Source organism: Nelumbo lutea, chromosome 1 (assembly GCF_056320005.1).
Source record: "Nelumbo lutea isolate HS-2025 chromosome 1, American lotus-T2T, whole genome shotgun sequence".
NCBI lineage: Eukaryota > Viridiplantae > Streptophyta > Magnoliopsida > Proteales > Nelumbonaceae > Nelumbo > Nelumbo lutea.
Genome location: NC_142684.1, coordinates 27,770,289 through 27,842,377, shown reverse-complemented (window position 1 = coordinate 27,842,377; position 72,089 = coordinate 27,770,289). Strand labels below are relative to the sequence as shown.

General features: G+C 39.6%; 4 protein-coding genes across 5 annotated transcripts in view; 1 reads left to right on the top strand and 3 right to left on the bottom strand.

Moving 5' to 3' along the window:
• The window catches only part of LOC148874081 (uncharacterized), a 16,001-nt gene extending 6,871 nt beyond the window's left edge, over positions 1-9,130 (bottom strand). The window contains exon 1 of the mRNA XM_088966685.1: positions 8,491-9,130. Within this exon, the coding sequence (XP_088822811.1) occupies positions 8,491-9,000 (510 nt within the window). The 5' untranslated portion in view covers positions 9,001-9,130. The remainder of the gene's footprint in view (positions 1-8,490) is intronic.
• A 404-nt stretch (positions 9,131-9,534) lies between these two features.
• On the bottom strand, positions 9,535-12,560 carry LOC148874080 (G-type lectin S-receptor-like serine/threonine-protein kinase At5g35370). Of its 2 annotated transcripts, XM_088965590.1 has the most exons (2): positions 12,098-12,560; positions 9,535-12,004 (listed from the first exon to the last, which is right to left on the bottom strand). In XM_088965590.1, the coding sequence occupies exons 1-2, from the start codon at positions 12,501-12,503 to the stop codon at positions 9,864-9,866; spliced, it is 2,547 nt and encodes an 848-aa protein (XP_088821716.1). In that variant the 5' UTR covers positions 12,504-12,560; the 3' UTR covers positions 9,535-9,863. The 2 variants fall into 2 exon arrangements, with proteins under 2 accessions (XP_088821716.1, XP_088821715.1); XM_088965589.1 differs by having other exon boundaries at positions 9,535-12,560.
• A 28,602-nt stretch (positions 12,561-41,162) lies between these two features.
• Positions 41,163-42,071, bottom strand: LOC148874079 (uncharacterized). Its single transcript, XM_088955511.1, has one exon. The coding sequence runs from the start codon at positions 42,069-42,071 to the stop codon at positions 41,163-41,165; it is 909 nt and encodes a 302-aa protein (XP_088811637.1).
• Positions 42,072-44,362: 2,291 nt separating this feature from the next.
• LOC148874078 (DIS3-like exonuclease 2) lies at positions 44,363-69,486 on the top strand. The gene is made up of 7 exons (XM_088986765.1): positions 44,363-45,024; positions 57,536-57,957; positions 58,079-58,132; positions 58,240-58,308; positions 60,068-62,317; positions 68,348-68,419; positions 68,493-69,486. Exons 1-7 carry the CDS (start codon positions 44,919-44,921, stop codon positions 68,910-68,912), a joined length of 3,393 nt encoding a protein of 1,130 aa, XP_088842891.1. The 5' UTR covers positions 44,363-44,918; the 3' UTR covers positions 68,913-69,486.
• Positions 69,487-72,089: the final 2,603 nt, after the last annotated feature.

Genomic DNA, 72,089 nt, shown 5'->3' with positions numbered 1-72,089 from the left:
AAGTTTAAAATACCCTGAATAATTGAAAAAATAATGCCTGACAATTTAATCTTAGTGTCAAAAGTCCAAAACAGCCAGTATTATCAACATCCATAATATCCCATCTTTGTGAGGTCTGTGAATTATATTGCACCTGCAACTGGTATTATGCCACTCCTCGTGGGGAAGAGGTTATATATTGGGATCCTATATCAGTTACAGTGCTTTTGACTGGAGTTACTGTTAGGGGCAGATGACAGCTAACCCATGGGGCCAAGAGGATTCATGAAGTGTTTTGATTAGAACTGCTAGGTTACCTTGCCTTTCATTTATTAATAGCTAGAGGAAGTTAAGATGATACATTTCTATTAAAATGTGTTGCCTCCATGGTATAAAGCAAATTACAGATATGTTCTAAAGTAGGACATGTTAGGGAAACTTGGGAATTTGGCTGGTCTAGTCAGGAGTAGAATTAGGATTTCAATGTCTGAAACTAAGTTTACTTGGATTTAATTTCAGAAATAAGGTTATAAAAACCTGAAATTTCAGTACAGGAATAGGTAAAAATTTGGAAATAAGTGTATTAAAAGTGAAATTCAGAACCTGGTAGGAATGATTAAAAACTTTGATTGGAAGAGTGGAGATTTCTGATCAGCATTCTCCATTTCCAGCTCTCCAAGTCTTACCTCTGCTTTTTAATCCTAGCTTCTTCCCCTCTCCCTCACTCCCTCACTCCCTCCCTCCCTCTTCTTCCGGCCTTCCAGAGAATGGGTACATTGACCTATAATGTAACAGCCATCCAAGTAGGTTGGTCTAAGATTTTAAATGAGTTAAGAAAAGACTTTCTGCTAGCCCCAAGGTTAGGGTTAATGGATCATAATACAAGGGTTGAAGTTGAACATGTACTGCTGGATAATAAGAAAAACCAAAAAAAAAAAAAAGAGATTCTGTTACATAATCAATAATTAAAGAAATTATGCTTGTGTTAGTTTATGAAACTAACTTATTCTTTAACAAGACTTTGAATAAAACTAATCACAAATAAGTGTAGTGCATCACCCAAAGTGACCATGCTAGGCATCACATAAAGCAGTATAGTACAAAAACTTCAAAGATAGTCCAAATTTCAGAAATACATGACTTGTGTGGCATGATGATATGAAATATGTTGGTCCATTCTGCAAACTATTGGGATGAATGATCAACAAAGCCTTACAATTAATTGTTGTACACCAGATTAAAGCTAAAAGGTATTTTATTAATCAGAAACGAAGAATAGCATTTATGAAATTAAGAAACACAAATTACATAAATGTAATAGGATGGTCAGCCTGACTAATGCAGCCCAAGTCTTTCACCTGGTCAGTCTGAGATGCAAGACACACCAAGCATGCACCTAGTCACACTAGGCATGAACATTTTGAGAGGAGCTGAACCTGGATTCTGGCAAGGAACATGCCTTGGAATGTGCTTCGCCTGTGCAGTAGGGTGCATTTTAAAACACTGGTCCAAATTGTGTGATCTTGGACTCACTGGATGCAACAAAATAAAGGTTTATTACCCAATGTTGGTCTGGATATCCAGGATCTTGGGAGGGGTGGACTGGAAATGGACCCAAGCTCAAAGTGGCCACTCTTTGACTTGATCCAAGCATCCTAATGCTTTGGAAACAGAGATTGTACCATCTCGCAAAGCAATACACCCTTATCAATACCAAGCAATAGCTCAGTGTAAGATCAACTGTCTCTAGTATCAAAATGATGCAGGATAAACCTGGAAACAAACCTAGGAATCAACACCTCATAGCTTTCTAAGAGATCAGCAGAATCAAAAAAATTATAATCACTTGAACATTAGAAGCAGAAAACTCCAACTTATAACCAATGACAGGAAGGTATGACAGGATTTGTGTAGCCAACTCTAAATAGTCCGGACTAAGGCTGACTTGACAAATGAGTTGAGTTGAGTAGTCTTCAATTTCTTTTGTTTCGACTGCTGCTACAGTAGTCCGAACAGGAAGAGGAGAAGAAGAAGAAGAAGAAGAAGAAGAAGAAGAAAAAGAAGAAGAAGAGAAGAAGAAGAAGGGTCTGTCGAAAATCTGATGGTTAACCCATCCAGTCGACCCCCTTAATCTATATTAGATTCTAATAATGTTTACAAAGACAGAAATGCCCTTACTTAAGTGTGGGGCAGAGTAACTCTAATAACACTGCCACATAAGCAAATTACTTAATAAACAGAAGAATACTAAACTACCCCTATTTGGCACATCTTAACACTCCCCCTCAAACTGGAGAATATATGTCATATGATCTCAGCTTGTTACATAGATAGTTCACTTTCCCTGAGCTTAGAGCTTTTGTAAACAAATCTGCCCACTGGTCATTCGAGACATATGTTCTGTATTTATCTCTCTGGCAAGAACCTTCTCTCTCACAAAGTGGCAATCAACCTCTATGTGCTCTGTACAACTTCATAGGTTTATCCATGTGAAACTCAATTTCTTGTAGGAGATTCCTCAGCCACTCTAATTCACAGGTAGTGTGAGCCATGGCCCTATATTCGGCTTCAGCACTGCTTCTGGCTCCAACTGTCTGCTTTTTATTCTTCCATGTCACAAGATTTCCTCCCAGAAATGTGCAATAGCCTATAGTAGATCTTCTGTCACTCACTGAGCCTGCCAAGTCTGCATCTGTATGCCCAACTACTTCAAGTTTTCCTCCTGGTTTATACAATAGCCCACGGCCTGGAGCTCCTTTCAGATACCTCACAATTCTAAGGACTGCATCCCAGTGAGGTATACGAGGGTTCTGCATGAATTGGCTCACCACACTGACTGCAAAGGAGATGTCGGGTCTCGTGATAGTCAGATAGTTCAGCTTTCCCACTAGTCGTCTATACCTTCCAGGATCTTCAAATACTTCTCCTGTATCACTGCTCAACTTAACATTTGGTTCCATACGGGTCTCATTCGGTTTTGCACCTAACAGTCATGTTTCTTCCAATAGATCAAGGACATATTTCCTTTGGCACAAATTCACACCTTGTTTTGACCTGGCAACCTCTATTCCCAAGAAATACTTTAATGTTCCAAGGTCCTTTGTTTGAAAATGATTTTGTAGAAATACATTTAGTTTGCCAATCTCCAATTTATCACTACCAGTGATGACAATATCATCCACATAGACCACTAATAAAATCTTCCCAGCTTCTGAGTCATAGCTGAACACTGAGTGATCAACCTGGCATTGCGTTCACCACTTCGCTAAACTTCCCAAACCAAGCACGTGGAGATTGCTTCAACCCATAAATTGCTTTCTTCAGCCTGCACACCTTACCACCCTCCCCCTGAGCAACAAACCCAGGTGGTTGCTCCATATATACCTCCTCCACTAGATCACCATGGAGGAAGGCATTCTTTATGTCAAGTTGAAGGAGAGGCCAATCATACATAACTGCCAAGGAAATTAGGACACGAACGGAACCAATTTCAGCCACCGGAGAGAATGTCTCCATGTAGTCCACACCATACACCTGTGAGTAACCTTTAGCAACTAGTCTGGCCTTCAGACGCTCCACACTACCATCTGGCAAGTATTTCACAGTATACACCCATTTACAGCCCACAGCATGCTTCCTAGGTGGGAGAGTAGTAAATTCCCACGTAAGAGTATGTTGAAGAGCAAAAAGTTCCTCCTTCATTGCCCGCCGCCATCCAGGTGAACTAAGAGCTTCTTGAACATTGTTAAGTAGGGAAATAGAAGACAAAAGTGAAACAAACTGGCGATTTGAGGCAGAAAGACGAGATAATGAAACAAAATTGGAAATGGGATGGAGTGTAGAACTACGTTTACCTTTCCGTAAGGCAATGGGTAGGTCAAGATCTGAAGGTTCAGCAATAGGAGCCATGAGAGGATCCGCAGATGAGGTAGAAGCAGGAGGAGGGGCCGGTGTCGTTCGACGTGTATACACTTGTCGGATCGGTGGTCGTTCAGTGGTGACCTGCACTGGATGAGGAGATGAGTCTACTCCAACAACAGCCTCTGGAACTGAATCACTGACAGGAAGAGGAAGAGGAGGTAAGGGCGAGGACAAGGGTGCTTCATGACTAGAGAAGAAGGGGACAGACTCAAAAAAGGTGACATCAAGGCAGACATAACACTTTCGAGCAATGGGATTATAACACTTGTACCCTTTTTGAGTCTGAGAGTAGCCAAGGAAGACACATTTAATTGAGCGTGCATCTAGCTTGTCTATTCCAGGACTCAGATTATGAATAAAGCACACACAACCAAAGACACGAGGAAACATGCAGTGAGTACAGCATCACTCCAAAACCGTTTAGGAACATGCATGTGATGAAGCATAGACCGAGTAATTTCAAGAAGATGACGATTCTTCCGTTCAGCCACCCCATTTTGTTGAGGGGTGAAAGCACACGAGGTCTGATGAATAATGCCATGCTGTTCTAAATACTGTTGAAATGCAGTAAGAAAGTATTCACAACCATTATCTGAATGGAGAACTTTGATTGGAACACCAAATTGTGTGCGTATTTCAGCATGGAATTTTTGAAAAATGGAAAATAATTCACTTCTTTCTTTCATCAAGTAAATCCATGTCATTCTTGAACAATCATCAATAAAGGAAACAAAATACTTGTACCCATTATAAGACTCTATTTTGATTGAACCCCAAACATCTGAATGAACCAAAGAAAAATGACTCAACATACAACTCTCAACTCTTGGACTGAAGGACACACGACGGTGTTTACCAAACTGACATGACTCACATTGTAAAACTAACAACTAACTCAATGATGGAACCAACATCTTGAGAAACTTGAGAGATGGATGTCCCAGTCGGCAATGCCATTGTAGAGGAGTAAGGGAAGTCTGAAGTGCAATTGAAGATCCACCGCCGTCAAGGTAATACAATCCACCAGTTTCATGCCCCCCACCAATCTTCTTCCCCGTCTTGAGATCCTGAAAAACACAAATGGAAGGAAAGAAGGTAACAGAATAGTTAAGAGCTTTGGTTATTTTACTAACAGACATAAGATTGAATGGAAACTTAGGTACGTATAAAACAGATGATAAGGGGACAGAAGCCAAGTCAACATTACCAACACCACAGATGGGAGATGAGGACCCATTGGCAAGTGTAACAGTTTGTGATGTGGATGTTTCAAAAAGAGAAGAGAACACACCTGGAGTCCCGGTCATATGATCTTAGGCTCCAGAGTCAATAATCCAGGAAGGAGTTTTAGATGACATGCAAGCAATACCTAATTGGGCATATGTGGCAGTGGTATGCTGTGAAGTAGTTTGAAGGAACCGTTCATACTCATCACGCGGAACACTCACCATCTCCCTCCCAGAAGTAGATGTAGATGTGGGAGGTATTAGGTCTGCCAGTTTACTGTCACTAATAGCAACCTCGCCTGCTACAGCATGATTAGCCCATTTAGAGGGAGGCCATGTAGGTCATAACAGAAATTCACTGTGTGTCCATCTCCCTACCACAATGAGTAAACTTCCATGTAGAGTTATTTTTTCCTCTGCCACGGCCTCCCCCTGAGTCACGGCCACCCCGACCAATCATGGAATTGCCACGGCCCCCTCTAGAATGACCTCCCCCTCTTGTACTATGTCCGCCACCTCTAGCTATCACAAGTGCTGATCTATCATACTGTGTGGGGTTCTCTGTCTGGCCCAAAGAGATTCTACAAAGTCTTGAGAATACTTCCTCAAGTGTAGGAAGAGTAGAGCCCCCCAATATTTGAGCTCTAACTGGTTCATATTCCGACTTCAGCCCCACTAAAAATCTTGTAACATCTAGTTGCTCCCTTTGCTGTTGCTGAACTTGAATATCTGGAGTAAGGGGATGATAGACATTGAGTTCATTCCTTATATTCTTCATGCAGGCATAGTACTCTTCTAGTGTTTTGGTTCCTTGTTGTAAATCAAAGTACTCCTGATACAGCTAATATACTCTTGTTGTGTTATCTTGTCCAGAATATAGCTTCTTAGCATGCTCCCATATATCCTTAGCCGTATCAAGGAACATGAAGTTGGCACTGATTTTGGGTTCCATACTGTTCCACAGCCAAGTCATGATTTGAGCATCTTCTTGTTCCCAATCATCAAACCCTGGAGAGTCATCCGGTGGCTTCTCATCTCTAACATGCTTTACTTTCTTCTTTGCCTTGAGAAAAACTTCCACTCATTTAGCCCATGGAACATAGCTCTCCCCATTTAGTTTAATTGAGGTCATTTATACTCCTAGATAGTCGGAGGAAATTACTACACTAGGTTTCTGATCATTGTAGCCATCTCCTATTGCTGCCATTGTACTCTTTCACAGTTGTCTCTAACTTTACTTCTCAGCTACAAGTTGATTGATTTGTTCACAGTTTGATATTTCAGCACCTATTGCAGCCTCTAAACACCACTGTTGACTTCACACACTTGTTCTTATTCACACTACTGCTGGCTTCACACACTTACGTCCCACATAAGCATCAGTTTACCATTCACTAATCACAAGTAGAGGCCCTCTTACAACCACTCAAGCACCACAACACAGCCAAATCTGTTGCACCCAGTTCAGACTTGTTTAACACACTTAAGAGGGCATTACACAACCACAAGGAGTTCGGCAAGGTCACTGCATTCTACTTTACACCACTCGGCCATTTACAGCAGCCCTAACACCATTCAACAACTTACAGCAGCCCTACACCATTCGGCTACTGCACACACAGCCCTTCCTAGGGCAACAATGAACCTAGCTCTCTAAGTTCTACTCAGTACAACAACTTCTTGTAGGGTTTCTACCCAGAAATATAAGTAACACTAGAAGAAGAGAGAACCGACCTTCCTTTGAGAATATCAATCAACCATTCACTGCTGAAGTCACTTTCCTTGTTGAAGAAGGTTATGCGCAGCAGAGAGACAAGCTGTAATGTTTCTGACCTAGGGCGAACCAGTTCTCTCCATCGACTGACCAGAAACGAAGGTGAAGAGTCACGAACAATGCTGAGGTGCTTTACCAACTGACTTAGGTCAGGAACCTGGCCCTGATACCATCTTTCGACTGCTGCTACAATAGTCCGAACAGGAAGAGAAGAAGAAGAAGAAGAAGAAGAAGAAGAAGAAGAGAAGAAGAAGAAGGGTCTATCGAAAATCTGATGGTTAACCCATCCAGTCGACCCCCTTAATCTATATTAGATTCTAATAATGTTTACAGAGACAGAAATGCCCTTACTTAAGTGTGGGGCAGAGTAACTCTAATAACACTGCCACATAAGCAAGTTACTTAATAAACAGAAGAAGACTAAACTACCCCTATTCGGCACATCTTAACATCTTTGAATTCTCATTTTAATTTTTTCTTTATCTATATCTATTCAGCTCTAGTAACCAGTATATATACCACAACTACTCTAAATTGAGGCACTAGTTATTTTGGTTCTTCAACTTGTTTGTTGACTTCATTTTCTCTTAGATCTTCTCCTTAGGAACATTACAGGATGGATTATGTCACACATCCTTCGACCTTTTTCGTATTTTGTCCACCACATCTTTCAGTATGAAACTATGAATTACACAATTGCAATTGAATGACAAATGATATATATTCTTCTAACAAGTTTGAGTATTTTTCTAATGATGGCATCTCCTATCTTGAAGAAGATGCCAATTCATCATGCCTTCTCAGAGAAATTAAGATGGAATTCATTACCAGTTCTCCTATGCACATAACCCTCATTAACCTTGTCATCTTCTTCAAGCCTCCTCAAAAATCAAAGTACATCGAAGTTCCAATCAAATTAAAAAAGAAAAAAAAAAAAAGAAAACCAATACTCAGTTCTCATCAGCTGGAAGGCATTACCAGACAGTAACAAAAGGCCCAAAACTTAAATCTTCCAGCTTGAAATTTGGCTTTTAATTCAAACAACAAAATTAAGTAAAAGGAAAAGTATCCAACAGGACGTCTTGCTCTTTTAAACTCAGGGATGTTAAAATTTCAGTTAAGTGCAAACATAATTAAAAAAAAAAAAGAAAAAAGGAGAAAAAGCACCAACAAGAATCACATCATCTTGTTTATCCTGATACGGAAAAGGCAAAACCACGCAAGATTATCCACATTGCAGTTTTTACGCTCGCTCAAAAAAGAAACCCATCTTCTGTAAGTTCTTATTCATCAACAGAAAACCAAAGTCCATTTATGAAGAACATTTGTTTATCTGGAAGTTATCACCTGGAACCAAAAACTGTAATTGCAATAGGAAAGGCAAGTCCACCATGCAAGCTCATTGTGGGTTAACTTCAAACACAATGTAATTTCTGTCGAAATACAAAGCAACAAATATAGCTAAGATTTATCGATTTCTCGAAACATTCATGTAATTAGTTGCCTCTCTAGCAAACATTTAAAATGCCCTTCTGCATCCTCCAATTTGCATCTTAAAAATAGAAATAGAACTGGGGAAGAGGAATTCACCTGTTGAGTGATGGTGCTTCCACCTCCGCTAGCAGACAATGACAACACAGCACGAGCAATCCCAACAGGATCAATTCCACAATGCCGGAAAAATCGACGATCCTCATAAGCCACAACGGCTTGCCACAAATGTGAAGGATAATTGCTGGCCCTGGCATCCATCTCCGAAAAAACAATGAGGCGATGCCACCGCTGGGGGAAATCAGGCGGGAGGATAGATAAGAGGATGTGAATGCAGAGAAGGATCATAAAGAATGCAAAAAGAATGACAGCTTCCAAAACTAAACGTCTCTTCGGTTGTCTCAGGGGAGAGCTCCATGGGTGGAACGAGTGAACCCGTGTTTCAACCCAGTTCCGGCTCGCAAGAGGCTTTGATTGGAGAAAAGAATTTGAGAAGTTGGGTGAGGGAATCGAGTGTCTGTCGGAATGTTTTGGGGAGGAGGTGTTTCTGAAGTGAAACCTTGACTTACTGTTGCTGAGCATCGGACGATGCACCATACGCAAGGCCATGATGACTCAATTGACTGATGGCTCAACAGTAGTCTGGGCTGGAGTGCTGGACGGCTTGGCCGCTTACATGTATTAGAGACAAGGCTATTAATGCTTGCTCACAGGGGTAGAATAGATGGGCATTGAAAAAAGAAAAAAAAAAAAAACTTCTAAACATAAAAAGGATGTCAGAGATCCAAAGCACATCAAGCTGAGATTAGTGAAAAGATGATTTAAGAAAATTAGGACATTACTGTTGTATGAGCAGCTTCACAGTTTGAACATTAAGCAATGCATTAGCCTATACAACCCGGCTTAGGGGCTGTCTTGAGCAGGGGGCCCCAGATGCTTGTTTATTTCACTGTTAAGGCTGTGCCCACACCGTTCGAACGGGCTTTGCCCTGACTAAAGCCGAACTCGGCAGAGAGCCCCAGATTCTTGTTTATTTTGTGATAGACAGAACACAAATTCAACTTAATTTCGAGTGTTGAGGTTGGGGCAGAGAACCCCAGATAAGATCATTTTGAGTTGAAGATTATCGGGTACTTTCTGATTGAATGAATATAACTTTTATCCATTAAATAAACCAAGAAGAGTACATGAGACTGAAGTCACTGAGCTAATTCTTAGTATATTGAAACAAGAATTATTTACAATCAAAAACCCACATGCTCTGTGAAGTGATTGGAATACAGATGCTGGAAATATGTCTATGACAAAAGGGAACAAGATGATGTCCCAAAAGAAGCTTGATTTTTAGCTTGTCTCCTCTCCTACAGCCAAGAAACCTCCTATACAGAATCCTCTGAAACAATTAAACGGAAATCTATGGAAAGACCCATTAGACTTTGAGATATAATCACCACACTCACTGTTCACCAGAGCTATCTTGGACCAGAGACTTGCTGTGATGACAGGTTAGAAAAAGAGGCGTGTGAGCCACTGGTTGTACTTGTTTGTGGATAAAGCATGAAGTCGAACACTGCATTAAATCCCTGCATCCTTGAGCCCTCGGCAACCCGTCGGCCATAGAATCGCAAGAAATTCAGTGACTCGAGCCTTGGTTCACCCAATGGGATCCCACCTTCCAGCATGCTCACCACGTTCACCATGCTCGGCCTCAGAGCTGGCTCCTCATGCAAACAACACAAGGCCACACGCACAAGCTTCTCCACCTCTTCACCTGTCACTCGCCCCTGAAGCCTCGGGTCTGCAAGCTCCAAATACCTTCCTTCTTCATGCATCCCCAGTGCAAATAATGGAAAATAAACCGACCCAATTGCAGATGATGATGAAGATGACAGACCACTGACATTGCCATTCTCAATGCTAGAAGAACTCCTTGTTCTCAATAAACAATTCCTCCTTCCCCTCACAATTTCAAGCAGAACCATGCCATAACTATACACATCAGTCTTGTCAGAGATTGCAGTGCCAGTAAGCCACTCAGGAGCAAGATATCCGCGTGTCCCTCTCATTGTAGTGAAGAGACTGGACTGATCCGAGGTCAGAAGCTTGGAAAGTCCAAAATCAGATATCTTTACCTGGAACTGATCGTGCAAGAGAATGTTCCCTGGCTTTACATCACAGTGGATGATCTTGTGATCACATCCACTGTGCAAGTATGCAAGGCCCCGTGCCGTTCCGAGTGCTATATCAGCCCTCTCATGCCATTCCAGCACAGGTCCATTGCCAAAGAGAATCCTGTCCAGAGAGCCACGGTTCATGTACTCATAAACCAGAAGCCGCTGCCTTCCTTGGGCACAGAAGCCTCTTAGTCTCACCAAGTTGACGTGGTGAATGTTTCCAATTATAGCAATTTCTGTGCAGAATTCTTTCTTCCCTTGGACGCTTAAATTGTTTATCTTCTTCACGGCAACGAGGGTCCCATCAGGCAAGGTACCCTTATAAACAGCTCCAAATCCGCCAGCTCCAATATGTTCACTGAAATTATTAGTTGCTGCCTCAATCTCTTCGTAAGAGAATCTCACAGGTAAGCCTGGGATTGAAAATGCTTCAAGCTCTTCTTCGGAAGAGAGAGAATCCAAGCTGCCTATTTTCATTAAAGAAGTTTTGGTGAGCGAGTGTCTTCTCCACCAAAGAAAGCACAGAACCAGAAGCGTCACCAACAGAAAGAACCCAGTTGCAGGTAAGAGAACCAGTGCGACCAATGGAAGCTCTTGCCTCTGATTGTCAAAGAGGGTTTTCTCATCTGGGTTTGTCGACAAGGATCCGACCAGTGTCTTAATGTAACCCAATCGATCTGTGTCGCCCTCAGTATTCGACATAAGGGACCCCAAAAGGTCGTTGATCAAATAACAGGAATAAGAAGAATTGTCATAGAATAGGCCCAAGCAAGAACAGCTTTTGGTGCAGAGATCTTGACAAGCCGTTAAATTTAGTCCATAAGCTGCTGGCTTCACGAAATTATTGGCGAAGTAGTCTATACCTACGCCGAGCATCTTATACAAAACAGTCGACGAATTGGATTGAATGCTGTTTCCATTGTCAGTTGAGTTACAGGCAGAAGGGAGAGTAAGATAACTCTCTGCAGGCAAGCATGGTTGGTTATGTGAGTCGGAGCGAAAGCCAGGCGGACATGAACATCTACCTGTACTCAATTCAGAGTTTTCTGTACACAGGCCATTTCTATTGCAGGCGAATGGAATTTGACAGAACTCCGGCGCTACAAGTTCCTTCCTCCACCCAGTACTAGTACTGGAGTAACTCTGCACAATAAAATAGCCTCCATAATCCAACTTTGCAATCTGAAAATCTACCTGAGAAAGGCCAACCTGAACCACAACAACCTGTCCATCGCTGCTGAACAGGTAAAGACCGGTGTTGTTCATCATCATATAAGATGCCGCAGAATTGGAATTAGTATACGCGTTTGGATCCATGGACAGTTTCCAATACGTTAGGCCATTCCATTGCAGTAACCCATCAGTATCTGTTATTATAAACCGGTAATATGCCGTCGACAAGTCATCATCCGATGCTGGGCTGGACAGCGAAGCGCCGACTGGGAAGCGTTGTCCGGTGACTAACGTATCAGTGGGATAATCAAAACTCTGCCAAAGAAAGTTGTTAGATTGATCAAGTAAAACGAGGTTACCGGTCTCTAGAAGCTGCAACGCGGTGACTAGTGACTTCAGCGGCGGCGTTGACCATTTTTGAGTGCCGTCATCTCTAACGACGCTGAGTCCATTGACAGTTAGGTTCAGTACACCGGTATTGGAGATGGGGGAGTCGCGATTGGCTGACCAGATGATGGTGTTGGATGCTGTGTGAAGGACGCATAAGTAGAAGCGTGTCCGTTGTCCTTCTGGGTTGTAGATGGCAGCTGCAAAAGTTCCATTGCGAGAGACCAAGAAAGTGCCGCTGCTATCGACGAAATGAAGATTTGAAGCTGTGAAGTTTGGGTAGATGAAAACTGAGTTGACTGGGCCGGAGAATGAGAGATCGGGGAGAAATGCGGAGGTTAAGAGGAGGATGGCAATGGATAGAAAGATGGATCCCATGCAGAGAGAGAGAGAGAGAGAGGCGATGGATGGAAGAGGAGATATGGCTGAAGGTGGTTAGCCTTGTTTTTGCTTTGAAGGCATGAATTTTGGTTGTGCCGCAGTTTTGTTAACCGGGAAAGCTATCCACCGACTTGACGTCGCTTTAGTGGACCCGGGAGAGGTTGATTGCAGGACAGCAGTAGAGGAGTTAGGGATTAGAATGATTCGGGTAGAACCGAAAATCGAAACATAATTCGGTTTCGGTTATTTGGGTTATAGGGAATTTCGGTTAAGTTAATACGATATCTTGGTTAATTCAATTTCGATTTGGCTTTCAGATTAAAATTCATTTAACCGAAAATTTCATTATATATTATATAATAAATACTACATAACATTATATAATTTTTATTATATATTAATACAATAGGGCTGCTCTCTCCGTGCAGGAAATGGAATTTATTCGTGCGAGTGTAAGAGCAATTTAATTAATGTAATTTCATTAGTGGAATCTATTGATTATTATATTAATTAATTTCTATAATTTAATAATTACTTATTATTACAGTAATTTAATAAATATATAATTAGTAATTATAATTAATAATTACTGCTATTATAAATATTGTTAATAATTAGATATTTCCTTTAAAATTATAAATACTATTAAATTACTTATTATTACAGTAATTTAATAAATATAAAATTAGTGATTATAATTAATAATTATTGTTATTATAAATACTATTAATAAATGGATATTTACTTTAGTTTTACTTTAAACTAAAATTATAAATAATGTTATTAATAAATTTAGTAATTATTGTTATATTAAAAATAATTAAAAATGTTATTAAAAGTATTGTTATTGATTATTTAATAAAATACTATAATTACTGACTATTATTGATAAGTACTGTTAATTTAATTTAATTTTGGTAATTATTAATTTAATGAATATTTATTGTTATATTAAAAATAACTAGATAATATTATTAAAACTATCACTAATGATTATTTAATTAAATACTATAATTACTTACTATTATTGATAATTGTTGCTAATAATGTTTTGACAACCGATGGTTCGACTGTCCGATTCAAACAGATGCCCCGTTTTGATAACAAAAATTATGACACCGTTCTAGCCACTAGTTTTCGGGTTGATAGTTTGATCATCTTGTTCGAATGGATGGTCTATTCTAACAACAAAAATTATAAGCAAAAAATTTGAGTTTGTGAGGTCCATTAAGTAGTATCATACGTGTTATGTCATTTGAGCATGTGAGTCATACGACCTGAAAACGGAACCGTTCTGGTAACCGGTTTTTGGATCGACGGTTTGACCATTCAGTTCGAACAGACAGTCCGTTCTAGAAACAAAAAATTACAAGCAAAAAATTATGGAATCATTATGGCCACCGATTTTTTGGTCGACGGTTCAATCATCCAATTCAAATGGACAACCCATTCTGACAACAAAAATTACAAGCAAAAAATTGAGTGTGTGAGGTCCATTAAGCAGTATCATACGTATTATGTCATTTGAGCTTGTAACTCATACGATTCAAAAATGGAATCATTTTGGCCATCGGTTTTTGGGTTGACAGTTCGACCGTCCGTTTCGAATGGGCAGCCCGTTCTAACAACAAAAAATAAAAAATAAAAAAATGGCCAAAAACTAATGAACGGGTCAACGGGTTAATGATTCAACCACTCGAGTCAATGGGTCATTGACCAATTCAACGGTTTTTGGCCAGGGACTAGGATTAGGGTAAAATGGAACTAGTTTCCTAGACGGTTCCCAATTAAAAAATCAAAAAACAAATGACATGTTTTGACAAAAAAAAAGTACAGGCAAAAAATTGAGTGTGTGAGGTCCATTAAGCAATACCATACATGTTATGTCATTTGAACATGTGACTCATACGACCTGAAAATGGAATCGTTCTGGCCATCGGTTTTTGGGTTGATGGTTCAACTGTTCAATTCAAATGGATGACCCATTCTGACAACAAAAATTAAAAAATAAAAATAAAAAAAATGACCAAAAACCATTGAATGGGTCAATGGTTCAACCGCCTGGGTCAATGGGTTTTTGACTGATTCAATAGATCGGCGGTTCGACCATTCAAGTCAATGAATTGTTGACCGATTCAACAGTTGTTGACTAGGGACCGAGTCAACGGATCAATAGGTCGGCGGTTCCATTCCAGGCCCCAAATAATATTATAATAAAAAAGGTGACCAATTAGGTGATATTCATCAAAATTCATAGGGTGCTTTCATTTATCAAAGCTCTTCCAATATTATGTCTTTCTAGTATCATAAATTTTCCCTTATAATAAATATACAATAAATTATATATTAATATATTCAATATATAATAAAATTTAAATTTAAATGAAAGTGCAATCAAATTTTCCAATTTGGTTATTAATTTCCGTTTTAACTTATTTAATTTTCTCATCTTAAGCATTCAGTTAATTTCATTTCAATTTATTTGATTCCATTGTTAATCGAATAAACCAAATTCTCACCCTAAGAGGAATCGGAGAAGGATGGTAAGACGGGTTGGATCAGGTCTATGGGGTTTTTAAGCACATCTTGTTTTGGCTTCGCATACAGGCCATAAAAGTTAAATTAGAATATTTTAAACAGTGCAAATGCTTGCAAACAGTTGTTAGAATATTTAAGGTTGGATAAATTATTACAAACACCCACTCTTTAAGGGGTTGTAACTTGCCTCCTTGAACCTTGTTTTGTGATAATAACCTCCCTATACACAAAGGTTATGCTTGATTGCAGTGCAATTGTATTTGTATTAGTACAAATGTTTGGGAGTGTAATTGAAAATATTGCAAATTCTAATTTAATTTTGTTTTGTGTTTTATTTTATTCTGTTTTAGGTCTTATTTTATTTCATTTGTATTACAATCAAACAAAATAAAGTAAATTTTAAAATAAAAATAAATCATAATTTACACTAAAATCATTTACACTTCCATGATTTTAAATTAGTACAAATAAATTTGCATTGCAACCTAACACAACCTAATGAATTTCAGCACTCTACCCCTTTTATTTCCATTTCATCAATTAATCACATGGAATATTCTCATGTAATTATCTTATGCAGGTTTATATATTTTCAAACCCAAAACTACCCTTAATTTTTAAACACTAATTTTTGCATATTTCAATCAACTTTAGCAATTCATACCTTCTATGGAATTACTATTGAATGACCGGCTTCAACTCCTTGAACAGTTGATTTTCAATACCATGCTTTATAATGGGTATGCTTATAATTTTCATCATTGTTGTTGTAATGCTGTTGATGTCGGGCCCAATGACAAGAATAAGATCGGAAAGCTAGATTGAAAATAGGGGTGTTTATGAAAAATCGAAAAACCAAATCTAATCGAATCGAGAAAATAGAATCGCAAAATGCAGTTAATCAAATCGATCAGTTCAGTTTCGGTTTGGTATTTTTGAAAAATCAAAGGACCGATTCAATTTTTGGTTAATATATATATATATATATATATATATATATATATATATATATATATGTTACGTATTTTCTATATATTATGTATAAATATATATTCATTATATATATAAATATATACATATACTATATTTATAATAATCTATTTATAAATATATTATATATCATTTATTATTTATAATATAATATTATACATATATTTATATAATATATATTATAAATATAAAAAACTGAACCAGTCAAAAACCAAAACCAATGGACCAATTAACAGGTGGTACCGATTTGATTTCAGTTTGAAGAAATGAAAAAACCAATGGTACCGGTTCGATTTACAAAAATTGTCCATGATCCAATTAACCAAATCATACACCCCTAACTGAAGACCTCATGATAAGAAATTAGAGACCTACCAACAAAACATGTTCCAACCCTCTATCAATTTGATCTAATAATGTACATCTTACCATAAGACTAAGATCCACCATAAAAGTGGGACCCGTCAGGTATGAAACATACGGTGTGAGATTATGTTGGCAAAGGGTTTAAACGTGTTTTGTTGACTGGTGATCCAGATTCCACGTGAGTGTTCAACCCGCAATTACAGATATAACATCAAAGGCCTCAAAATGGATCATCGAGGTCGAATCTTCGGCGATGGTTGCGGAATTGTAAATGTTGAGGAGCTAATGAGATCAGTGGAAAATCCGATGTGTGAAGTGTACCAAGGTGTGTGTGAGGGCTAGTGAGAATGGTGAGAGTACTCAAAGGGAGAATAGTCGAGAGAATGAGAGTGTGAGGTACCTTGGGTGATCGGAGTAATGGATGCCGTACCAGCTCTCTAGGTCGGTCCACCTTCTCTATTCATAATGTTCGACATAATCCTACATGGTTGGCCATTAGCCCGCAATGCACCCGTAGGAGTTAGTGGCCCAATCAGGTTAGTCCATGTGTACTAGGTAACTGTTACAGTATGTTCATGTCATTTCTTAAAATTACCCAATTGCCCTCCAATGTGACATGAACTGCCCTGAAGTGAAACATGTGGTGCTCTTCTATAGGGATGCAAATAGATTGGATTGAATTTTGAATCGAGGTATAACTGAATCCGTTCCAATAATATAAATCTTATATCTGATCGTATCAAATCTCACAAGGTAACTTGAATTCGCTAGTGATGTAATGTTGGATATCCAAATCTAATCGGATCCAATTTAATTTATGTAAAATTTAACAAATTGTTAAAAGGAAAAAAAACATAAAATATATATAAAGAAAAAATAAAAAATACAATTTTTTCAACTATTTTTATTATATATATGCATGTCCTTTTATAAAAAATAAATAATATAAAAATTACAAAAATGCAATACAAATATATTCATAAACAAATAAACAGAATGTATATTATGTATGTATATATATATATATATGATCAGATAGGATCAAATTAGGGGTGATCTGAATTCAATCCAATTTTTAATCAAATCCTACTCTTTGATCTGATCTGATTTGAAAATCCAATTGAGGGATATCCGAATTCAATCCAATTTAAATTGGGATCTAATCATGATCCTATCCATTTGCACCCCTACTCTCCTATATGATTTGGTTGCATCTATTGTTAGCCAATAAAAATCTTGAAGGGATAATTAGTAGTTTCACTTTCACCATTTAATTATTAGGAGTGTATACAAATCAAGCTTTTCACGAGCTATTCAAGTTTCACTTGTGAAAAGCTTGATTTGTCTCAGTTTAAGCCAATTTTGAGCTGAGTTCAAGCCCAATATATAAGCTCATTTGCTAATCTAGCTGAGTTTGAGCCCAATGAACCTTAGCTCATAAGGCTCGCAAGCCTAATTGAACTTATATATACACAATCGAGCTCGAGCTAGTCAAGTTCGAAGACATGAACTTTTAAAACAAACTGAATTCAAGTACAATTCTCTAGCTTGAATCAAACTCAAGCTCCAGCTTGAGCCTCATGCTCTTTTGGCAAGTCAAGCTCTAATAACCAAATATTCAGTTTGGCTCAGCTCATATCCACCCCTACTAACCATGTTAACCCATTAAGAGCAAAGTGATGGAAATTAGAAGTATAAGGGTCCTAGTTGCAGAACAAAGTTTGGTGGTGGTGAGTGCTAGTATCACCCTTAAGTATAGGGTAGGGGTGTTCATGGTCTGGGTTGCCCGAACCAGGCTTTGTACCTATGATAAGAGGGCTATAGATAGGGCCTAGGCTCGGACCCAACCTGGCCGGGGTTTTGGGCCTAAAGCATAAGCTCGGGCCTAGGCCTACACAAGCTTGAACCATGTCAAGCCTATTTTTTTATGTATAAAATATTACGGCCCCATTTGGTTTGCAAGAATAAGGGTCTGGAATTGGAATCAAAATGGGCTATTCCGGTTCCAACTGTTTGGTTGGCTGGAATCGGAATCTCATTCCCATTCATGCTGGAAAGGCATCCCCATTTAAAGGAATGGCCATTCCTTGCCCTCCCTTGGGAATGAAATCCCATTCCCATTCCTATTTGAACCAAACAAACTATGGGAATAGACCATTCCAATTCTGATTCCAACTACAAATCAAGCGGACCCTACATGTGCATAATGTTCTATATTATATGGCATATAATATGTACACAAAATTTATTTTATATATCAAATAATGTAAAATGTTGTATCAATTATATATTGTAATATAAACATATGCAATATACATGCATACATACATATATATATAATATACATATAATTAAATATATGTGGGGTTGGATCGGGGTTGAAGTGTTAGTCCCAGCTGTCTCAGCGCTTTGGGTAGGGTCGAGCCCAAACAAACAACCTTCCTCACACCTCTATTCTCTTTACATGATTTGGCTATTAGAGGGTTATTGAAGGTGGTTGGTAGAGAATTCTCTGTATTTTGTTTTCAATAAAAGTTCCCCGTTAAAGTAAGAGATTAACATGGGATAGAACTCTATATATTCTCATAATCGAAATTGGAATCAAAATCCTTGAGAATTGGAATTAGAATGATCTATTCCCATAATCTGTTTGGCTCACACAAGAATCAAAATGGGAATTAAAATAAGCTGGAATGAGAATTCATTCTCAAGGGAAGAGTGAATAGCCATTCCCTCAAATGGTGGAATGCCATTCCATCAAAAATAGGAATGGGATTCCAATTCCGTCCAACCAATCAATTAGAATCGGAATGGCTCATTATTCCTATTGATGCTCGGATTGGTCGAGGTCAACACTGTCAGTTCGCTCCTAAGCCAAGGAACGAGGTGCCAAAAGTCGAGGTGTCTGAGGTGGTCGAGGGCAGGTAGATTGATCCTGCCAGGTGAGAAAACTCGTTAGAGGCCCCGGGTTGGCACCTCGTTTCTGAGCCTACCAAGGGGGGGGGCAAATGATGTAGGCACATTCGGCTAGGCTAATGGCGAGCCTACACATGTCAAGCGGCGAAGCACATAGTGGAACCAATCTGCACCAATCAGGGAGCACGCTAGGCTAGGCTTGGCAGGCCTCGCAGAGCCAATCTCGCGCCCTCACTTTGCGCTCCCAGATGATCGCGCCCTCGGTACGGACTGCATCCAGGTCGTCCGAGGTCACCTACCCCCTGGTAGCTTCAAGTACAAATAAGAGGTGACCCCCACAAGGTAAAAGATCTCAGAACTTAGCTCTCAAGAACTCTTCTTGCTCTCTGAGATCTCCTGCTCTTTAGCGGCCTCATCTTTAGTACCCGCACCCAAGATCTCATCCACCTTCCACCTCCTATTACTAACTTGACCGTTGGAGCTTCCGCCTTAGGTGCCAACCTGGGGCCTCTGACGAGCTCTCTCGCCTCGCAAGATCGATCTAATTGCCCTCAGCCACCTCAGACACCTAGACTTTGAGCACCTCACGGCTCGACTTAGGAGCGAATTAACATTATTAATCTCGGCCAATCCGAACATCAACAATTCCGATTCCAATTCCAAACCCCTATTCCTGCGAACCAAACGGACCTAAGACATGTTGATTTCTGGTGTAGGCACTCTCACTTGGGTGGTGAATTGCATAAGGGCTGAAATTATAATCATAAAAGGAATGAACATGGCAGAAAGCTCAACAGTTCATGGATAAATAAAGGATAAAAGGGTTACATTTTGATTAGGGTAAAGCCGTAAAAGAGACCTGTCACATGATGAGTAATACTTTTCAAAGTTTGATGAGTTAATACAAAATTCGGCTGAGTCAACTCAATCAAACATGGGCAAACTCGACCAAATTGGACTAATTTGTCAATAATTCTGATACTATGATTGTTTTTGAATTTATGAGAGATTTTTTTTTTGCAATTATATTTATACTATTATACTTGTCATCACTACATTTTGACACATTGATTCAACTCACGAGTCAATTACTTGTATAGGTTTTCAAACAATTTGAGAAGGATTTAAGTTAACCAATGAATTTGGGATGACCTATAGGCTATACCTCTGGCGAGGTAGCGACTAGCGAAAGCTGCAAAACGGATCCAACAAATTAAAACCCATACACCCGATTGTTGGCGAGTTACCGGGTTGGATTAATAATTGCGAATTCGCGTTGCACGACACGACCCCAAGTCGCTCTTCTATGTGCGTTATCAATTGGGAGGAGTTGGGAGCTCGGTGACCCGCACGTGACACTACCTGGCATCTTAATGGTTCCGTTGGCAGTTTGGCACCAATTTAATGGTGAGATGGTTCCCTTTATGGACCATTCAATGAATGCTGACGCAACCAAAAAAAGAGTTGCGGAAAGGGGCAAAGGGAGAAAATGTGGTACAAACCAACCGCTTTGACTTTTTTTTGGAAAGACAACGTCTTTGACTTTTAATAGCCGCTTTCAGATTAATGGTTCTTCCGCTTTCAGATCTGCTTTATTTTGTAGAGATTTCTTAAAGAGGGATTCGACGTAGGTGTCCCTTTGTCTCCGTACCTCTTCATCTAGGAGATGAAGGTACCATCTTGATTCTCGCATGTTGTTGGGCGTGTTCAACTCTCATCAACTTCATGGTTTTAAGTTGGGTTCAAATGGTTGCAATTTGAATCGCCTTTTGTTTGTGGATGGCGTTCTGATCATGAGAAGGAATTCCGTTGCTGTTATGGGTGTCAATGGACCGGTTTTGGACTGGACCCATCCAGTCCAAATTTAAGTTGAATCATCAATTGTTGCTGCCTGGAACAAGCAGGCTGATGAGTCCGAGGGCTTGTAGGCCAGTCCTGCGGAGAGAAAGAAGATGTCAGATGCCCCAAGTGTTATCTCGAGAGTGGAGACTCCGATGACTAGGTTACTAAGAGCATAGCAAAAAGGGTGGATGAGGCCTGAATAGGGTAGTTCGAACGAAGTCATCAAGAAGCTAGGGAGCTTAGAGTAGTGAGTATCCAGATCCCTTACCTTAGGTAGTCATCCCTTATTTATACTTGAGGTCACCTAAAGATAGGTGTGTGCAGATGGCTAGGGTGCAGTCCAACCTTGCTTGCGCGGCCATCTAAGGTCGACACATGCAATCATGCCATTGACGATGCCACTTATTGGATCTGCACTGTACACCGCCCTCAGCCACGTGTGGGTGTGCTACCGGTTACCATAAGAGCCTACATCAGATATTAAAAGGTTAAATCTTAAATGTAGTTGATTTAAAATGTAATGTCGCGTTCAACCATTAGAGAGGTTTTACCTAAAACAGTCTCTCAAGGCTCTGAAGTATCATGGTATTTAACCACCTAAACTGTTGCATCATTTCGGAGTCTAGATTCTGGAATCCAACCTAAACAACTCTTTCAAATATGAGTTTATTCTAGTGTTCTTCCAAAATTCTCCATGGCCGAAAAATCTTTGAATTGGTTAAAGATGCATTCTAGAAGTAATAGAAATATCTCATTTTCTTATGTCAATATATAAAAAAATAAAATAAAAAGAAACATATAGTTACAACAAATGGTGAGAGTACAAATCCTCTATATGGGTCATTTTGACTCACCAATTTAGATAATAATATTTGTCAAATATTCAACAATAGAGGGAAGATTAAAAAGAAGTTTATGCCACATGAAGTTTTTCATTAATTGAAGGGAAAGGGAGGTCAATGCATGCACTATGATATATCTCAATGAATAAGTTTAATTTAGCAAATAAAATAATTTATTACCCTAATAAATATGCAAACACTAAGGCTTCGTTCGCTTTTCGGTAAGTTATTTATTCGGGTAAATGCAATTGTCTAGGTAAGTTTTTTCTGGGAAACACTTAGCCAAGTAAGTACATTTACCCATGTTCTTTTATTTCTCATGTAAATAAGGCAATGACCATTTTAATCATAGAAATCCATTATTAAAATGGTTATTTTTATTCCATTCAAGTGTTATCAACTTTCTTCCTATGTGGGAAAGTTATTTGCCCACCTATGAGATGGGTATCATTTTCCTAGGTAAGTGATACCTAGGAAAATAAACTTTCCCTGGTCCCCACATAAAACTAAAAAAGGAACACGGGATTCTTGGTCAATAGGAACCAAAATCCCATTAACCAACTTTCCCCCTTTCCAAATCCAGAAAAAGAACATCCCCTATTTGACATTAATTAATTACTATCTCCCTAGAGTTTTTATTTTTCTTTTTCCTTTCTTTTTTTCTGTTTGGGTGTATGTAATTTGTGGTACTTTTTAAATTGAGACAACCTATTCTAATAAGATCAATGTCATCTTCAAATTTCAAGACTTCCATGTGACAAAGGATCCTTTTCTTCATTTTGTATCATTTTTCCTCTAATAATATAAAAATTAGTACTATTAGGTTTGACTTTACATCCCCCCCCTCTCTCTCTCTAAGTCAAAGATATAGCACATAAATGGATTTATTATTTTAACTATTTTAATCTTTCATATACTTGTTCACATTTAAAAAAAAAATCCTTTTCTTGATTTCTATATTAAAATATAATGAATCAAGAGCTATTCTCAAGTGACCCAACCGAATTAGTTGTTCCATTTTTTAGGAAACAAGTTATTAATTATGTTGTAAATTCCTTAGTGAAGTTATATAGATTGACTATATATCCTAAAATGTTCTATTATTTATTTTTTATTACATCTGCTGCATTGCAGCACTCCCTTACAACCCCACAATGAAGCATGAACATGTCATTAAGGAAATAAATTCAAAACTTCATGTCAACCACTTTATTTCAGTCGCTAATGACTCCATGTTTGATTAATTGAGGCGTTGCAACTGAGTCCTAAACCATGGTTGCAGCAAATGTTCTCTCAATCGATTTATCTATAATATATAAAATGAATATTTGTCTTAATTTTAGTAAAGGTCATAAAAAATTAAATCAGAGTAACTTTATTTTTGCCTTTCATCCTTACTCTTACACTAGTCCACTAAGTAATAAGTCATTCAGTTAAGCCATTTTATTAGAAATGGTCCAAAATCCTCAAGCTTAAATATCTTCAGATTTTTTACAAGACATAAAATGTGATTAAAAGGATTAAAGTTATTTTCATTTGAGTAGAGTTAAAAGTTCAAACATCCAATGCTCTTGACTCTTGTCAAGTACTGTTATGAGGTCACCTTCTCAGTTTGATGCCTATGTAAGACATTAATGTCTAAGCAAAGTAAGTCAATATAATTTGTTGTTTTTTCATAAGGAAATGCATTAAATTTTGAAGTAAAATAGTCTTAATTTTTATATAAAATAATAAAATTGCAAATCATATGGTTAAAGATAATATGCTTATGCTGACTTCTGACATCAATTTGTTAGGTCAGAGTGTTTGGATGTAGAACATGTGGCTGTTCTGGGAGGGTATGACTCCTTTACATGAAAGTGCATAAACCCATTTATACCTTGTATTTGAAATTTAGATGATTATAATAAGAGACGATGATCGAACATTTAGGCCACTTAGTCAAATAAACTGATACCATTTCAAAGAATCATTCAAACCTAAAGTTGTTTGATGAAGTCTTTAAATAGTTTTTATTCTCTAACACTACTTATTAGGAATTACACACAGTTTTGCCACTATTTATTTACACCCTTAGCTGTGGTTTAATATATTGGAATAATTGCACACGTTAAATTACAATTCCTTCAAAAGAACCGCTGATGGGTAGAATTTTGCTTGTAGCAGAATTCTATTATTATTATATGTAGAAAGAACACATGAAAATATGAAATAATGGAACACGCACACTGGACGTAGAAATGTTTATATGAATGAGCGTAGGAGGTCACCATAGTCTTGGTTTTCACACTTTTGGAAGATTTCAAGCATTAAGTATATTATTATTATTACTTGCCTAATCGAGCTCGAGCCTTATAAAATAGTCTCGAACCTGATACTATTCAGCTCTTCTCGGCTCAAATCCACCCCTACTCGGTATATCCACCTTAGTGTGTGAGAGAGAAAATATTGCAAGGAAGTTCACACAAATACTTTGATGAAACATAAAACCCAAAAAGTAACTATTTAATTCTTAAACTACCTTAACAAAAATACTTCCATTCAAGGTTTTTAAAAGGGTTTCTAGTAGATAAAGGCAACTTTTTGCCGTGGATATGAATAAAATATAATATTTTTATAAAATAACTAAAATAAAGCAACTTTTTTTCAAAAATATCAAGGAAGGGCAATAATACTAATCATTGTCTTCCTCTGCCTTTCATTCTTTGCTCTCTCAGTCTCTTGCACTCAGAAATCCAAACAAAAAAGTGAACAAAAAACCGGAAATCAGTAATGATAAACCAAAAACAGATGAAATAATTGTTTCGCCAACCTTCTGTTTAGCGCGAGTCATGTCGAACTGAGACAAAGCCACCAACGGCGGCATTGCCCTTTCGCGGCTTACCATGGTTCAGTAAACCAAATTATCCCTGTAGATCTGCAAAAGAACAACCGTCGCGACTTCCTTCTGTGTCTATGTCCTACCTCCATGATCTCTACCAGTAAGGGGATGCTGGCTTCATTGACCAAAGCGGTTTTTGCATCCGGTACAAAAACACAGCGGCAGCGCCATTTCCTGCGAGAACCGCCATTAATGTGTCGATCAACTTGGACTTTGTTCTCCTTCACCGAACATAGCGAATAAAGAGCCGTTAATGCATCCTTTTTCTTGCGAGAACCGCCATTCTCCAGTAGGCATACTAGAAGTGGGACAGCGCCATTTCCCGCGAGAACTACCGTTAATGCATCCTTCACCAAGGTTTCAAATCCTGTGTATTCAGATGAATAGAGAGACAGAGGAAGGTGATGAACAATGTCATTGCCCTTCCTTGATATTTTCCAAAAAAGTTACCTTATTTTTGTTATTTTATAAAATTATTATCTTTTATTGATATTCAGGGCAAAAAGTTGCCCTTATTTGCTAGAAACTCTTTTAATAACCGGATCAAACAAGGAATCATTTTGCGTTTGGTTCTTGGGTCGAACGGTCCAATCATCCAGTCTAAATGGACAGCCCGCTTTAACAGAAAAATAAAAAACAAAACAAAAGATGGCCAAAAGTTGTTATCCGGGTCAATGGTTCGACCATTCCGGTCAATGGTTTGTTGACCAAATCAACAATTTTTGACAAAAAGTGGTTTTGGGATAAAACAGAACCGATCCCTATTTTTCCAGTCCAATTGCATGTCCAATCCGGTCCAGTTTTGAAAACCATGCTTCCATTAGTTGGGCAAGCCGTAGGTATGAATTGGTAAACAAATTTAGTTTGGATTGATGGCGATTGAGTTCATTGATGTAAAACTGCCAAATAAGTGAATAACAATTTTAGAACAATTTTAGCATAGCGTGGTTTTAAATCCTCTAGAAAAGTTTTCTACATTAATGTTTAATAATACAATAAGCAACTGAGAATAAAAAATCCATTTAAGTATTTCACGAGACAGCTTAAGCTTTTAGGTTGAAAGGTTTTATTTGAAATGGTATAAGAGAGCCTATTTGATGAAGTGGTCTAGTGTTTCCATCCTCAATATTTGCCCTCTATTATAATTAATTAAATTTCAATATAAGGAATAGGTGGATCTTTACATGTCCAAGATGGGACTTGAGAATAAAAAAACCTATGCAGGGATCTCACCTAACAATTTAAGCTTTTAGGCTAAATGATTCTTCAAGAGTGATATAGCATGATTCTTCTTCTTCTTCTTCTTCTTCTCTACAATCTTGTATTAAATAATTTAATAAATTCTTTTATTTACTTTCAAAATAATAATGTGTCCAAGGTTTCGAGCTCAATGTAGTTAAAATTCTTTAAATCTTTTTCTTTGATAAATAATATAGAGAACTATTTCCCTTTCTATAGCTAGCACTAGTTGCATTATATTTGTTGCTGCCAAAGATGGGGCCAAGGGCAATAAGGGAAATTTATTGACGTCTGAGGCCGATGGGTTCAACCTGTGAGTAGGAGAAGAGAACATGTCAGAGGCCTCATGTTGTGTTAGCCCAGAGGCAGAGACTCCGATGGTCAAGTTAATGGTGCTGAAGAGGGGTTAGACAAGGTTTGAGACCAGGATTTAGAGCTTAATCCTTAATAGGTCAGAAGAGGCCTCTTGAGATGTTGAATGCAAAAGAGCAGGTATGAGCAAGATGACTTTACTTTGAACTAGGCACTCCCTTTTATTGCTAACCTTGCCATAGAATGGTTAGAAGGAGTTAGAGATGAACGGCCAAGATTTTATCTAATTGATGCCACATGGCAGAATCTGGAGCCTGCCATATGCGCCTAAATTAATATCGTTATGATAAAAAGAAAAAGAAAGAAATCTTTTTCCAATTTAAGAAAAGATGGGACAAACATTTGAAGCAAGGGCTGTCATATAATTTGCCACGTGTAAGATTTTCATTCATGTTTTCCTCATACCTTGATTATAACAATGTCTAACCTAATTTGTATTGATCGGTGATCCACCATATTCTTTTCTTCCAGCCATCCACCACTTGATTGGTGGTTTCTTTCCTTACTTTGTCGATTTCTTTTAATGAAAGAATAGAACCTTCCATATTATTTTAAACCTTGAAAGGACGCCCCTCACTAAGGCCACTAATGGCAGAATGAAAGCTTAACCTTTTCCATTGTCAACTATGTGAACATGAAAGCGAAACTAAGATTTGACTAATGCTAGCTGCTTTACCTAATCAAACAACTATTATTTTTTGTGCAATCCTCGGCGTTTTCACACTCAAACACGAAAGGCTTCAATTGAGGTGGGATGTTTTGACAGTTGTACCGTGTGTTTGGCTGTTTGCTGCCTTTATTATAACAAACTTTGTGGTCTGTCGGTCCTCGGGCTAGTCTTTGGCCGAACTTTGGAATTTTTATTTTTAGACTGGGCCTGGCATATTCCTTATACAGCTCAAGCCCGATCCAATATACGAATTGCAATAATTTTAATGTGGTCTGGACTTTGATTGAACATATTTGACTTGACTTTGGGCTCAACCGCTGAAGCCCCATGTCCAATTTATAGGGTTGGGCCTGGATTGACCTCAAAATTAGCCCAGCCCACCTGATTTATACCCTTACTTGTGAAAACAATTTGTGAGACTTTAATTTGTTTCTTCAAGTTATCGCTTGGGAATACATCTTTGTTTCAGGGTTTGTAGTAGTGCAGTAAATGTTTGTCCAAATTTGAAATCAAATACATCCAAATCGAGGCAATCTTAATTTTATTTGGTTCGGATAGTCGGGCAGAACCAACCCCGTGACAGCTCTCCCGACTTAATTGGCCCTACACTTAACACCAGATTCATGGTTTTTAGACTTTGGATATGCTACAAACAAGATGTCTAACATGGACTAGAAAACCTAATCATAAGTAAACATGCCAACTAACTCAATTAACAAGTTAGGGGGTCAATATGGGGAATGGACTACCGCCCCAAGTCTCATGAAAAAAAGGAAAAAAATGTATTTAATTGTATACTATTATAATCTCTTATATATTTTATTTTTTTTCATTTTGAATATTTTTATTTTCCTTCCTTTTACTTGTTTTCATCACCTACAATGAGATCAAATTAATTGAATGCAATGGTTGTGTAGCGGGCTGTAGAACCAATTGTAAGGCCCCATGCCAATCATAAATTGACTATGGCCCATGCCACTCCAATTGGCCTAAGTTAATATTTTTCACTGCTTCAGGCTTATGTTTGAATAAGTCCTTTGAATTTTGACAAAATCCCAACCCTAACCTGTTCAAATTGCATCCCTACTCATAACGATTCGATATCTCACTTAGCATTTACAGCTGATGTGGAGCATCATCTAGGGCCATTCACAAGTCTGAACAAACTGACCAAAAACCAAACCGATCTGATCTAACCCAACTGGTTGATTTCCTAAGACTATCAATCGGTTTCGGTTTATGAATTTGAACAACCCAACTGATTGGTTTAATTGTGATTTTCAAATTTAAAAATCGAAACCAAACTAAACTGAACCGATTTTGATTACTTTTTAGTAATTTAATACAAGTTAATAGGTTTAGCTGTAAAAGGCTATTATTATAAGCCTTCTCTCTAGGAACATGAGCTATATATTGAAACAACTCCTTGAAATTGAATTCAACCTCCCAAGCTAAGGAACAAAAGCAACTATTTCAACCACCCAACTCACTCTTTGTACCTGGTATAAATTTGACTCGAATTCGTGCAACTGGGTTGGTATCACTTGCAACGGTGCAACAATGGCTAAGTGACCAAAATATATCTCCCCAACAAGGGTTTTACTGGTTACAGGCTATATTTGGTTTGAATGAAAATGTAAGAAAAGGAAGGGAAAGATAAGAAAACTCATATAAGGTTTTTAAAAGTTTTCCTACCTTTTCTTTCCTTTCCCTACTTTTTCCTTCAAACCAAATATAGCCTTAGAGCTTAACACACTCGTCCATCTTAACATCCTCTCATTCACCCACAACTTCTCACAAGTCGATCCCTTTTCGACTCTTCAACGTTGTTCTCTCATCTCTCTCAACCTCTCTCACAACTCCTTCATTAGTTCCATTTGAACTTAAGGAGAGTAGGAATGAACAATAGACTGACCTGATCAAATCGATAAACCGATCTTTCAAGATTGAGTCAATTTTCTCTTATGATTAACCGGTTTACCAAAATGTTCAGATAATCCAAATTAATTTATAACATTTATATGGACCATACGCTGCAATTAGTAGAGTTTCCACATTCAGTATCAATTTAGCAACATTCAAATACACATGCTTGGGTGTCTCCCTGGGGAAATACAGATAAAGGGTGGTAAGAAAACATTCTGTATTGCATTTTTTTAATACGAAATATGTAAATAATTCATGGAAAACATATAATATGCAAATAAGTCTGAATTTCAAAATCTGGAATCAACCTGTAATGAATTTTTATTTTTATATATTTAAAATTTTAAAATCTATTTATCTTTGTATGTATGAATATAAATAAAATATCATACCCATATTTATAAGTAAAATGTGTTATTTTTTATTTTTTATTTCAAATTTGTAAACGAAAGTTTATTAGTTGACCACTTTTACTTTATTGCATTTATTTCACCAATTTTTTCTCATATTCCCTATTCTTGGTTCTGACGTGTACAATGGTTACGAAACTAACCTGTTTACTCATGATTGGGTTACGTAGCCCGTTGTGTTTGTAGCAAATCCAGAGCAATCTTACTTGTGCCTAAATTCATCTACTAACTAACTATGGCTGGAACTGGAAGTGTGTCACATTTACTGGGCCAGTTGCAGGATGGATGACTAATGAAGCCCAACAAGAAGGAAAACGAAGTCTATGTGTAACTTGATCCAGGCCCAACTACAAGGAAAACGAAGTCTATGTGTAACTTGATCCAGGCCCAACTACAAATACAAATATGTAGTGTTAAAACTTAAAACCTTGTATTTTGTATTTTTTTGTATTGTATATATTTGTATTTTTATCCTTTTCAATCTCAGTTTGACAAAGGTACAAATACAAATATGTACAATACAAATACATAGACTTCAAAAAAATACCCTACATATTTGTATTTGTACTCCCTCCAAACTGAGCCTGGAAAGAGTACAAATATAAATATGTAGAGTGCAAAACCTTGTATTTTGTATTATTTTGTATGTGTTTGCATTGTATATTTGTCTCTTTCCAAACTGAGCCTAAAGAATTTCAAGCTTGTGAACCCTTAGGCTATGTTTGATTTGAAGGAAAAAGTGGGGAAAGGAAAGGAAACGTAGACCTATACAAGGTTAGTAAAGATTTCCCTACACTTCCCTTCCTTTCCCTAATTTTTCCTTCAAACCAAACACAACCTTAGATAACATTATCCCATTTGTTTATTTTACTTGAATTTGAAGTTACTTTATTCTCCAAGAATTTGTAATCCAATTTGTGTGAGTTTCTATTATCCCCTTCCTCTAGAGATTTATTCTTATATGAAAAGTTGTGTTATTTGTTTATAGCATGATTACTGAAGTCTTATAATATGTTGTTGTTTGCTTCTACCCAGTGGTGGCAATTGGGCAAGTTGGGTTGGGTTTGGTTTAAGTTGAACTTCAATCCAATCCATATAACCCGCCAATCCATTAATGATCCAGTTATATAATTAAATGGGTTGGGGTTTAACCCAAACCTGCTTAACCCAGTCCAACCCACTCAAACTCATTAATCTTATATTTATGGACTTAAGAAATAAACTAACTCTCTTTTAACAAATAAGTTGGTCATAGCTTGGTGATAATAGGTAGTTACTATTCACACAAGTGGTGAAAGTTCAAATCACATTATATGCATGTTATTTTAAAACAAGCAACAAAGTTATTTGACTATGTTTGGATTTCGGGTTTAACCGAACCACTTAGGTTCAAACCAGTCAAACCATTTAGATCTAGATCAGTTCGATCGGACCAGACCAGTCCAGCCAATGGTGGATTGACTTGGACCAGCCCATATTTTAAAACAAGCAGCAAAGTTATTTGACTATGTTTGGATTTCGGGTTTGACCGAACCACTTAGGTTCAAACCGGTCGAACCATTTAGATCTAGATCAGTTCGACCAGACCGGACCAGTCCAGCCAATGGTGGATTGACTTGGACCAGCCCATATTAGGTTTGTGCATGGGTTTACGACTAAACAAATTAACTTGAAGCGGGTCAATGTGAGTAAATTGGGTCAGTCCTGATTCATATCGGGTCATGTGGATATTGGTTGGAGCATACGATCCAGACTGGGCAAAGATCACGAACACTGAACCATCCCAACTAGAGCCGTTTTGGATTCGGGTCAACTTGGATCGCTTCAAACCGATCGGGTTGGGATGTGTGGTTGTTGGTTGGACCAGACATTCCAAATCGAGCAAAGCAAGTGGTACCGAACCATCCCACTTGGGGTATATTTGGATCTAGGTCGACCTGTGTTGGATCAGGTCGAGCTGCGTTGAATTGGTTCGGACTCGGGTTAAATTGATTTGGATTTATGTTGGGTGAAGTGTGTTGATTCAAGACAAAACTAAATTTAGTAAAATAATTAATAGAAAATTAATGCATTAATTGTAAATTATTTAATTTAAATGAAAAAAATAAAAAAAAAGGTTAAGGAATGAATACTTGTGTCTGTAATGGTTAACCCAATGGTTATCTACAACCCAACCCAACCCATTTAAATGGGCAGGTTGGTTGATAGATTGATCACACGACCTGCCAAGTAAATGGGTGGGTTGGATGGGTTAGATACTGGGTGGGTTGGGTGGGTTCAACGGGGTTGTGTGAAAAATTGTCACCCCTATCTACCCTGATAGAGATAGAGATGTGATATGGTGATATCTATACATACTTTTGGAGTTTCTTTTATTTGAAAGGCCGGAAGTTGAGCAGTAGAGGATAATGAAATCCACTAACAATCATGAAGATATTTACATAGATTTTATAGTGCTTCAACAATCAATATAGTTTACATTTGAATGGCCAATCACCTCAAGGTGATTGGACCGTTTGATATGTATACATACGTTTGAATGTACATGGCTAAATGCATAATCAAAATTATGTTTCTACTTCTTCTCTAAGGATCTGTTTGGTTTACAGATTGTAGCAAAATTGGAATTGGAATCAAAATCAAAATCTTTTGGAATTGGAATTGGAATCATAATCACCTATTCCTGATGTCTATTTGGTTCAATCAGGAATCAGAATCAGATTCTAATTGTTGTTATTTGGTTCATTGGGAGTTGAAATTAGAATCAATTGAAATTTTTCAATTTTGTATTAGTCTAGTTATTATTTTGTTATTACTTCATTAATATTTTATGAATACATTATTATTATTTTACTAGCATTTTGTTATTATTTGTAAGCAGTGTTTATTATTATTATTATTATTATTATTATTATTATTATTATTATTATTATTATTATTATTATTATTATTATTATTGTTGTTGTTGTTGTTGTTGTTGTTGTTGTTGTTGTTGTTGTTGTTGTTGTTGTTGTTGTTATACATTATTATTATTTTACTAGCAATTTGTTATTATTTGTAAGCAGTGTTTATTATTATTATTATTATTATTATTATTATTATTATTATTATTATTATTATTATTATTGTTGTTGTTGTTGTTGTTGTTGTTGTTATTATTTTTTCCTCTCTCCCCTATGGGCCCACCCCTTTCCTTTCTCTCTTTCTCCTTGTCACTCCCTCTCCTCTCCTCTCGTATCTCCGCCCAATCTCCCTCCCTGATTTTTACCCCACAATCTTCTCCTCCTCCCCCACCATCATTCTTCCCCTTCCATTTTTGGTTTTCCATTTCTTCCTTTCCCTCCATCTATGCCCCCCACTAGGAGTGGATTTGAATTGAATCGAATATCTGGCTATTTGAGCTCAACCCAGTCATAAATTATCAGGCCCGAGCTCGAGCTCAGTTCGAACTAGAAACTTGAGCTCAAGCTTGGCTCGAGTCAAAAGCTCGAAAGTTTGAGCTCGACTTGGCTCGAGCTTGACTGCCTCTGATTATAGGTCTCCCTTAGCTGATGAGGTGCCAAGCCGAGGTCTCCTTGTCAATTGAGGTGCCGAGTTGAGATCTCCCTTAGTTGTCAAGGTGTCGAGCCGAGGTCTCCCTCAGTAGTTAAGGTGTCGAGCTAAGGTCTCCTTCAGTAGCCATGTCGAGGTGACACCCTACGTACATATACTCGACTAGGCTCGCTAGCCTCACAAGCCAAGTTGTATTAAGCTCAAGCTCGGCTTAATTAGCAAGCATACCCATATGTTAGGCCTAAATTCGTCTCGAAGCTCGATTTAGACTGAGCCGAGCTCGAACAGCTTGGCTTATGGCCACCCCTACTTGTCATAATTATTGAACTAAGCTACTAGAAATGGTCATATTGAGTTATGCCTTGGTTATCAATCCAAAGTATAATCAAATTTGGATACACTTAAGTTTGGAATATCTAAGAGGTATTTAAAATATGTTCAAGGGCAATCATGAGCCAAGCCGGACTAGGACTGGGTTGGGTTTAGCACTAATGGTAAGGGCTTTAAGCTAAGCTTGAGCCCAACCTGATATGCAGCCTAGACCTAAATTGCAAGCATAGGCTCAACCCTACTAGCTTTATGGTCCTAAGGAGTAATGACTTTGGGCCCATGACATCAAATAGTAAAAATTTAATTATTTAAAATTTTAAAATAAATAACATGTAATACATACAAAAATAGTTCGCAAGCCAAAGCTCAATTGGGTTGAGCTAGGCTTTAGGTCTATGGCACAAAAAATAAGATAAAAAGCCTTGTTAAATTTCTAGGCTTGATTTAGTTTGGCTTACCTATCCTTTTATAGATGAAAGTAGGGCATTCATTCCCATTCTTGAGCAATGTGGGACTTGAACCAACACTAAATATTTAGTGCGACCATTGAGTGTTTACCAAGTCCCACATTGCTTAGACTATATTTGGTTTGAAGGAAAATGTAGGGAAAGGTAGGAAAACCAATGCAAGATTTGTATAAGTTTCCCTACCTTTTCCAACATTTTCCTTCAAATCAAGCACAACCTTAGGCTTCGTTTGATTTGTGGGAAGATTTGGGTGAGATGGGATGGAACGGGAAAGTGAGAAATTTAATCTTTCCATTGTTTGGTTATACACAAAAGAAAATAGTGGGAAAAGTGGTCAATTCTACTCTAAATCCGGCTGCACCAATGATGTTTTCCAAGAGCATATTACCAGCAACAATGAACGCAATGAACTTTCCCAATTCCACTAAGATAAGAAAAGGGCCCGCCTACGATGGGGTTTCTATGGCCAATTCAGTGTAAATGTGTAACAAAAAATAGAGCAATGCAGAAATATAAGAAGAGGCATAAGATAATACAACGGAAGGGCCTGCATGGTTGTGAGCTTCTTGGCCAATGAGAACAATTCTCATACTTGAATTAACTAAAGTATGGACATATGTGTCATTCATGAATATTTATTTATATGTCAAAATAAAACACAACTTTATAGAAAATAGTAAACATTTAATATAAAATAAAATATATTTGTGTATAAATAATATAGATATATGATGCCGCTCAATCCAAGGTAGTGCATGAACCGAGGATGGCAATCAGATAGTCATTTCTGGCAGGTCGGGCCGAGCTTCAAGGACGATGACGCGCTTCAAGACCTGTGATCAAGAAAGAAGTCAGAGGCCCGAGGAATTATCCCTGGATAAGTACTCCAACGCTCAAGTCAGTAAGAGGAGGTGGATGGTCGAGCCGGGCTATAAGGATGCTAGCCCGGGCTAATTAGTAGTATGGGTGTTAGAAGTTGGGAGAGTCCCTTACCTTGAGCATGGAGTACCTTTTTATAGCTAGAGGGTCCGTATCCTGATCGGAGTAGGTTTCTAGGGAAATCGGGACAGAGTTCCCCGCCAAGGTTACAGGGGGTAGAGTCCTACTCCTCGGTGGAGTTGTCTTCCCATCCCTATCCGCTAGGTGGGCCTATCTGTGAGGGGCATGGCTGACGTGGTCAGTAGGATCACAGTAATGCCATAGCTCAGTCGGACGGTGCCAATGTGGACAAGCTGTAATAGATGGCCATGGGCCTCTAGGCCAACTCAGCCATGTCTCCAACATCACTCCCCTAGTTCCGAAGCCGAGGGACAAGATTCCCTAGGTTCGTTGCCCAGTTGAGGAACTTCCGAGCATGCGTATCATCTGTGTCGTGTTGGTCGTTGCCGAGGAGTACTCCGATTGCCGGCTGCATAACTTAAATGAGAACCGAAATTTTGGTTCTCAAACCATTTCCCAATTTCTACTATCGAGGAGAGGGAGTGCTTGGCCAAACTGCTGCGTGGCCTTGTGGCCACAAGCTGCCTAGCCGAGGATCTGTGTCGAAGGCTGGACCGGTACTATGGGTCTCCACGTTGAAGGTTGGACCGGTACTGTAGCTGAACCGATGCAATTAATGGGCACAACCACTTCCTATCAAGAGTGCCGCTTCGATTTCTGAGGCTTCCTGTCGTACATTATTGGTTGCGTCGATTGGCCTTCCAAGGCATTTTTAGAGGTGCTTCATCTGCACCATTGATCTCTACTCGGTCTATGGCCCTAATGGTTATAAAAGGGAAGAGGGGGGCCTATCCTCAGTATTGCTTGCAAGAGTGTGTTTTGGCATTCACTGCTCAGTAGATTCGTCGGTCATATAGTTAGGCAAATAGCTCGGTAGGTAGCTCGACGGATAGCTCGGTAGCTTTTGCTCTTCAGCTTCATAAATTGTCCGGTATGTCCTCTTCATCTCGTCGGTCCTCTTCCTCATCCGGATCCTCCAGTAGTTCTGGTTCCAACTCTTCTCACGGCTCGACCTACGAGCCTGAGTTGAGAGATTTCGTGGTTGCCGAAGTTGAGGAGGCCGAGGCTGGTCCCTCCTGGATGGAAGTGGAGCTTCCTCTTTGGGTAGGTCGCCGGTTCGGTACCACACTCTGCGTCTTGGCGGCCGAGGATATGTCTCAGATCTGAGCTACATACACCATTCCCGCGGAATACCAAATGAGGTGTTCACTGCCCGGGGAGATGGCCACTGATGCTCAGCCTGGTGAGCTATGTGTTTATGAGCATAGCTTGGAGGCTAGGCTGAGGTTTCTATTGAGCGAGGGGTTCGTCGAGGTGCTAAACTGGTACAGGGTGTTGCCGGTGCAACTGATGCAGAACTCCTTTTGGTTTTTGCTCAGCCTTATTTCCTACTATGTTGTTCACAATATCAAACTAACCCTAGGGATGGTGAGCTTTATGCTCCAACTGAAACACCACTAGTAGTGGTAGTATTATTTCTCCATCCGGCAGAATATTCGATCGTTGGTTGGGGCCCCTTCTTTTGTGAAGCACTAGAAGGAGTTGTTCTTCTTTGTGCGCATCCCCGGGGTCTCCTTTTTCCAACCGAGCTGCAAGGGCCGAGGATGACTCTTCCGCAGTCCCAATGGTCGGTGCTTACTTGGGAGGAGAGGTCGGCCCTGAGCATGATCCACGAAATTGATGTTATCACATACACATGCTCAGAGATGCTGATGCTCATCGGGCTGATGGAAAAGGGTGGTCTGTCTGTTTCCTTTACTTTTGTTTGCCGAGTTAAATTTACCTTGCATGCTTTGTACTTACCATGGGTATCCTGTGTTACAGGTGTGAGTATGGCTAGCAAGGAAGAGATTGTTCGCCATATGAAGGCACTCCGACAAAGGCAAGAATGAGCCAATGTGCAACCAAAGGCTCGTCCCGAGGTAGAAGAGCGGCCACGATACGCGGATAGGGCAACTCGTCGACAAAGAAGGGTTCGACAGGAGAGGCCGAGGAGGATGATGTTGTCATGGTTGACCCTGAAGGGGTCCACCATTCTGCAGGTGCATCGGTAACTAAGGCATGCAGCAGCTCGGGTCTATACATGCCGAGGTGGTCAGTTCGTGTGGATGATAATTTGGAGACATTTGGGATTCCCGAGCAGTTACTACAGGGAATCATGACAATGTCATTAGCTCGGGAATCGGTTGGGGTCGGTAGCAGAGCCTTGGAGTGTGTGCTATTGCAATCTGTTACCCAGGTAAATCCTTTTCTTCTTATTCCTTGTGTTTTGCTCTCCTTTTCAGTATACTTATCATGTTTCATCTGTAGAATGCTTGTGCGGCGGTCACGCTAGTTGATCATTTCCGAGACCTTCGATCATCGTACAAGAAGGAACACTCTGAGTACTTGTGGTAGAAGGCCCAGTTAGCCGAGCTTCAGGCTGCTGGGGAGCAGTTGGTCACGCTGGAGAGGGAGGTGGCCAAGCTAAAGGTGTAGTTGGCCGAGCAAGCTTAGTCTTGTATGGGAGCTAAAGTGAGAGATTTCCGAGCTTAAGGTTGGGCGAGATAGGTTGAGGCAGGAGGCCACTGAGGAAGTAGTCAATGAGTACAAGGCACCGAAGGAGATGCAGCTGCGTATGGACGAGTATGTCGAGGCTTCCTTCACGGTTGAGTTCATTCTTTTCCAACGAAGGATCCCTCACCGCCACCCGGAGTTGGCCATTGAGTCGCAAGGCTGGGATGCCTTTGATCCAAATTCTCCGCAAGGGTTCGCCAAGGGAGCTGAAGATGAGGCCAAAGCCGTTGACAGTGATGTTGACTCAGCCTCTGATGATTGATCAGCTGCCTCCTATGTTTTTCTTTTTTTGGGCTCGGTATGCCGAGCCTTAAACGATGTAATGAACGATTTAGTTGAATGTTAATGTTTCTTTATTTGATCATGTGTTGCTATACTTGTGCCTCTTTTTCCAGCCGAAGCTTGTCTGACTGGGTTGTTGTGTGTGTCGAGCTGGCCTATGCTTCTATCTTGTGCGGTTTTGTTGATCGGAGTGTGGTCGATCATGCTATTGCGTGGACCGGGGTCGATTGTGCCTTGGGCGGCCTCTTTGTACTTCGTGATTTTAGTTCGTCAACCGAGGTATAGTTGGCCAAGGTATAGCCGACCGAGGTATAGTTGGCCGAGGTATAGCTGACTTGGCTATGCCTCAGCGTCCCCAGTCTTGTGTCAACAGAGGTGTAGTTGGCCAAGGTGTAGCAGGCCGAGCTATGCCTCGACGTCCCCATTCCTGTGCTGGTCGAGGTGTCGTTGTTTGAGATCTTTCGGTTCCTGATCTCTCAGCCATGGGATGCTTAGTTTTTGGTCTTGGGAGCCTTCGGGACCCTTCTGGAGCTAGCCATTTCCCAACTAGCTCAGCTATTAAGTCGGCGGTTGTGCAAAGTCCCTCAACCGCCCTTAGGCCTTGGCGGGCGGGGGCGTTCTTCCTCCACGTTTAAGCTCAGTCATTAGTAGTCGAGTTGGGTAGCTTGGTCGGCAGTGCGCTGCCGAGCTGGGCGTGATGGGCTCAATCATTTGGGGATCGGCGGAGTCAGCTCAGTTGCCAGTGCGGCTTAGCATGTTCATGTGTGGTGTGTGCGGTAGGCGTGGGCGTGCCTCTGGGTCGAAGATGTAGCTTAAAATGAGACTTTTATTGCTTGTAAGTCTACTGGTAGTACATCTTGAGGTTTCCTGAGTTCTAATTCCTCGGTATCGATCAACCTTCAAGGTCTTCAAGTCTATAAGTACTCGGTCCAAGGACTCTGGTGACCCTGTACGGCCCTTCCATGTTCGGTCTGAGTTTTCCTTCTCTTGGTGTGAAGACTATATCTATGCATAGAACGAAGTCGTCTGTCTTGAATTCGTGTCTTTTTACCTTAGAATCATAATGTCATGCCATCTTCTGTTGTTGTGCAACCATCTTCACATGTGCTCAGTCCTCAGCTTTTTCTACTAGGTCCAATTCTGCACATAGATCTTCGTCATTCTGCCCCTCATTGAAGAGCTCGGTCTAAAGGGTTGGGGAACTTATTTCCATGGGGATCATGGCTTTGGCACCGTAGGTCAGACTGAAAGGGGTCTCTCTAGTGGCTATTTGTGGGGTTGTTCTGTAGGCCTAGTGAATGCTCGGTAGCTCATCAACCCACCTTCCCTTGGCCTGATCTAGGCGTGTTTTTAGGCCGTGTAGCAGGATGGGATTGGTTACCTTGGTCTGTTCGTTGCTCTAAGGTTGGTGTACTGCGGTAGTCCAATGATCAATCCTTAGGTCGGCATAGAGGGCCTCAAACTTCTTGCCGATGAACTATGTTCCATTGTCTGTGATGAGCACACACGGGATACTGAAGCGACAGACAATTCCCTGCCAAAGGAAGTTTCAAGCATTGTGAGCGGTGATGAATGCCAGAGTTTTGACTTCTACCCACTTCATGAAGTAGTTCACTGCTACGAGAAGGAACTTCTTCTACGCAATCGTGGTAGGGAAGGGGCCAAGGATGTCCATTTTTCATTGGGATAACGGCTATGGGTTGGCGATCGGCTTCAAAGCAGTCGTAGCCTGGTGATGGAGATTAGAGTGACGTTGGAAACTATCGCACTTCCGAACTAATTGGGCGGTATCTTTCTTCATTGTCGGCCAGAAGTACCCTTGTCGGAGCACCTTATGGGCTAGTGTGCGCGCACCGGGGTGATCTCCGCAAATGCCCTCATGTATCTCCCTAAGGACATAGTTTGCTTCGGTTAGGGGGAGGCACTTCAAGTATGGAAGCGTGTGGGAATGGCGATAGAGTTGACTTTGTATTAGGCAGTACCTGACTGCTCTGTGTTGAAGCCTTTTCGCTTCTACTCGATCCTCTAGGGAAGTGCCCTCTCAAAGATACCCGGTTATGGGGTCCATCCAAGATGAGCCATGTTGCACTGGAAGGATGAGGATGGTTGATGGTGCGATGCTCAGCTGGGCCAATGTGTCTAACCGAACAACTGAGTGAAGGTCGGTCTGCGGTGAGCTGGCGAGCTTTGAAAGGGCGTCGGCTCAGGCGTTCTCAGCTTGAGGGATCTGTTGGATGTCGAAATGTTCGAGCTGCTGAATGAGTTCCTGCACCTTCTGTAGATAGCTTTCCATAGAGGGAGTCTGAGCCTCAAACTGGCCATGGATTACGTTGACCACGAGTTGTGAGTCACTGAAGGCCTCGATCTGTCATGCCCCGAGGTCTGAAGCAAGGCGAAACCAGCAATCAGGGCGTCATATTCGACCTCATTATTGGATGCTTTGAACTCAAACTTGAGGGCGTGTTCCAAGACAACGTCGTTTGGGCCGAGGAAGATAAGGCTGGGGCCGTTGCTATGCGGGTTTGATGAGCCATCTACATGGAGGGTCCATGCTGGGGGCAGTAGGGCCGGTTCCTCAATGGTAAATGTACATTCTATGATGATATTTGCCAAGGCCTGGGCTTTGATCACCGGCTGGGGTGCATACTCGATTTTGAATTCACTTAGCTCCACACTCCACTTGACTAGGCGGCTTGACACTTCCAGTCTTTGTAGCACCTGCATAAGGGGCTAGTTAGTGAGTACTCAAACGCTGTGGGCCTGGAAGCAGGGTATGAGTTTTCTGGCTGTGGTGACGAGGGTCAAAGCCAACTTTTCAAGATTAGAGTACTGGGTCTCTACACCACTGAGCACCTTGCTAGTGTTGTAGATCGGCCTCTGTACCCGGTCCTCTTGCCGGAAATTTTGAGGCCAAAGGACATTACCTTGTAGTAGTACAGGCTGTGGTCAGTGATAAAGGTCGTTTGCTCTTGGTCGTCCGGGTCCATCCAGGTCTGGTTGTAGCCTGAGAAGGCATCCATGAAGCTTAAGAGCTCATGTTCTGCTGTTGCGTCGACGAGCTGGTCGATCCTCGGTAGGGGAAAGCTGTCTTTGGGATAGGACTCATTCTGGTTGGTGAAGTCGATACAGATTCTCCACTTTCCATTGGCCTTCTTCACCATCACTACGTTGGCCAACCAATCGGGGTATTTGACTTCCCTAATGAACTCGGCGTTGAGCAACTTCTGTACTTCATTCATGATTACTTGTCACCGCTCTGTGGCGAAGTTTCTCTTCTTCTACTTCATAGGTCGGTAACAGGGGTTGACATTCAGCCGATGTGTGATAAATTTGGAATCGATCCCAGGTATGTCCTTTGCCGACCAAGCAAATACATTGGCGTTATTCCTTATTAGTCATACAAGTTCCTCTCGGAGGTGGTCACCTAGCAGGGAGCCAACTTGGACTGTCTTTTCAGGATCATCATCAAATAGGGGGACTAGACGAGGTCTTCCACAGGTCGGCCATGCTGTACCTTTACTTCGTCACGTAGGTCATATGCTTCTGCCATCAATGTCTTGGTCGTTGGACGTGGTCCTTGGTAGGATAGCTGATAGCAGTGTTGCACTATTTTCTGGTCTTGACAAACCACCCCTATGCCATACTTGGTTGGAAATTTCATGGTGAGGTGGTACGTTGAGACTACGACTTGTAGGGCATTGAGGGTCGGCCTGCCAATGATCACGTTGTAAGAGGAGGGGCAATGCACCACAATGAAGTCTACCATGGTCGTCACATCGCCATCTCCGATCAAGAGGGGAAGAGTTATCCTCCCAGTGGGCTGGAGGGACTCTCCTGAAAATCCCATCAAGGGAGTGCTAACTAGTGTAAGTTGTTCTCTGTCAGTGCCGAGCTTTTCAAATGCATCTTCAAACAATACGTCGACAGAACTCCCTGTGTCGACTAGGATCCACCGTAGCTCAAAGTTGGCCACTTTGGCTGTGATGACCAAGGAGTCATCGTGCGCTGTCTGGACCCCTCGGAGGTCATTGTCAGTGAAGGTGATTGATGTGTCGCGCCTCTTCCCGTGACCTCGGTCGTCGATCTTGCATAGTCGAGCATATCTTTTCCGTCCCAAGCTGCTTTCCTCTCCGGCGGTGGCTCCTCCTGATATCATGTGGATGATGCCAGCTAGGGGGCCTCGGGGCGGGGGTTGCTGAGCTTCGTCCGCTCTTCGTTCCTCTTGAGCTGGCTTCTCCTTTCTATCTATGAAGCCACTGAGATAACCGCACCTAATCAGATCTTTGATATGGTTGCGCAGGTTAAAATAGTTCTTCGTGTTGTGGTCGTGGACCTTGTGGAACTTGCAATATTTGTCTCGGTTCCTCTTATTACTTTTCGTCTTCATCTTCTCGGGCCACCTGACGTAGTTGCGGTCACGGATTTGCATCAGAATTTCAGACCGCAAAATATTAAGTGGCGTGAAATTCCGATAAGTCGGTGGAGGGGTGTGAGGTCTATGGTCAATTCAGTGATCTTGTCTCTTGTGGTCTTTGTTTGACCTCTCGGACTTTCGCTCGTCGATCTCTTTCCTTTTTTTTGTCAGGCTTCTCATCTTCATCTTTGAGATGCGCCTAGGCCTCTTCAGTGTTGATATACTTCTGCACATGGCTCATTAGCACGACAACGTCTAAGGAGGAATCTTGGAGATGGAGAAGTTAAATGGGGAAGGGCGGAGTTCGTGTTGTATGGCCGCCACCACAACTGATTAATTTAAGTCCTTGACTTGGAGTGCTTCTTTATTGAACCTCGCTAGGTAATATTTGAGGGACTCTGCCTTCCTCTATCAAACCTGCATAAGGCTAGCAGAAGTTTTCCAATGCTTCTGACTAGTTGTGAACTGTGCCAGGAACTGAGTCTCTAGTTGGGCCCATGATGTTATAGACCTCGGCGAAAGGGAGGAGTATCATGCCAAGGCTAGGCCCTATAGTGTGGTTACAAGGGATTTGCACATTAGTCCATTTGACGCACCATGTAGCACATCTAGTCTTTGAACGCCACAACATGGTCAAAAGGGTCAGAGTTCCCGTCATACTTGTCGAATTCGGGGGCTCGTCATTTGACATGGGGTATCTCGTCCACTATGTCCTGGATGAAGGGTGCGCTTTAACTCTTCTAGACGTTGCCAGAGCTCTTTAATTTCAGCATCTCTTTTGTTCAAGGTTGTAGTGTGTATGGCCTCCCTCTTAGGTCGTGTGGGGTGATCCTTGACCGAACTTAACTCAACAACAAAGACTACGAAGGGTGGCGTCCTTTTTTCGAGACTTTGTTTAGCGGGGATGCGCACTGACTGGTGTGTCTGGCTATGGTAGTCCCTTCCACGGGAACGGGCTTTCGGGTCCTATCTTGCCTCATACACTCAGACCGCTCTCCCCTTACATCTGACTAGCGCGCTTTGGGGTCCTCGGTCTGAGGGTCGTCCTTTGTGTGCATCGGGGTGTGAGGGGAGACAGCTCGGTTGGGTGGCGTAGTATACCCTAGTGTCTACATGAATTTGAAGGTCTTACTAACCTTTTCTTGCATGGCTCGAAATTGCACTACTATGGCCGAAGGTTGTAGGACTTCTTGGTGCGAGGAGTCATGGTGTCGGTTCTCCCGAGACGGGGAATGGCCAACTGATCTTTCAAACTAGTTTTTAGACATCTTAATCGCTTTCTTGATTGTGCGGTGAGGAATGAAAGATTTTCCAGAATGACTTTTTGTGCATTTCCCACAAACGGTTCCAATCTGATGCTGCTTAATCCGAGGTAGTGCACAAACTGAGGATGTCAATCAAATAGTCCTTGTTGGCAGGTCGGGGCCGAGCTTCAAGGACGAGGCCATGCTTCAAAACCTACAATCAAGGAAGAAGTCAAAGGCCCGAGGAATTATCCTCGGGTAAGTACTCCGATGCTCAAATCAGTCGGAGGTGGTGGATGGCCGGGCCGAAATATAGGGTTGTTGGTCCAAACTAATTAGTAGTATGGGTGTTAGAAGTTGGGAGAGTCCCTTACATTGAGCATGAAGTACTTTTTTATAGCCAAAGGGTCCCTATCTTAATCGGAGTAGGTTTCCAGGGAAATCGGGACAAAGTTCCCTACCGAAGTTACAAGGGGTAGAGTCTTACTCCTCAGCGGAATTGTCTTCCCATCCCTATCTGCTACACAGGCCTATCCGTGAGGGGTGTGACTGACGTGATTGACGGGATCACAATAATGTCGTAGCTCGGACAAATGGAGCTGATGTGGCCGAGCTATGACAGATGACCATAGGCCTCTGGCCCAGCCATGTCCCAAACAATATATAATATAAAAATATGTATATTATAGGCCCAAGCCTGTCCTAGAATTTTTGAGCTTGATGTATAAAAATATGTATTACCCTGCCGAGACCAAAATGTTAGGTGGGGATGTCTTTTGTTGTCCAAAAGACAATTGTCAGGTGGCAATTTGGCAATTTGGATGTCTTATTCAGTCCGACTTTTGAAATATAACTACCAAAAGTACACTAGTGTACTACTCCAAAAGACAAACTTAAAGAAAATACACGTGTCCATTCATCTACAAAACCTTAGGCTAGCCCCACCGGCCACCCCAAGTCTATGAGTGTATTTTGTATAACTTTTCTTATTAAAGTTTTAACGTACCTTTCTTTCTTTTCATGTATCAATTTCTCACTTGACAAGATAAGGACACCATCAAATTTCCAAATCCAATGGCTGGAAAAGTCATGAACAATTCTGGAATCCATTTGCGGGGGTTAGCCACGTGGTAACTGCTTCCATGGAGGAGGAACAGTGGGAAGAAAACGAAGTTCAAAAGGATCGAGAGTCGGCCTTGCCGTCGATGTATTTGCCTACAATCAATCATAACGTAACGTCTTTGTCCTTACCGCCGGAGTCCGATTCCGAACCAACATTGTCGAAGCGTTTCTCTCTCCTCTCTTTTAAACAGAAATAAAACTTCTTTATCTTTCTGGTTCTTCTCTTCTTTACATATTTCTGTTTCTTTTTTTTCGTTATTATTTTCTCTTTAGAGGTTCTTCCGTGTATTTTTTTTTTGTTGAACGGAAGAGATCATGATCGTAATCAAGCTTAGATTTGCTCTGAACTAGATCGTAATTTCGTATTTGGGCTAATTTGCTGTTTTCTTGAGGTTTATTAATCCGGGTCTTCTCTGATTTTGATGTCGAGATCCTGAATCTTGTGGGGTAAGGGATGGCTGAGCAACAAGTGGTTGTTGTTCAGAGCACTGAAGGTGGTGATAAAGAGAAGAGGAAGAAGCGTCGAAATCGACGTTCCAAAGAGAATGTTGATGTTTCAGGTAATACACTCTCTCTCTCTCTCTCGGTTTCCTTTTCTCTCTCTTCTGGTTGAATATCTAGTCTTGTTATTTTTCTTTTTGTGTTTCAATGTGAACTTTATGTTCGAACTAAATTATATTTCCTACCAAAAAAGGTGGACAATTTACCCATTTTTTATTTCTGGGTTCTATTTTCATTTCTAATTCAATGTTAAGAACCATATGCAAAACTGTTGTTCTATTTTTTATGTTCTCATCCATCGCTTTTAAGATGTGAATTCATCAAGAATCCACGATGCGTATCTTCAGTCCAGAAGTTACGATTACATTATCATAGAAGAGGAATTTATTTCTTTTCGCAGTATACACTTTTTTCTTGCTAAGACAACAAGGAGGATATGTTTTGTTATGATGGTCTCTCAATATTTTAATACGTTCTTGAAATCCATAATTTTTTAAGGTTATTAAAAAATTTTCTGGATGGAGCAATTCTATCATTGGTTCTGCAGATGGTCTTCTTTGCGAACGACTCATCTTAGTCTACTTTCCCACATTTTATCACCTATTTTGGCTATCTTAGGTTCCAGCAAACATGTCCATTTTTTATTCATGATTTCTAGTTTTCCCATTCACCCATCTCAACATTGCACTTCTGCTACACTCATTTTTTGGACGTTTTTTTTGACTGGTCAACACCCTCGTCCATATGATATCATTGGTGCTATATAACTATTTTACAAAATTTTCCTTTTAGCCCAAGTGATATTCTCCAATCATGTAGGGCTTGGATGTAACCCTCCACTATAACCCTCCACTATCCTGCTCTAATTCTATGGGCAACATCCTCCTTAATCTCTTGTTATGGTTTATTGAACCAAGCTAACAAAAACCTCCAATCTTAATTGTACTCTGTTTTATGCTCCTCCTCCTCCTCCTCCTCCTCCTCCTCCTCCTCTTTTTATCACCATCTTTGGTCCGCTGAACAACAACCACTTGTTTCTTAGCCATCCTTCTCATAGCTTATCCCACCACATTCAGGATCCCAACATCAGAATCAGATAAGACAAGGAAAAAAATGCCTCAATAAAACACCAAATTAGCCCAAAAGAAAGATTAAAATCCTAGCTCAAAGAAAATCTTAGTTGATTTTAAAACAAATAAAAAATAAATAGAAGAATCTCCTACTCTAATGAAAAACAAAATAGAAAATAAATAAAAAAACCTGCTGACAGCATAACAGTAACAGTAAACTAACAATAGATACATTGATTGCAATAGAAGAATCTCCTACTCTCCTACTCTCCTACTCACGATGTAGGTACTCACGATCATCTATTTTTATCTTCTAGTGTCACTGCAGAGCTCTGGGCTTGGTTTCTATCTTTGTTTGGGTCTAGTTGGGATATGCCAGCAAAAGTAAGCACAATTTAACCCTTCTTTCTTCTCTTGGCCCCATAAAAGAGGAAGGAAAATGTGGAGAGGCTCACGAGCAGCATTGTTATGGACAGTATGGGAAGAAAGGAATGCCAGAATCTTCCAAGAAAAAGGAAGAAGCAGTCAAACCTTAAAGGACTGCATTTTGTCCAGGTCTTTACATTGGTTAAAGACTCTAGAATTATTTAACCATTTTACTTTTGCTGATTGTTGGAAGGATTGGAAGTTGGTAGCAAGCTGTTCCTTCTACAAGGGAAGGACAATGACTAGCTAGGTCCCCCCTCCTCTTGGTTCTTTGAAGCTGAATTTTGATGGGAGTAGCCAGGGTAAACCGGGTCCCTCTGGGATGGGAGGTGTACTGAGGAATGAGGCTGGAGAGGTTGTCTTAATCTACTCTGGCCCTTTAGGAGTTGGGAACTCTATCCAGGCACAACTGCTATCTGCAATACAAGGAATACTTCTTGCAAAAGAAGTGGGTGTGGAGCAGCTTCTGATTGAAGGAGACTCTAAGACAGTGGTGGACTGGTTAAATAATCCAGAGGATGTCACTTGGGGCTACAAAAATGAGTTAAAGAAATTCAAATGGTTGACAAGAAATATGTTTATAACAGTACAATGGGTTGGGAGATCAGCTAATGCTTTTGTTGATGTCTTGGCAAAACAAGGGATAAATAGGGAAACATTGTTCTGGGCACAATTGTAACTATTGTTTTAATTTCAACATTCATGTTTTCTCTGTTGTAGTTTGTGTATTTGCTGTTTGGAGAGGCTGCTTCTCGCGCCTCTAAGGGGATCTTCTTGTATCTATTCATTATTTTAATGGAATTGATGTTATTTATCAAAAAAATAAAAAGATTCTTGCTTACAACCAATTGAAGCCATAAGGAACATATCACAGCTCAATTGGATATGGAAAAAGAGATTTGTGAGGAAGTACACCATGAGTTTGCTATAGGAGTTCAACTATTCAAAAGTTGAGAGTTAAGCCTATGGTAAAAATTCCACCAACACCAATAATGAATTGAAGTTTGTTGAAGAGCCAATGCCGATATTGAAGGAAAAGTTTCATATGTTGCAATTGGAGTTTCGTGGTTTTTCTTTGAAAACAAATGCCCCTCCTTGGAAGGTCTTAGAAGGCATAGCCTTGCCTTGGTAAACTTAGGGCTGTCAATGGGTCAGGTCTACCTGACAGAACTCCACTGATTATGTCAGTTCTGGTTCTGTGGTTTTGTCTTGATTAATAATTGGATTGGGACCAGTTCTAGCTGTTCCGAACCGATTCAGACCTAAATCAATTATATGGTTAATAATACATAAAGGCCTCCTGGTTTTCTTGTAACTTTTGTTACATTTTATGTCCAAAAGGGTAAATTTCATAAATAGTATATAAGGTAGTTTTGGTCAAAAACACTTATTTTATTAACATTTATAATAGTTTACTACTGTACTGTCATTTTTTCTATGGTTATTGTAGAGATATTGGGCTGAATGGACCTTAGTTTCTATAATTTGTTTGTCTTTTTATTACACTTTATTTCTGAGTTAGTGGGCCATCATAGGCCTGTTACAGCCTTTTTGTATGTTTATTGAGTCAACCACCCAACTTGGGGCATTTATGTAATTTCATCATTAATTATGATTTTCCCTAATAAAGCTTAATTAGGGGTCTGGATAGGAACATGATTCACTTTTCTCCATCTCCTTCTCTCCACAGTTCTGAATCTCTATTTCTCTAATCTCTTCTTCCAATCTCTCTTTTCTTATTCAAATACACTTCTATTGCTGATTTTAATCTTCTACTTGGTATCAAAGCAGGTGCTCTTCCTTTGCTCTCTTCTTTCAGCGCATATCATGTAGGATCAGTGGTTTGTATTTGAGTACTAAGTTGCTGAGCATTTGAAGTTGATTTTGCCTGATTGGGAGAGGATTTAGGAGTTTTATTTTGCTGCCCAGAAAGGTTGTTGGATAGTTTTCCCCTAAATTTGAATCGACTCGAGGAGGAGCCCTTTTTGGTTGGTACCTAGGGAGTTTTCCAAGCTGGCGCTTGGTGATTAAAAGGACACTAGTGGATCTTCTTTGAGATCATTCTACCTTGGCGATCATTTGGTGATCACTGGTAGGAGTGGTTTGTGTTTTCTCTATAATCCCAGGTTGTAGGGTTGTGTGAAACCCTAGAATTGGTTCTTCTCTTACTTGGTTCACACTCGGAGGTCAGTGATTAAGGTCCAATTGGTTTTCTTTTGTTTTCAGAACACTCCATATTGAAGTTTTTGGATTAATGGAATAATCTAATGGAACTTAAGTAAGGAACTGAATTCAGATTGGATCCGGGAGGGTTTATGGATTCTTTGTTGGGTGTAGTGACTACTGTGAAGCTAGACGGGATCAACTATTTGGCTTGGTCTTAATCAGCAAGGGTTCATGTTTGTAGTAGAGGAAAGTGGGGGTACCTCACAGGTAGTAAGAAGAAACCCAAGGAGGATGATCCTACTTATGAGAAGTGGATGTAGGTGAACTACACTATTATAGGCTGGCTAGTAAATTCTATGCAACCTCATATTAACCAATACTACTTATGGATAGATACAACAAAGGAGATATGGGATAGTATTTCTGAAACTTATTCCCAAAAGTTAAATTGTTCACATTATTTTTCAACTTATAGGCTCTAGCCAGCCTATAAGCTTGTTGAGATTATGTATTGTGGGTAGGGGCATTATTGTCTTTCTATTTTATTTGTATTTGGGTGTGAATAGTAATACACCCTAACACCCTATTCTCCGAAACCTTCTTCCCACAATATTCATTTGTGTAGGTTGGAATCTTGGAAGAGCTTCCTTTTCTGACCCTTGAACACAGGAAGATTTGTTGATGTCAGACCGCTGCTAGATGATATCAGCACTCTATAAAGTGCTGATGGCAACCCTTGAATCTGGTTCAGTTTTGTGCACCCTGATTTTAGGAAGATTTTGGTATGGGTCTCATCTCCTTTGGATACTTCTATGCTTTTCCTGGACTTTTCATTAAAAAATTACAAAAAAATACAGGTTCAATGTTTGGGGTTTTCTCTTCCCATTTGAGGTTGGTTCTTGCTTAAGACCTATTGTCCTCAGGTCGTTTTACTTTTCTTGGGGTATGGGAAGTGGTTCCACATTTTTCTGAACCTTGGTTATTTTTTGGGTGATTTTACTCTTCTCCTGTATAGCACCTATATTGCTTCTAGCTTTGCTTTTGGCCTCTCGTTGGCTTCCAATCGAGTGTTCACCTATTCTGGTGGGTGTATTGTGTGCTGATTGGTTGTTGGAGTTCTATAAGGCTGTCAATTTGCTAGTCCAAGTCTAATGGAATCGCCTAAGGAAGTACAAACGGTTTTTTGAGTGCTCCTAGGTGATGTGGATGCTTCCAGTGCTATGATAACCACTGTAAAACTTATTGGAACCAACTTTCGAGAGTGGTCTTAATAAGCCAAACTTACCATTAGAGGAAGGGGTAAGTTGAGATTCATTATAGGCAAGGAGGTGAAGCCAAAATCTGATGACCCCAAGTTTGCCAAGTGGGAATAAAATAATTCATTGCTGATGTCATGGCTAGTCTATTCGATGTAGCCACATATTGCTCACAACTACATGTTTTTCTCCACTACCAAGGATATTTGAGGTTGTGTTACTACCTTGTACTCCCAGATTAGAAATACAACTCGAGTCTACCAATTCCAAAGGGAAGCCTGCAATCTGCATCAGAGGGAGAGGATTGTGGCTATGTACTTCTCTTCCTTACAATCTCTTTGGGAAGCAATGGACCATCTAGAGGCCTTGGAGTGGAAGAATCTTGAGGATGGTGAATAGTACTGAAAGTATGTCGAGAAGAGCTGAGTGTTTGATTTCTTGGTAGGTTTGTATGTTGAATATGATTTTACTTGGCAACACATCTTGATTGCAGATATTGTTTCCCTTGCCATTGCATACTACTTGGTATAGGGAGAGGGGGATAGGAGCATTGTTGTGATCAGTTATTTAAAAGGTGCGCCTGAGACGCATTTCAGGGTATGCGCCTTGCCTAGGTCCTAGGCGCAGCCCTTTCAAAAGGCGCACGTGATGTGGGCGCTGGCAGCAGCAGCAGTAATTTAGTGTTCTCAGCAGCAACAATTTAGTGTTCTCATCCCATCTTATCTTATCTTATCAGTTCAGTAGGATAGATTAAGGGAGTCTTATCTTATCTTATCAGTTCATTAGGATAGATTAAGGGAGTCTTATCTTATCTTATCAGTTCAGTCTTATCTTATCTTATTAGTTCAGTAGGATAGATTAAGGGAGTCTTATCTTATCTTATTAGTTCAGTCTTATCTTATCTTATCAGTTCAGTAGGATAGATTAGTAGGGAGTCTTCCTAATTAGCAAGGAGTCTTCCTAAAAGTAGGACTCTTATCTCTTGTAAACTCCTATTTAAGGAGTTGAGAATATTGAATAAAACCATCGAAAATTTCAGTCAAGAAAGAGAGCAAGGAGAGTAAGGTGATCTCTTGGACAAATCACCATTAGGGCACCAAGATAGGTTTATCAAGAGTAGGGAGGAACAAGGGAAAACAAGAGGTTATCCCCATGGACCGACCCGTGACGAGATCCTATTCTCGGGCCCATAACATTTGGTATCAGAGCAAGGCGTCATGGGTAGACCTGTTCATGGGTTGGGTCGGGCCGGGCTCGGGCCAGGATTTTAGTGTACATTAACAGAAAAATAATAGGCCCGAACCCGGCCTGACCAACGGGCCTAGAACTTGGGCTCGAGCCCGGCCCTGATAAAAAGCCCAAAGCCCGAGCTCGAGCCCGAAGCCCGACCTAATAAAAGAAAATCAAAATTTTCCCTATTCAAATAGACATTATCTATTTTAATTCAAATGTTTTTTTCCCCTATTTAAATGAACAATGGGCCTACAAGTGAATCAACAACCTTCTCAAATCAAAAAATTTATTCAAATGGACATCACATAGGGTTTTTACTTAGGTTTAACTATAGGTCAGGCCGGGCCGGGCTCGGGGCAGGCTATTTTGGCAAAGCCCGAGCCCGGCTCGAATTTTATGCGGGTCGGGCTTTTTGGCCCGAGGTTAAGCCCGCAGGCCAAAAAGCCTGTTCAAGCCCGTCCGGGGGTCGGGCCGGGCCGGGCCGGCCTGTCGGGCCACCCGGCCCATGAACATGTCTAGTCATGGGTGACTATGAGCAATTGACGTCTAGGGTTAATGATCTGGAGCACAAACTCGTGGAAAATAGCAAGGGGGTGCGTGAGATCAAGGACGGCGTTCGAGAATTAAGGCGCTTGATGGAGTTGTTCTTTTCCAGCAAGGAAAGGAACCCGGAAGGGGCTACAACCACAACCGGCCGCCGACCAGACATGGCAGAATCGTCCGACGAGCAGCAGGTCGTTGCCCTAGCGCAGGTTAGCAACACCCAGAATGTTTCGATTAAGCAGGAATCCGGTGTCGTCGAGGATTCCATCGACGAGAGTTCAAAGAAGAATAAGAGCAATTACTCCAAGGTCGTCATCGCTGGTGAAGGAGCTTGTATGCCTCATGTTGCGGTTGCAAATGTTGCAAAAGAGTGTTTGTTAGCTGCAGTCATATCAAATCTTAGGGCTGCACATATCTAGGTGAATCTTGCTAATGCATACTATTTGGTTGGTGATCATAGAAGTGCTGGAAAGTGCTTGGAGAAGGCAACAAAGCTGGAGCCTAATTGCATGTCAACTCGATATGTTGTTGCGCTTCATCGTATCAAGGATGCAGAAAGGTCTCAAGATTCCACTAAACAACTTTCATGGGCTGCGAATGAAATGGCTTCAATGCTCAGAGAAGGGGACTCTGCAACAATTGAGCTTCGGATAGCATGGGCAGGACTTGCCATGGTTCACAAGGCTCAGCATGAAATTGCAACAACGTTTGAAACTGGACATAATAATTTGACGGAAGTGGAAGAGCGAGCTCTGTACACACTAAAACAGGCAATAGAAGAGGATCCAAATGATGCAGTTCAGTGGCACCAGCCTGGCGTTCACAATCTTTGTACTCTACGGTTCAAGACATCTCAGAAGTACCTTAAGGCTGCAGTTGCCCGCGACAAAGAATGCAGATATGCATGGTCAAATCTTGGTATCTCACTACAGCTGTCTGAGGATGAACCCTCTTCATTGGAACCCGATCCAGGAGGGCAAAATCATTCCACCTATCTGGGATTCCTTTGACTGTGTTCTAAGACACCCATCCTGAATTCGAGCTTGAGGACAAGCTCATAGTCCAGGAGGGGAGTAATGATGTGGGCGTTGACAGCAACAACAGTAATTTAGTGTTCTCAGCAGCAACAATTTAGTGTTCTCATCCTATCTTATCTTATCTTATCTTATCAGTTCAATCTTATCTTATCTTATCAATTCAATAGGATAGATTAAGGGAGTCTTATCTTATCTTATCAGTTCAGTAGGATAGATTAAGGGAGTCTTATCTTATCTTATCAGTTCAGTCTTATCTTATCTTATCAGTTCAGTATTATCTTATCTTATCAGTTCAGTAGGATAGATTAGTAGGGAGTCTTCCTAATTAGCAAGGAGTCTTCCTAAAAGTAGAACTCTTATCTCTTGCAATCTCCTATTTAAGGAGCTGAGAATATTGAATAAAACCATCAAAAATTTCAGTCAAGAAAGAGAGCAAGGAGAGTAAGGTGATCTCTTGGACAAATCACCATTAGGGTGCCAAGATAGGTTCATCAAGAGAAGGGAGGAACAAGGGAAAATAGGAGGTTTTCCTCGTGGACCGACCCGTGACGAGATCATATTCTCAGGCCCATAACAACACGCTTGGTGCGCCTTGTCCCTTAGCCCAGGCGTGCGCCTTTTGGAAAATTGATGCTTTTTTGCTTTTTTTGAACATAACGGTTGGACCAGGGGCTCCACCCCTGGACCTCGTGCCACGCCCCTTGAGGCAAGCCCAAACAAGTCCATGTCAAGTGTTAAATTCTTAGTTCTCACACAAAAAATAATGAATTTATAACTTTCATTGCCTTTTAAGAAGATATTTTATTGCAATGAATGAATGAACAACACTAGTAACTGGCTCTAGTAATCCTTTCAATGCTTTGGCTAAATCAGGTATGGTACTTGCTTGTTAATCTTCCTCTCCTAGCTTTTAGGTTGTGGATTCTAGAGCTAATGCACACATGATTGGTTTGCCTTCTCACTTCATCTCCTATAAATTGGCTTTAGGGAAAGGTAATATCACTATAGTTGATGATCTCAAACTCCAATCTTGGGTCTGGGTGTCAAGATCACTCATAATCTTTTCCTGAGAGACATGATTCAATCCAATAAACGAACAGTAAAATATTTCAGATTATAGGAGAAAAGACGAAAAAGATGGAGAAGGGAGAAATGAGGAGTTCGATAATCTCCTCTCATCCCTTACAAATTCTTTTATTAATCTTCATTAACTAGGTTAATTACAAGTTTGCCCTTAAGTGGGAGGCCAGCTAAGAAAGAACTTTAAAAGAACTTATAAAAGAGGTTAACAAGCCCATGAAGACAGGCCCACTAACATGCAAAACAGATAACATACTACTAAAACATAAAAACAGATACTAGGGCCCGTTCAGCCTAATCTCTCTACACTCCCCCTCAAGCTGAACATAGATGTCAATCATGCCCAGCTTGCTTATATAGTGTGTTATCTTCCCTTTTGAAATACATTTGGTCAAAATGTTTAGCCAACTGCTCTTTTGAAGAGATAAATGGAAAGCAAACTTCCCCTAAAGAAACTCTCTCCCATATAAAATGTTTATCAACCTCTATGCGCTTAGTTTTGTAATGTTGAATAGGATTATGTGTAGTGTTGATAGCTGCCTAGTCGTCACAGTAGAGAATCATTGGCTTTTCATTGTCAATACCCAACTCTTCCAAAAGTGATCTCATCCATAGTAATTCTGACACTCCATGTGTCGTTGCCCTGTACTCTACTTTAGTTGAGGATCTGGTCACTATATGTTGTTTCTTACTCCTCCATGAGAAAATGTTCCCTGCCACCAAAGCACAATATCCTGAGGTGGATCTCTTATCATCAATACATCCAGCCTAATTAGCATCAACTGCAGTGTTCTCTTCTTGATTGTGTAGGTCATATGACATCTATACATGGTTTGAGAGATATATGGCTCGTCTCGTTGCCTAGGGTTATACTCAGATGTATGAGATAAGATTATATGGAAACCTTTTCTTTGGTGGCTAAAATAACCTCTATGAGGGTTTTCTTATATTTAGTAATGAATTGTGATTGGCCCCTATATCGGTTTGATGCTAAGAATGGGGATTTGATTGAAGAAGTATACATGTCTCTTCCTCCTTGGTAGGTATGGTAAGGAGATGTAGGGCAAGGTATGCAAGCTAAAGAAGTCCTTTTATGGACTTAAACAGTCTTCTTGAGCATGGTTTGAGAGGTTCCAGGAATGGGTTTGCCTGTCAAACTTATTGGGGGGAATGGGTTTACTCCACACCTTCTTAACCAGAAATGGCTGCCCAAGACTGTCAGTAGGAAGGGTTAAAGCCCTAAAGAAAGATGCACAGGAGAAAAATCTAAATGAAGAGAGGGTCCAAATTCACCTGTTAAACTTATTGGGATCCAGAAAAACTCCTAATAACTGAGGTAGTGACAAGACACTAGCTAATTTGGAATCCTTAAGGCCCCTCCTGAACTCCAGATTCCAGTCAAACCCTGTCCTAGAGTTAGCATTAGGAGAAGCTTGCTTTTCGTTCGTTGCTTCTAAGGAACAGTTGGTGGATGTTTTGACCAAGGGAGTTTCAAGGCAAAGTTGCAACATTATATAAGCAATTTGGGCATGGTTGACATCTATGCTGCCGATCAGAAAAGAAAATTGATTGACATCTATGCCAGCTTGAGGAGTGTAGAGATATTGGGCTGAATAGGCCTTAATTTCTATTATTTGTTTGTCTTTTCATTACATTTTATTTCTGAGTTAGTGGGTCTTCATTTTTGTGCCTGTTACAGTCTTCTTTGTATGTTTATTGAGTCTGCCACCCAACTAAGGGCATCTATGTAATTTCATTATTAATTATGATTTGCTCTAATAAAACTTATTTATGGGTCTGGAAAGGAACACAATTCCCTCTTCTTCGATCTTCTCTCCACCGTTGTGAATCTCTATTTCTCTTCTTCCAATCTCTCTTTTCTTATTCAAATACACTTTTATTGCTGATTTTAATATCTACTTTTATATTATCAGAGATCAGTTTTAAGTTGTTATCATCATAGGTAATTATAGATCTCAACTATAATTAGGTTTAATCGGGTCAGACCTGATTGTCCCAATTAATAATTGGATTGGTTATGGGTCTATCAATTGGAACCAATTAATAATTAATTGGTTCAGGACCGGTAAACCCTGTCCTGAACCAGACCCAACCCATTGACAGCTCTAAGTTAACTCTTTGATGTTGACCAACAAGAGCTTCTCTGGAGTCAGTTATGGGGACCTTGATAGTAATATTGCTGAAATCCTAAGCTCCTCCCTTTGGTTCTTCAGCCCATTATATTTCTAGATCCAAGACCTCTTACTGCCTTTTGTTTTTGTAGTTCAATGGCAGCTTGAAAATTTTGGATGATATTAAAGCTGGAATTGGGGGGTCATCTTGAGGTCAGATGGTATTCTGACTTGGGTTTTTAGTGGCCCTTTTTCTGCAAGGGATGCCTATGGAAGTGATGTTTGGGCTCTTCTTGAGGACCTCAGATTTGCTAAAGGTACCCAAGCTGCTTCTCTGCTAGTCGAGAGTGATTCCAGTAATGTGATTGGCTGGGCTAATAATTCTGGGACTGGTCCTTGGAGAGGCTGGCTCACTTCATGAAATTAATGAGTTATCTGTTTTTCCCTTGGCTGCTGCTATAGGTGAAGTTCAAGAGAACTGAATCAAAAGGCTAATTCTTTTAGCTAAATCTGGATAGGAGAGAAACATTTTGTATAGTACAAATAGCTTACTTATGTCTTGAGTGGGCTATTTTTTCCTTGTTTCGTAGCCCTTTTTTTATATGTCCTCTCATGTACATCTCTCCTTTTTTGAATAAAATTGTTACATTTTCTAAAAAAAAGGTTTATCAAACCTGGATTTATTTTATTGTTGAATATATGCATTCACTTGCATGTAATACTCTTTCCAAAATTTATTGAATGTCCACAAACGTTATTTGGTTCAACCATGAGGTCTAACAACCTTCTCTATCACTTTCTTTAGTCTTCATGACAGCACATTAGCAACTATCTTATAAGGACTGGAGATAATACTAATTGACCTAACATCATTAATCATTGCCGTTCCTTTGGGATGAGAGTAATGAAGGTCGAATTAGATCTTATCTCTAATGATTTATGATCATGTGGCTCCTCAAAAGATTATGTTTGTTATTGTACTCCAACGTCTTCTAAGAAAATCTCATATTAAAATTTTCTGGACCTAGAGCTTTGTCTCCTCATTCATACTATTCACTGTCCCCCACACTTCCTCCGATTTGAAACCCCTCTGCACCCATTCTGATTCTTCTCTTCCAAGCCTCGTAACTTCTCTATTTTCCAAAAAAAAAAAAAAACGTATTCTTCTTGGCATTCCAGTGTATGGCTCTATGGAAGTTTCTAATTGCACTTTTATCTCTTCCTGCATATCAAATACCTCTTCCCCTACTTGCCCTCTGCATATGCAATTTATTATCCTTTAGTCCTATATGCATGGGAATAGGCTGTATTTCTATTGCCCTATTTGATTCATATAGCTTTAATTTCTCTCTCTGATATATTTCTTCTTTGTGAATCAATTTTTCCAGTTCTCTTCTAAGCTTGTGTCTCTCTAGGGTAGCCTGCCTTGAAAGCAGCCATTAGGTTATCATTTCATTGTGGTGAAACTTGTTTAATCCAGCTTCCTCCTCTAATTTATGTTTGATTTACATACCTGTGATGTTTCCTACATCAAAAAAGCTTATACTTCTTCTTTTGATTCAATGGCTTTGAATATATACTGTGTATCTTATTTTTCTTCATTGATTTTTCTCACCTATTTTTACAGGAGTAATTGACAGTTCACTTAGTGGATCTAGATTGGAAGAAAGTAGCACCTCAAGTTACATAGCTTTATCCATGAGTGCATCCTCATCACAGAAATACCAGTCGGATGTCCATGCATTGAAAAATAATAGACCATCCAGGGTATCAAATGTTTCTTTCTGTTCTTTTCTGACGATGCATACCCGTGATAAGGAGTTGATGGTTGATGGGGGTAGTATGCAAGATGCTCATTTCTTTCCATCTGATTCAAGAGTAGCAATGTATTCTAAATCATGTCCAGAGCAACTATGTCATCAAGAGGCAAATGGATCAATTGTAAATAAAGTAACTTTTCCTCTCCGGAACCCTAAATGTTATGCTGTTATGCAGAGAAGGTATTTTGATCCTCACTGGTCAGCTGAGACTGTTAATGAAGCCATAGAGGTAAGTTGTACCATGAATTTCAATGTAGTCCTTTCTATGGTGTATTCTTTTTTCATATTTAAGAATATATAAAGATGGTTGGATGAGAGTAAGACTATAGGCATTTTTCCCCTTTTTGCAGAGAGGTGATGTGTTTAGAGCATCATTCCATGTGAATGCTTATAATCGGGTTGAGGTATGAAGTCTAATCATCTGTTCCTTGTGCTACATTCATGATGTTTTCTGATATTCCTTGATCAATGATTTTTTGAATAGATAATTTAAATAATTCCATGTTGTCAGGCATACTGCACCATTGACGGCGTACCAATAGATGTGCTCATTAGTGGAGCTGTGGCTCAAAATAGAGCAGTAAGTTTGGAGCAATTTTTGTGGTTTGGTGCTGCTTCTCCCAAAGAAACTAGTTGGAAGTCTACTTTCCATTATTAATTTCATTCAGTTAGTATTTTGCAATTTGTTATGTCCATATTTCTAGTTGTGCATTTCATATCTGGATAATGCATTCCACTCACTCAGTCTCGAATACAAAGCATAAAATTCTTCATATGATTTTGGGTAACAGATTACACAATTACCAACCTCACTCAAACCTCTCAGATCCAGGCTTGAGATTGTAAGTGTAAGACACAAGTTAGAACTGGCATAGTAAAAGCATACAATTTTTATTCTTGTCAGGAGGACAACTCTCATACTTGAGTTGACTCATGCATTGACACATGTGTTGACTCTTTGTTGACAGGTATCAATTCATGAATATTTGTTAATATGTTAAAAGTTTTATATTTTATATTAAATAATAAACATTTAATATAAAATAAAATATATTTGAATATTAAAATATTATGTATATTATTTATAATTTATTTAATAATATATGTTATATTATATTGAGGGTTGGGCCAGGCCTTATGTGTTGGGCCCAAGCCTGGCCTAGAATTTTCCGTGCTTGATGCAGACTTGTGCCTGCACACAAAAAGCTAGGCCCAGGCCAAGAATGATCACCCCTACTAAAGGGATAAAAAAATGAAAATGTAGAGTTTGTTACTCAGTGTAGCTAGGGGGGTGCAAGTCAAAAAACACTTCAAAATATTCTTTTACCAAATCTAATAAAATAAAGTCATCCATAAAAAGAAAAAAAAAATCTGAGAAACCAAATTCCTCTATTTCCTTCAAGATAAATGAGCAAACCAAAATAATACTATTTCCTGCAAGTAGAGGCACAACACATGCAAGTGAATTCTATATGAGAGAAAGTGTGACTGAATACTTAGATGTCTATGGACCAACTGAATAATTTATCATATTGTATGGGAGGATGATCCACTCATTAACATATTTATTTTTCTTGCTTTTCCTGTGAAGCTATGTTTTATTCTGTCCTTTCAACAGGTAGGAACTTAAATTGCAGAAAGACAAACTATCACTGTAATATAAATCTGGATCCTGTAAATGGTTTTTGCAGATATCTGGGAAAATTTATCTAGCGTCTTACTCCTAACATAACAATCATGCGAGGGCCCATCTACAATCAAAGAACCATTTGATCCTGGCATTCTCCAACCCTTCAGAACCCAAAACGAGGCACATGCATATAGGGAAAAAGGAATATGCAATGACACAGATGCCACCAATAACAAGCCAACAACCATCTAGAGTTACCTGTTTCTCAACCTATTAATCCTTGTTGCAACCATATGGGGTTGGCTTAGAGTTATCTGTAACTGCAGAGTAAAAAATGATTTGGTGCAACTGCATTAGGATAAATACATAAACTGTTTATCACTTATATTGGGATCATTAATTTTTCTTGTTCCTAATAACACTCATGGCTCACTAGTCTAATGTCTATGGAGCCTACCTAATACCAAGCCCCAAACTCATGGAGATAATTGGCTTGTAATTGGCGGTTACAGGAGATGCTGGTTACTTGATATCATCTGCAATTTGGGCAACATTATTCTTGTCTGAGTCCAAATCAAACTATTGGGCTAACATATTTTCTTTCATCTCCCCTTTTGAAAGTAGCTGGTGACTGCATTTTTGTCAAGATGCTTGTGTTCATTCATTTATTTTTGCTTGTTCTTATTTAAGTGATTTTTCTCCCTTGTAGGTTGAAGGAGATGTTGTGGCAGTTCAGTTGGACCCTTTGCCATTTTGGACCAGGCTCAAAGGGTCAGCTGGCCATTTCAATGAATCTACCCCAATGAATGATTGTAATGTACTCCCTGGAGATATGGATATTCTTGGTAATAACCACAAAGGGAAGGATAAACTAGATATTGAGTCTGAAGATGCTGATAGTGGAAGTAGTCTTCCCCTTACTGGGAAGGAATTTCATAATTTGGACAGAGCCTTTGCTAGCGAAGCTGTTGATGCAGAGCTGAGAGTCGAACATATAAGTTATTGTTGTGGGTCAAATGCATGTCATTCCTCTATTATTGATCTTTCAAGTACAGTTTGTTCCTTTGACAAGAGTGAACCTTTAAATTCAGTAGGAAAGTTATGTGCCATGATAAATTCTTTCCCATCAAAGCGACCAACTGGTAGGGTAGTAGCTGTCATTGAAAAATCTCCTCGGCGTAACACTGTTGTTGGTTTTCTTGGTGTTAAAAAGTGGCTTTCCTATAGGGAAGGGCATAAAAAGGAAAACAAGAAAAACAGGAATTCTATATCATTCTCTGGTTGGGAATACATCCAGTTGATACCCACTGATCCAAAATTTCCTAAAATGACAGTTTCTGTTATAAGCTTGCCAATTGGCATGAAGACACGATTGGAGAAGGGTGATCCAACAGTTGAGATGGAGTTAGTGGCTGCAAGAATTGATAATTGGAAGGAAGAAAGTACTCTGCCAGAAGCCCATGTCATGTATATTCTTGGACGGGGTGGAGAAATTGAATCAAATACTGCCGCTATTTTTTTCCAATATGCAATTCCTGGTGCTGATTTCTCATCTGAATCTCTATCCTGCCTTCCCAAAACCCCATGGGAGGTGCCTGTGGAGGAAATAGAAAGAAGAAAAGATCTCAGAAATCTCTGTATATTTACTATTGATCCTTTTACTGCCATTGATCTTGATGATGCTTTATCAGTTGAAAGGGTGTCTGTTGACATTTTCAGAGTTGGTGTCCACATTGCAGATGTGTCATATTTTGTTTTGCCAGACACGTCTTTGGACATGGAAGCTCAAATTCGGTCTACTAGTGTCTACCTTTTGCAGCATAAGCTACCTTTGTTGCCCTCACTACTTTCAGAGAACTTGGGTTCACTTATTCCTGGGGTGGATAGACTTGCATTCTCTATTTTCTGGGACATCAATCTTGCTGGGGAAACAGTGGATCGCTGGATAGGTCGTACTGTCATCCGCTCATGTTGTAAGATGTCCTATGAGCATGCTCAGGATATCATTAATGGATTAGTAGATGTTGAGAGTCCTAATGACTTCAGAAATGGGTGTCCAGAATTGCTTGGGCAGTTTCAGTGGTGTGATGTCATCAGGTCCATCAAAAGCCTCCATGAAATTTCCAAGATTTTGAAAGAGAACAGGTTCAAAGGTGGGGCACTGCATTTGGAGAGTCCCAAGCTGGTTTTCTTGTTTGATGAATGTGGAATACCTTATGACAGTATGCTATGCGAGCGGAAGGGTTCGAACTTTCTCGTGGAGGAGTTCATGCTCCTGGCTAACAGGACAGTTGCAGAAGTCATATCTAGAGCTTTTCCAAGTTGTGCATTATTGCGTAGGCATCCAGAACCTAATTCACGGAAGCTAAGAGATTTTGAGTCATTTTGTAGAAAGCGTGGTTTAGAATTAGATGCTTCTTCCTCTGGACAGCTTCACCATTCACTGGAAAAGATCAGAGAAAAGCTCAATAATGACCCTACATTGTTTGATATTCTCATCTCATATGCTTCAAAGCCAATGCAGTTGGCTGCATACTTTTGTAGTGGAGAATTAAAAGACAGGGAGAATGAATGGTCTCATTATTCATTGGCTGTTCCTCTCTATACGCATTTTACATCACCATTGCGTAGATATCCTGATATTATGGTTCATCGAACATTGGGTGCTGTTATAGAAGCTCAAGATATGTACCTGAAGGGACAAAAGACACTGCTTAAATCAATTAAGCGGGAGGCAGTTGCAAGGAATTATTTCACCAATATCTATTTTGACAAAAATGCTATAGAGTCCAAAGAGGGCCAGGAAGCATTATTAGCTGCAGCATTGAAGTATGGAGTTCCCTCTACAGAAGTACTTTCAGATGTTGCTGCTCATTGCAATGAGAGAAAAGTATCTAGTAGGTATGCTGAAGATGCTGCTGACAAACTGTACATGTGGGTTCTGCTGAAAAGGAAAGATGTGCGTATACTTTTCTTATGGCTTTTCCTAGTTCTACTACTGGATGTTTCTACCGTGATTGCTCTAAGTTCATTTTCAATATTCTAGCTTTCCCATTGGTAGCTATTGATGTTCAGTCACCCTTAAAAGTATGTTCCTCCACCTTCTGGGTATATGAGAAAGTTTCATATGAAATTTGAAGAGAGTTCTCATGCTTCTGTGTTGTTATCTTGGTGATAATCATTAAATGTGCAAAATCTGCTTTTAAACTATAACTTACACATGGAAAAACTGTTCAGATACCCTTTATCCTAATATATTTGTTAACTGAATATGGATAGAATAGAAGATACTTTTCTCATTTTTAACTGGTAAATAATCTGTTGTCCATAAAAAAAATGCTTCGCATGTCTGTACTATTCACTTCACATGTATATTCTTCCCTTCGCATGTCTGTACTATTCACTATTTTCTCTTTTATTGTATTATGCCATCATATTAATTACTATGGGTACATTTACATATTGTAGTCTGATATGCAAAAATAAATTTGAATTAGGATCTCTGGGTTGCATCATCTTCTTATGATTTTAGGAAGGCCTGAAATTATTGCAACAAAGTCTGGCTGAAATTATAGTTAGCGGTTTTGATATTGATCAAGATTTTTCCATGTAGAGATGGGAAAATTTGGAAAAGATTATGCTAATTTCACTAAAGTATTTAGAAGTATATTTACACATTTTAAGGATTAGAAAACCATAGCAAACGATTGTATAAATCAAATAAGAGAAGATTAAGAGACTTAAATAGATCGCTTTCTCTCCATCTCCTTTTTATCCTTTTATCCATCTTGTCTTCAGTATGTATGTCATTTAGTTGCCATTTTGACTTGTCTTTTTTGTTGCTAAAAAGTTTTACTTAGATTGAGAATCCTCTTTTGTAGTTGATGTTTTTAATTCTTCTTTTTTGAATTGTAGTGACTTTTTAAGTGAATCATATGAAAATAATATGCCAATAATTGAACCACTGAATCCCCATTTGTACTTTTAGGTGTTTTTTTTTTTTAAGTATGATGATTTTAATAAAACACCAGAAAGTTTCTAATAATATTCGAAAGTTTGAAATTTTAAAGGTATAGTCCATCAGTGGAATCTGAAATATCATTGACACGTCAGTAGATTGTTGGAGATATTAAAAAAAAGATTCTTGGAAATTTTCATTTTACCCCCCAGCAAAATGGGGAGATTTTGGGGAAATTTTACCAAATCTCACTAATATTGCAAATCATGGATGAAATTAACTAATATGTGAATATACACTCTTCTATTCACCATGTCACTATCGTTCATTATTTTCTCTTTTGTTTGTGTCACACTCATTACCTTTTTCTTAATCAGCAGCAAAGAAGAAGATTGCATTCATTCATTAATTAAAACAGTTACAACCAGTGATTTAAAAGGCGCATTTTAAGGTATGCGCCTTGCCTAGGTCCTAGGCGCAGCACTTTCAAGAGGCTATGCCTTGCTCTTCAGCCCGGGCGTGCGTTTTTTTTTAAGTTTTTACACCGTTTTTGTTTTTTTGAACCTAAAGGCTGGCCTGGGGACGAAGATGTTTCAAGCTGGGAGGATGACTTTGTGGTGGAAGATTGAGGCTTTGGTCATGGAGCAAGGAGGGTTTAAGTTTCTGCTTAGGGGTGGGTTCAGATGCTTTTGCTCTTATGGGGATTTCTTGGCTTGTGATTGAGATTGTTTTGAGAAAAGCTTTAAAGTTTTTGCCAATTTTGGTTTTATGGGTTTTTAGTATGGGACTTTTGAGATCTTTGTTGGGCTCTTTGGGTTTTTTTCCTCTTCGGGTGATGTCTTATCACCTTCCTATTTTATTCTATTTTCTTTTGCTAATGAATTTTTATCTTATTCTTCAAAAAAAGGCTGGACTAGAGGTTCCACCCCCGGACCTCCAACCAAGCCCCTCGAGGCAAGTCCAAACAAATCCATGTAGGATTTTAAATTCTTAATCCTTACACAAAAATATCTTCTTAAAAGACAATTATAAAATGCTTTAATTTTGTGTAAGGATTAAGAGTTTAAAACCCTACATGGATTTGTTTGGACTTGCCTCGAGGGGCTTGGTACAAAGGTGACTTGTAGAATCAAGAATACAAGATGTTTTACACCACACTAGCCATTTGAACTAATGCAATTGAGGAAAAAATAAATTGTTCGGATTTTCAGATTTGTCATTTTCTCAAATACTTGGATCACCTCCTTCATATTCCTCACAGAATTTAGATCACCTCCCTTACAAAATAGGACAGTATCATCAGCAAACTGCAAGTGAGTAATAGGCACTCTTTCTCTTCCCACTCTCCAACCTCTCATGAAACCCCTCACATATGCTCTCTGGAAAAGAGTACCTAGCATTTCAGCTACTAGTGTGAATAAAAAAGGAGAGAGTGGGTCCCCTTGTCTAATACCTCTGAAGGCTAGAAAGTTATCAACTACTGTGCCATTAAACAAAATTGAGTAATGACAAGTACTAATGCATCCTTTAATCCACTCGTACCACCTATCTCCAAATCCAAAGTTCCTCATCACTTTCACTAAGAAATCCCAATCCATCAAATCATATGCTTTCTCTAGATTGAGCTTGCAAATCAAACTTTTCTTTCCAAATCTTTTTAGCTCCTCCACACTCTCATTAGCAATAAGGATTTGGTTGATGATCTGCCTGTCCTTGACAAAGGCTCCTTCATTTAAGGAAATAATAGAAGGAAGCACTGATTTATTTTTTCTTGATAGAACCTTAGCACTAATTTTGCAAAGGTTGTGAACTAGGCTGATGGGCATAAACTCCTTAGGTTGTATTTTCCCTTCTTTCTTTGGAATCAAGGCAATGAAAGTAGAATTTAATCTTGGGTTAATTACTCCTCTACTAAAAAATTCATCAAGCTTTTGGTTACTATTTTCTCACCTTGTTAGACTCCTCAACAAATCTTATCACGTTGAAGTCTCCAATACACCATGGTCCATCCCACAAATCCTGTATATCTTCAACTTCTTCCCACATCTCATTCCTCTCCTTGTACTCATTAGGTCCGTAAATGCATGTTAACTCCCAGTTAAAACCATCATCCTCTTGTCGGAATTTAAGACATTGTAAACTTCCTCATCAATTCCTCCATTCCTTTCAATACATTATTCTTCCATAATACCACCATACCACCGGAGGATCCCCATGACGGTGACATTTCCCAACCTCTTCCCCTAGACCTCCAAATACTTATGGCCCAACTGTCACCAAAGGTCGAGAGCTTGGTCTCTTGCAACAAAACAACATCCGATTTCTCCTTCAGCATTTCTTTTATTATGGATCTCTTCCTCACGCTCCCAAATCCTCAAACATTCCAGCTGATCATTTTCATCGATTAACTGCAATTTTGTAGCCCCTACTTCAAACGACCGATTTACTTGCCCCTTCTTTTTCTACCCTTCCTCTGACTAAACTCCCTATCTCCTTCCACATCAAGCTTTAGCCTCTACCTCACTCATCTTCCTTTTTCTCACCTTCTCTTCAGTTTTCTTAAGTCTTAAATATGTTTTTAAGTCATTAGAATCCTTCACCTTACACTCCAATTTCTCTACAAACTTTTCTGCTGTGTCTCCTTCCTATTTTTCAGCCTCCATCTCTGCCCCACTGTCCATATTTCCATCCACTATGATAGCATTTACCTTACCATTTCTTTCCTCATTCTCTGTGGTTTTATTTTCTTCCAACTCCTTCCTCTTTAGATCTTTCAGTGGTTGTTCAACTAAATCCCAAATTCTTTCTCCCATCTCTTCTTATTCAGCCTGCTCTTAGAACTTTATGTGGGCTGAAAAAGCCCAAGAGATTTGGGACCAAGCAAGTCAACATACTCTGAACAAAGGAGCTTTGTCCAAATCTACCAACTTCAAGTAGAGTCAGAAGCTTTGGAACAAGGAGAGAAGTCCCTTGTAGCCCATTATTCTGCTCTTAATTCTATGTGGAAGGATCTGGATCACAAGTCTATAGATTGGAAGAGTGAAGGGGATCCTACAGCATACAGTAAACTGCTCTCTCAAGAAAGGGTGTTTGCATTCTTTGCAGGCCTGAAATCTGTTTGTGGACCTATTCAGATTCAGATTTTGGGTGGTAAGGAGCTTCTAGACCTTGAGAAAGTGTTTGCTTTGGTGCAATATGAAGAAACTAAAAGGGCTGCTATGAATCCTCCTGAGGGGAAGTAGGTTTCTTTATTGTCTAAGGGTGACAACAAGAAGGGTGAGATACAGAAGAAGGGAGGAGGTGACAAGGACAAATTTTGGTGTATTCATTGTAAAAGATCTGGACACACAAAAGTGTTTTATTGAGATTTGGTTGGCAAGCCTAAGAAGTTTCGGGGGAAACAGAACAAAGGACTTAATGTAGCTAATATTGCTTCTTCCACAACATGTTGATAGCCCTTGTTCTTTTATTTCTAGACAAGGAGTTGTCTCCTTTTCTGTTGGCTTAAGCTTGTCTGATGTTTACCATGTTCCAGAGATGTCCATTAATCTTTTGATTCTTCTAAAGGCACCAGTTTATGTCGGTCTGGTTTGCAGAAGAGTCATTGTAACAAGACCATATTTACCTATGGCATTGTCATTTGAGTCATTTTGCCTTTGTTCCATTAAAAATTTTGTTTCCAAACTTGTTCAAGTCATTGTCTTTGTTGTCATTGGAATGTTCTACTTGTCAGTTAAGTAAACATTGTAGAAGCTCATATCCTCCTATTAATAAAAGAGCTCATTTCCCTTTTCATATTATGCATTCTGGTGCTATGCTGTCAGCTTTTCCTTTTTTTCTTTTTCTTTTTTCCGGCCCTATTGGACAAGGAGACCCTATAAGAACAATGATATCAGCAATTCTACAACCTTACAAGGACTGAAGTTGGTTAAGCAACTGAAATTCAAGAAAATTGAGGTTGAAGGTGACTCAAAAATTGTGGTAAGTTGGATGAAGAATAAGTAGGGGGCCTCAGTATATAGGCAGACTTTGAGTGAATACTAAGTTTAACTAGGGAGGTAGAAGTAAATTGCAGATGGGTGGGCAGATCGGCCAATGAACTAGCAGGTACTTTAACTGAACAGGGGACCAATAGAGAAAATCTGTTTTGGGAAGTAACGTAAAACTATAAATACTTGTACATAATTTACAACATTAATAAAATTTCACAGCTACCAATCTAAAAAAAGAATACTTGAATTTACACATTTACATCTTCATTGAATCAAAATGAAAAGTAAAAAGAAATCCCTAAATTCCTATATCAAATTTCGGGGTTTGCCTTTTGTAGGTTCACCTTGCCCATAAGATTACCAAAAAAACCTTGTCCATACAGTTGATAGTTGCTGGCATCATCAGTATAGAGGATGATGATATCAGGTTGATCAGTCTGAAAAATTCTCTGTTAATCTATATGCTCTAATAAGTGGTTAGTTGCATGCAATAGAGATAAGGAAAGGAGTAGAGAAAGAAGAGAGAAAGGACAAGAGAAGAAAAAAATTTGAATGAAAAAGTTAGACCTCACATGCTTGCTCATATTATTATTTGAGTATGTACATGAAAAGACAAGTACTCTTCACCATGACTCATGCCATATTGCTAAACACATTTTAATTTCTCATACAAGCATAAATTTCTTCTCCTCCTTTGTTGTTTCATGTCATCACTTTCATTATTTACAAGTACATTAACATGTTAAATTATGCTGTACAAACACAGTTTTCTGATTTTAGGAAGCCCCGAAATTATTGAAATGTATTCTAGCTGAAATTGATCCAAAAAGTTATTGTACACTCTGTTTCTATTCTGCTTCTTCTTCTTCTTCTTCTTCTTCTTCAGATTTTTATTTGTTAAGGAGAATTTGATGCATTTCAGAGCAACTGGCTAGTAGATAAATTCTGAAATGGATCATGTTATTATTATATTCAGATTGGATTTTTGTCTTTTGAAATTTGGTCCCTGCCTTCATAATTTATGTTTTGTTCAATACAGGCTTTTTTATCGGAAGCTAGAGTTTTGGGTCTGGGACCCAGGTTCATGTCAATCTATATTCATAAACTTGCAGTAAGTAGTTAATTATCTTTTTTATTTCTCAAGTTTTTAATTGTTTCTTACAACAATAATTATATGCTTGTAGATTGAGCGAAGGATATATTATGATGAAGTTGAGGGATTGACTGTAGAGTGGCTTGAGATGACATCTGCATTAGTGATTGATTTATGTACAAGTAAGTGCTCTCAGAACAGAGGTAGCCCTGGTAAATGCCGAGCACTTGAAGATGTTGCTTGGCTTATTAGCTCATGTGACCTGAAGCCAGAATGGGAGGCGTTTGGAGATGTTAATTATGAGGGTGGCGCAACCCAGGAAGGAGTTGTTTCTGTGCCATCCAAAGATTCTGAGCCTGTCATTTCAGGTGGTAGTGAAATTGGTCCTGCTGTTTTTCCTCTGACAGTGCGGCTCCTTTCAACTATCCCTGTTGTTCTCCATGCAATTGGGGGGGATGATGGACCACTTGATATAGGAGCAAGGTTGTACATGAGCTCGTATCTTAAGTGAACCAATTATTGGAATTAGCATCAGTTGGGTTTGATGGAGTATAATAGGGGAAGTTCGATTAGTAGATTGGACATGGATAAGTGCCAATGTAGATACTAAGTTAAATGTATAGTTCAAATTGAGTAATATCCCAAGCTCCAAATGGATAAATTTGGTGTGAATAATTGACACTGAAGATGGAGATAATGGTGGTTGTGTAGATAAGTGTACGGTTTTGGCTGTGGCTGTATCAGTGGCTATATTTTATCTAAGCTGCTTCCTGGGAATTGGTCGTTTTTTTTAAGACCAGTTTCATCCCGTATTACCCTGACAGTGTTGCCAATTTCTGATGCTCAAAATACCGAGTGTCAGAGCTAAAAGAGCAGTGTTGTGTTTGCTGAACTGAAAGCCCAATGGTTTTTTTTCAAGTTATGGGCGGTCTAGTTTTTTGATCCTGGTCAGTTTTTCACTTAGTATGATTATTTTGGTTTCAATTGTGTATGTAACTTTTTCATTCAATTAGATGGATTTGTTTCGAAAATTTACATCTAGAGAAAATCAAGTTTACAATGTGGAACCATCTTCTTTTATTTCCTCATGGAAGTTTGATGAAACTCTGTGCTTTCGCAATGTTGTAATTCACAGGTATTACAATTCGATCATGTCCAGATTGTTGAGAATGTTGACTGTCCCTGCAGTGTCATTCAGTAAATGAAAACAATAAATTCTTGCAAAGAATGCTAGTTGGGTTGTCGGGAAAAGGCTTCTTGATGGAGTGGATACTTGAACCAGTTAAATCTTCGCATTGTTATTGTTTTGAATGTGTTTCTCTTATCTAAGGGTTGCCGTCAATATACCAGTAAAGAATCGGAAAGGAAGGTGTTAAAGAGATGTATTCAATGTTTTGAAAATCGTAATCGTATTCAAAATCATAGAGAAAGTTGAATCCAATCGAATCATGAATTGTGTTGTAAATCATAAGATTATTTTTATTTTTTTGACAAACTTCTCAAAAAAGTTAAGGGCAAATATTTTAAACTACCCCTGAGGTTTAGGAAATTCTACCATCAGTGTTGCATTCTTATTTAAAATTTCAAAATCCTTACTTTTTGAAAATTGACTAAATCTTCCTTACCATCAGTGTTGCATTCTTATTTAAAATTTCAAAATCCTTATTTAAAATGAGAACTTCAAACAAAACTCATATGAGGAGGTGGACCCAAAACCATGATTTGTAGATTGAGACCAAGCAGGATCAAACACTAAACTTGGCCGACCCAGAACCAACAAATTCAACAAACTCTATCAATGTTTAATAGGGAGTGTGAACTATCTCAGATTGTTGAGGCTTATCGAAATGGCCTCTTGTTTATCTGTGCCAAAAAAACCAAATGAGCTCAAAAGTTAGTTATTAATGAAAAATTTTGGTGGGTTCTGGTTTTGAAGAGAGATTGTTAATGGGTTTTTCGTTTGCTAAACATTTATGTTCAATACTGTTTGGGTCTTCTAGTTCTTCGCCACCCGATGAAGAGGACAATTATTAGAATGAGAAAGGAGGAACCAAGGCCAACTCTAATAATAATGGCTAGTTTTTGGGCCTTGCTTTTCCCTGAAAATGGTAGAGCAAAGCTTGTTGGATTGACAAAAGTGAGAAAGAAAGGAGAGGAAGAGAGAGAAATAAAGGGAGGGGATACCTTAGTTGAATCTAAATCTTCCTAGACATGGTAGTCCCTCCTCTCTGATTCTTTCTTATTCTCTCACAATGTCGGCAACTGCTACAGTTTCTAGCATATTGTTCTTTTTGTTGTTGGGAAGAGTTATCGAAGGAGAGGGACGATTCCAAGTAGGAGCATGTCATCGACCTCCTTGAAGCAATAGAGGTAGAGGAGAGATCTATTTCTTCCTCTACTTTTTTCTTCTTTATTCCAAGTTTTGTCTCCTACACTAAAAGCTGTTGGGAAGAGTTATCGGAGGAGAGGGATGATTCCAAGTAGGAACATGCCATTGACCTCCTTGAAGCAGTAGAGGTAGAGGAGGTGATAAGCCTCGATTTGGGTGACGAAGCCGATGACATTGATGACAATGACGAGCTCCTCGTGTCTTCAGAAAGCCTCTATTTCATCTCTAACCTACACGCACATTAAACATAAAAATCAAATGTCCCTTTCTTTCTTCCTTTCTTATTCTTCTCTTCCATCACACCAGAACACAGAAGTAGAACCCCATTACTATAGAACGAGAGAGAGAGAGAGAGTAAAACCTCGTTCTGAAAAGGAATAAGAATAGGTCTGAAATGATTGGTGATCCACTACCTCCATTGCCCCGGTCATCGGAAAGGTCAAACTTTCTGATACGGATCACTCCTTTAGATGAAGGCCCGTATAAGGGAGGCCCAGCCCATTATCTCATGATTGGGTAAAAGGCTCACACAGGTTGCATGAACCTTGTCACAAAACTCTTTACTTTTTTACAGTTGTTATTATAGCCAATCATCGGCCAACTTTCCATGATTTGTATTTGCAACGTGGCAGTGACCCACATGGTTGTAACCGTAAGGTCACCTATAAAACCCTTACAAAATCATGAATAAGCAGAGAATTGAGATAATAATTTCCCAATACACTAAGTCTTCGAGATTTCTCCTGAGTGGTGCCAACAACATCATAGCTTGGAGAGGTAGGAAGCACTCTTCTCGGCTCCTCTGAGAAAAGGTTGACACCATTTTGGTATAAGAGCTAACCGATCCTAAGGAAGCAGTGGTGGAGGATTTAGAGCGGAGGGTCAGTAGTATGGAGAGGAGCCATGAATCTCTTCAGAAAACCTTGAATGAGATTTTGAGTAGACTTGATGCACGACCAACATTTGAAGTGAACTCACATCGGCCACCACAGAACATGGAAGACTTTACTCAAGGGAGCGGGGCTCCTACCTAGTCACTCTGGAGGTTGAAGGTGGAATTGCCAAGGTTTGACGGTACCAATTTTGATGGCTGGTTGTTGTTGATCCACCAATACTTTGAACTAGAGGAGGTGTTGGTGGAACAACGACTGACGGTTGCCAGTATGGGCTTTGAAGGTCGGGCGGTGGAATGGTTTTGCTGGGCAAAGAACTATCAACCTTCTATGGTGTGGGAACAGTTTGTAGAGACGGTGGACAACCGATTCAATAGGCCGTCAGGGGGAACCATACGGGAAAATT

Coding starts and splice junctions, on each gene's coding strand:
- LOC148874080 (XM_088965589.1), bottom strand. CDS start 12,503: ATGGGATCCATCTTTCTATCCATTGCCATCCTCCTCTTAACCTCCGCA.
- LOC148874078 (XM_088986765.1), top strand. CDS start 44,919: ATGGCTGAGCAACAAGTGGTTGTTGTTCAGAGCACTGAAGGTGGTGAT. Junction 58,133..58,239: donor ATGCTTATAATCGGGTTGAG/GTATGAAGTCTA, acceptor CCATGTTGTCAG/GCATACTGCACCATTGACGG. Junction 68,420..68,492: donor TCTATATTCATAAACTTGCA/GTAAGTAGTTAA, acceptor ATATGCTTGTAG/ATTGAGCGAAGGATATATTA.
- LOC148874079 (XM_088955511.1), bottom strand. CDS start 42,071: ATGAAGACGAAAAGTAATAAGAGGAACCGAGACAAATATTGCAAGTTC.